This window comes from Crinia signifera, chromosome 7 (assembly GCF_055691185.1).
Source record: "Crinia signifera chromosome 7, ASM5569118v1, whole genome shotgun sequence".
Classification (NCBI taxonomy): domain Eukaryota; kingdom Metazoa; phylum Chordata; class Amphibia; order Anura; family Myobatrachidae; genus Crinia; species Crinia signifera.
In genome coordinates, this window is record NC_139223.1 from 27,537,487 (window position 1) to 27,601,584 (window position 64,098).

Genomic DNA, 64,098 nt, shown 5'->3' on the forward strand with positions numbered 1-64,098 from the left:
TATGATTACTCTCAGCGACCGAAAAACAGTCTCTCTAACCTATTCCCTACTGCTGTTTAATCATCATTTAGATCCCCTTACTGAACTCAAGGATCAATGGGTGCGTGACCTGGGCCCCATGGACGACTATGACTGGATAGCCGCTAGGGAATTACCTAAACTTGCTACTACTAGTATTAGATTTCAGCAAATACAATTATTTATTTTACACCGAACATATCTGACGCCGGTGCGACTGGCTAGATTTGGGGCTCGCTCTTCCTCTACATGTCCCAGGTGCTTGTCCGGGGTGGGTACTTTCTGGCATCTTTTATGGGAATGCCCGCTGGTTGGGGAATTTTGGCTTAGGGTGCATCAAGCTTTAGTCTCAACGGGCATTGCCTCCGTATTATTAACACCAAAGTTGTGTGTGTTGGGAGCTACTGAGGAAGGGGCTCTGCTTCGAGCGGAACTACTGTATGTTATAAATGTATGTGCTTTGGCCAAGGTCATTATTGCCCGCTCATGGATGGCCACCAGCGGCCCTGAATTCTCTGCCTTCCGTGCTCTTGTAAACTCCACCATTGCCCATGAGCGATATGTTTATATGAGTAGGCAAGCCAGTGCTAAATTTGACAAAATATGGTCGAAATGGATGGACTCCCCGTACCATACATAGGAGGCCATCAGCTAACGGAGTAGAGGGCCTAGCATTTAAGGGCCGGGCGGACGTGCAGTAAGGCAGCAATGTGTAAGATAATATGTTGAACAGCGCGAGAGGTATTGGCGTAAGAAGGCATCCAGCTAGTTACCATACGTTATGTTAAATGGGTTGATGTTAATGCTTGGGTATGTTTTAAAATATTTTTTTATTATATATATTTTTTTTTTTTTTCTCTTCTTGGTTTAAGTTTAGTTTATAGGGGGGGGGCGAAAATCATAATAGAGGTTTTCATGTATGTACACGTGCAGATACTCTTGCATAGATCACACAATAATGCGAGGATGTTTGATGGCTGTGATTGCACCTACATGTTCGTCAAATGTGAAGAATTACATCTTCAATAATTGTGCAATGTAAATGACCACGATGTACCACGTTTATTTTTTCTTAATAAAAACCAACTTTATTCAAAAAAAAAGATGACATATATTGGTGAAGTCTTCAGGTTCTATCAGTTGCCCAGTATCTGCCAGCTCACTCGGGCAGTAGTCTCCTGTATTGGACAGATGCATGAGGACACCTGAAACACTGCTTGTGCTCTCCATCCACTGATAAAATGCAGTAATGTGTAAGTTGGCTGTTTGTGTGGTATCCTCTTATGTGCGCCCTTAAAAATAAAATGAAGGTAATGGTGGTTGTAACACTATGAACCGCTTCTCCTGGCTAGACAGTTATCCTAAATATACAAGCCTTAAAGTGTTGGTAATGGCTAAGCTTTGTCATGGTGTCACAGGTCTATAGAAATTCTAGGTGCCACCCTTGTGTCTGACGCTGCTGCTTTGTACATGCCACTATCCTGAATGGTAGGTACATCTAATCAGTCTACTGGAGTCTCTCAGTCTAATGTTGTTTGTCTGCAAGATATGACAAAGGTACGTCACTTACTGTCACCTCGATCCAGCTTTTCCCTCAGCCACCTTGCCTTTAACGGATGTTGTCACACAATTTGGTAGAGAGTACTTACTTCTGAATGTATAAAACCAGAATTGTTCCCCTGACCTGGACCTGGTTTGGTGATGGATCATACACTCTCCATGTGGCCAAAAGCCCGGACTGTACGTACTCAGTGCAATAACAGGGCTGGTCTCCCTATCCTATATAGCGATCTAGGACATACTTGGTTACTAAAATTATTATGCAGTGTCATGAAGGGCTATAGGACAATTAATGTTTCCACCTATAATCCTCTAGCTACCTGGTAGTTCATGTCTACAGCAGGACTGGCTTGCCCATGGTTGTGATATATTCCAATTTAAAAGAATAAATGCTCCTGTCTTTCCTGCTGCAGTAATATGGAAGGCAAAAGTCCACCGACAGCCACCACCTGGTCTATGATCATGCCAATGGGAATCTAGGCCTGTACTACTCAGGGTTCTCACTGAGAATCACCAAGAGCTATAGCATAGGTACAAAGTACTTGAGATCCCGAATGGTCATTGAGTACAGGTTGCCATACCTCCCAACATGACCCCCTCCAGGAGGGACACATTGCTCTGCTCCTTTCCTCTTAATCTATGATTGCAATCACCTGTGTTAAAGCACCTTTCTTATCAATTAACCTGTTCTACACAGATGAAGGTAATCATGCATTAAGAAGAAAGTCCAGGCGCAGAGCATTGTGTCCCTCCTAGAGAGGGTCATGTTGGGAGGTACGGGTTGCTGAGTAAACCTAAGTATACAAGTTAAGCATAGGCTAAATCCTGAGTGCACAGAATCTGATATAACTACTGTATAAGACATCCCTAACTAGTAACCCATGAGAAGGTGATGACTCACAGGGCTTGGCATCTGCCTTATGGTGTGATTGCCTTGCTCTTTAATTGGGACTGAATTGCACGGCAAGCATAAAAGCATTTGATTTAGACCAGGGTTAGCCAACTCCCAGTCCTCGAGAGCTACCAACAGATCACGTTTTCCAGCTCACCTCACAGGTGCATGTATGACTGACTGACACATTTTAAAAGATCCACAGGTGAAGCTAAATCCTTACCTTGTGATTCTGTGAGACCTGGAAAACATTAACTGTCTGTAGCTCTGGAGGACTGGAGTCGGCTACCCCAGATGTAGACTATATAGCGTGCATCTGCACCAGACAGTATAGTCTTTCCTGCAGTCTATATTTCTGTCTGATTTTGATGCAGTGGGGTCGTGCATTGGGATTAAATGTGGTTGAAAACAATTCAATTTCTAAAAGATTTTTGACTATATAGTCAACACTGAATGGCGACCTAGTCAGTATTGCAGTGCGTGCAGCACAATACCCCTTCCTCAATGCCTACTGATCACATTGGTAGGATGCTATGCTCCACACAGGAGGTAGGTTAGAATGTTATCCCTTGGTTACAGTGACAGCAGATGGAGATATCTCACTGAAAACAAAACATTTGGTCATTGTAGCGATGTATTTGTTTGTGACAAGAGCAGGTACATTTATTGGACACAGTGACTGGGTAGATGGTATTGTCACATGGTAAGGATGAGAATATATCAGACCAATGGGCTCACCCTGTATCTCCTATGGTGTGAGGACAGCGCCATCCCACTGTAAGCAGTGAGATAACGCGTTCATGTCCAGCAAGTGCCAATACTACCTATAAAAGCTTTGTGCGTGACTAATGCTGTGTACACACGGGGGCGATAGGGGCTACAATCGCTGGGAATATGGTCGCTGGCGACCATATTGCCAGTGATTGGGAGTGTGCCCCGGCGGCACTGCCAGCAGAGGTTCCTTTTCATCAGCGACCATCTCTGGTCGCTGATGAAAAGGAGACACTGGGCAATATATTGCTCAGCAATATATCTCCCCTGTGTGTACGGGGCTTAAGAAAAAGCCCCTATGTATTACTATATAAATCCCTGCTATAATTTCCCTCGCTAGCCCTGCCTTAATATTTGCTGCATTGGTCAGTAGCCTATACAACCAAGTATGTGGTTACCACGGTAATACACTTCCGCTGCTTGGGATCTGAGCATACACCTGAATAGCCTTCTCTCTATTTCCCACGGCGTGTCACCTGAATGATGATATGTGAATGCTGTCCGATCGCAAGACATTTATGTCACCTCTGTAAAAAGAGCATTAATTTATTCATTGTATCATTTGTTTTGCTTTTATAACATAAAACAGTGAAATGCAGTCACTGCATACAACACAAACTACATAGACATTCTCCAGAACCCCTCTGCACACACTATGTAATGTAGGCCAATCAGGGCCAGGAGGCATGGCTTTCTGGGTCCATTGGGGGCTGAGCTATGCTCCCTGTCCCAGCATCTTGAAAAAATCAGAACAACATTGGGTGATTCTGGTTCCGTCAGGAAACCTTCGGTGGCAAAAGTATTCTACACTGTAGGCAAAGACCGTTCATCGATGATTTTTAATTGTCGATGTACATTACTACTGCCCTCTCCCTCTCATAGCAGCAATCTCCCTCTCTCCATCATTAATCTACCAATCTCCCTCATGTCACCTAGCCCACATTACACTGTACACCCGTACACACGGGGGAGATATATTGCTAGCAATATATTGCAATATATTGCTCAGTTTCTCCTTTTCATCAGCGACCAGAGATGGTCGCTGATGAAAGGTAACCTCTGCCGGCAGTGCCGCAGCGGTAATCAGCTGGTCGCAGGAGCAAGCTCCTGCGGCCAGCGATTAGAACGGGGCTGATAACGGGAGCGCGCACCCGACGATTTATCGTCGGGGCACACTCCCATCACTGGCAATATGGTCGCCTGTGACCATATTTCCAGCGATTTCAGCCACTATCGCCCCCGTGTGTACACAGCTTTACACCATTGTTACCTCCCCTCCTGCATTCTGCAGGAGACTTCCTCACATAGCGGCAATCTCCCTCTCTCCCTCATTAGTCTAGCAATCTCACTCATGTCACCTAGCCCACATTACACTGTTACATCATAGTTACCTCCCCTCCTGCATTCTGCAGGAGACTCCCTGACATATGTGCAATCTCCCTCATGTCACCTAGCCCACATTACACTGTTACATCATGGTTGCCACCCCTCCTGGCATTCTGCAGGAGACTCCCTCTCTCCCTCATTAGTCTAGCAATCTCCCTCATGTCACCTAGCCCATATTACACTGTTACATCATAGTTACCTCCCCTCCTGCATTCTGCAGGAGACTCCCGCAAATAGCAGCAATCTCCCTGAATAGTCTAGCAATCTCCCTCATGTCACCGAGCCCACATTAAGTGCAATAAGTGTGTGCAGGACACTTAAGGGCCCTACATACGTAGAGATTTGTTCATGACGGGAGATTCAGAATGAGAGATTTCACTCTCAGATAATGAGCCACATACAGAGAGAGTTGTCTCAAGAGATTCAGTACGGGAGATTTCAAATCTGTCACAGAAAGTGACGTAAAAACCTGCACTTCATGTTATTTGGTATAGACAGTAATTTCCTATCCACCACATAAATAATGTATGTTTCCATTTAACCTCTATTTAATCTAATGTCATAATGTATTTTCCTGAACCTGCATCACAGCAATACATCCACCCATATTGACACTTTCCACATTTAACCTAGGGGCATTTGCTGACATGACGTGCATTGAATGAAACAACAAAACATTAGCATCCTTATAAATAAACGTTGGTAATACCCCCCCCCCCCCCAAATTATTGGTGGCTAGCGGACCCCCCTCCCAAAAAAAAAGTTTAATCATTGGTGGCTAGTGACCCCCCCCCCCCCCCCTTCCCCAAGAAAGTGTAATCATTGGTGGCTAGTGGAACCCCCCACCGCCCTCCTTCCCCCCGCAAACAATCGTTGGTGGCACAGTGGGAACAACAAAAAAATATATGGTACTTGTTTCCTAGCACGGCCACAACGATCATGATCGCGGCCATCGCATGCACTAAAAAATCGGGTGCGATGGTACCGACGCGATGCCCGCGATTTCCCCATAGGGAACAATGTTAAATGCCTCAATTTACCCACGATGCCCCCGATTTCCCATAGGAATCAATGTTAAATGGCTCAATTTACCCAAATCATCATAGGGAACAATGGTAAATGGGCCAGAAAACCCAAAAAACACCCCTGAACAGTGAAATGTCCCCCCAAAAGTAGTTTACACCACCCCACGATCAACGCGAACCCGAAGCGTGGCGAGCAGCGGCGGTACGCGTCCTCCGACCTTTTCATACCCCTACTATCCACGTCGGCGTGGAGTTGAGAATAGAATAGTGTGGCGAGCGCACCGAGCCCGAAGCGTAGCGGGACGCGGATACCTGTGAAGCCCGCAAAGGGACGCGTTTACCTGTGAAGGTATCCGCGTCCCCTCGCGGGGCTCGCCACACTATTCTATTCTCAACTCCACGCCGACGTGGATAGTGGGGGTTTGAAAAGGTCGGAGGACGCGTACCGCCGCCGCTCGCCACGCTTCGGGCTCGCCACACTATTCTATTCTCAACTCCATGCCGACGTGGATAGTGGGGGTTTGAAAAGGTCGGTGGACGCGTACCGCCGCCCCTCGCGGGCTCGCTGCGCTCGCCACGCTTCGGGTTCGCGTTGATCGTGGGGTGGCGTAAACTACTTTTGGGGGGACATTTCACTGTTCAGGGGTGTTTTTTTTGGGTTTTCTGGCCCATTTACCATTGTTCCCTATGATGATTTGGGTAAATTGAGCCATTTAACATTGATTCCTATGGGAAATCGGGGGCATCACGGCTAAATTGAGGCATTTAACATTGATTCCTATGGGAAATCGGGGGCATCACGGCTAAATTGAGGCATTTAACATGGTTCCCTATGGGAAAATCGGGGGCATCGCGTCTGGACCATTTAAGCCTTTTTTAGCCGCATACGACGCGACCGACGCGATTTTGACTTCAATGCATTTCAATGGGAAAATCGGACTGCGTCGCGACGGTCGCGTCGCAGTCCACTAAAAATGACACCCGATGCCCGCGATTGTGGCCGTGCTAGGAAACAAGTACCAAATATATATATATACTTACCCAGTCTGGAGTCCAGCGTCGCATCCTCTCACTCCCGCAGCATCCTCTGAGTGCGTGTCAGGGCGGACCTGGAGGCAGCATCAGCGGGACTGCAGGTAGGCATCGGCGCGGCTCTTGGGCGGCAGCGTTCTGCGGTGTCTTCATTCGCTCAGAAAATCCCTGCTCATCTGCCTGCAGCCACACATGCGGGAAATGAGCAGGAGCTTTCTAAGCGACTTCTCTACTGTGTATGCGCAAATCACCAGGAAAATGGCCGATCGTGGACTTCTGTCTGCAGGGACGTCTGACGCAAAATAACTGAGTGGTATCATTTATATGGGTGCAGTAAGTATGGTGTGGACTCCCTGGACACACTACACACCCTGCACCCCTTATAGATACACCAATGGGATATAGTGTAATAGGGAACGGTATCGGGGACCAGACTGCAAAGTGCAAACTACTGATATAAAGGCGGGAAATAGAAATCCCAGCAACTAACATAAACTGCTGGCGCTGCTGTAGGGATGGCCATCGACCATCGATGATTTGAAATCATCAATGGTTTATGGACGGTCGAATACTTTTGCCATCGATGGGGGAGAACCAGATGGTTTTCCTCCATCGATGGAATAGCAAAACAATGTTTTGCTTTTTTTTTCTTTCTTCAAAGTGCCGGGACACGGAGAATAGCTCCGCGCCCCCCCCCCCCCCCCCATGTTTTGATTGTCCCACAGGCCAATCAATCAAACACAATGGATGACCATCGATATGTAAAAATATCCATTGCATAGTTAAGCACTATCGATGGCCAGTTGCAGAATTGCCATCGATGGCCATCCCTACGCTGCTGTATATAACAGCATGTAACCTAGGCGTAACTGCACCTGCATAGCAGGATGTAGGAAGATGGGATTGGTATGTAATCCCGGCGGTTGGAATCCCGACAATGGGGGGACGTGGCTCGCTGCGCTCGCCACACACAGGGACAAAGTGCCAGGATTTCAGAGGTAGGGATTTTGACTTCATCCCAGGAAGATAGCGAATTCACTGCTGCATTTAGCGTTTCCCAGGTCTCTGTATCCCGATGATGCCTCATGCTAGCGTCTGCTCCCTGGTGGCCACATGTTGAATTACAGGCAACTAAAAATCCTCTCGTTTTCGTCTCCTAGTCCCCTGATCTATACTTTTCATAATATTGTACAAGAATTTAATGCCGGCAACTTTTATAATTATCCTCCATTGCATAAATGATGGTCACTTGTATGAATGATGCTGCTGTACTGTGTACATGATGTATAAAATGACTGCATTAGATAAAAGCAAGGTCCTGTATGCAGTAAGACCATACATAGATACAGGAACTGCATACAATGACTGGCCTTACTAAATGTTTATATATAATATAAAAAATATAATACAAATGTTGCAGTGACCTTCTCAAGATGGCTGCAGTCCTTTTAAAAATGTCTGTCTCAGTACTCCATGTCATGTGACCAGAAGTAAGGAATATCCTGTCACCTGACTTGAGCTCATGTGATCGCTGTGCTCTGTGTGAAAGAAAAGCAGCATGCTGAAGTGAGATGTTGTGGAGGACTAAGGAGCGGGTGTGATGGGCATGTGGCTGCTACAGACCTGGCTACTGGCCCCGTATTAGGAGATGCCCTCCAACAAGTCAGTGTCTGATGCCCCCATCACCCAGTTCAGGAACTGCAGGATCCTCAGGGACCATAAGCTGCAGTGGTGAGTATGCCTTCTGCACCAAGTGATGTTCCTCTGTGGACCAGGGTACTAATGTTGGCATTGTTGGGTCTACAACAACTAGGTCGACACCACTAGATCAACATGGGTGAAGGTCGACATGGATCAAGGTCCACATGACATTAGGTCGACATGACATTAGGTCGACATGGGCTAGGTCGACAGTGAAAAGGTCGACATGGGGTTTTTTGCTGTGTTTTTTATTTATTTTTTTACCTGAATGTCGACATAGTTGACATGGACACAGTTTGAAGTGCACCGCATCCCCTCACATTGCTCGTTATGTTTCGGGCATGGTGCCTCGCTATTCTTAGCACACTATTTTATTCTCCCACCACGTCCTAGTGCAGTGGTCGCCAACCCGTAGCTCGCGAGCTACCAGTAGCTCGCCTGAGCAAAACAGGTGGCTCGACCACTATTGCCCGCCTGCAGTTTTCAGAAATGGCCATGCAGAGATACAGCAGCCCATGCCCTCCCTCCGCTGCCGCCAATGCTGCTCCACCATTCAGTCCGTCATACCGCATCATGATCTGTCCTATGTCGGGTAGCGCTGGCAGGCAGGGGGTCCCTGCGGCGTATGTTAAGTCATGAATAGAGAGCAGGGCGCAGGTTTGGCTGGTGGTAAGTGATGTCCTCTGTGAAGTCTAATCACAGATCTCATTCTGTGTTGGCATCGCACAGAACCCTGCAGCGTCCATTGTTCTATTAACCCCTTCCCGACGAGGCCTTTTTTGTTAATTTTTTTTTTTTTTCCCTCCTCGCGTTCAAATAAGCGTAACTTTTTTAATTTTCCGGCTATATAGACACATGAGGGCTTTTTTTTTTGCGGGACAAGTTGTACTTTTTAATGGTACCATTTACTATACCGTATAATATTCTGGGGAATCAGGAAATAATTCAATGTGGGGTAAAAAAGAAAAAAAACGCAATTCCACAATTTTGCGCTGGTTACGTTTTTTTTGGAGTTCATAGTTCGTTTAAAATGATGGGTTATCTTTATTTTATGGGTCGTTACGATTCCGGTGATACCAAACTTATATAGTTTTCGTTATGTTTTACCACTAAAAAAAAAAATAGAAACTTTTACGGTTTTTCTAATTTGCGTCGCGTCGCCATGTTCTGCGGCTTATAACTTTTTTTATTTTTCCACCTACGGACCTGGGTGAGGGCTCATTTTTTGCGGGCTGAAGTGTACTTTTTAATTAATACCATTATGGGATATGGGCGACTTTCTGATCTCTTTTAGTTTTTTTTTTTTGGGTAGGCGATGCAACCAAAAAACGTAGTTTTGGCGTTGGGAATTATTTTCCGTTTACGCCTTTAACCGTGCGGGATACCTAATGTTATATTTTAATAGATCGGACTTTTAGGAACGCGGCGATACCAAATATGTTTATTTTTTTATTTTTTATTTATTTTTATTTGTGAAATGGGGAAAGGGGGGTGATTTGAACTTGTAATATTTTTTTATTTTTTTTTTATTTTTAAACTTATTTTTTTTTTTTACTTTTACTACAAGGCCCCCTAGTGTACTTGACCACTAGGGGGTGCGATCGCCTGTACTAGGTTCAGCCATAGAGCTCTATGGCTGAACATAGTGATTTTCAGCACTTCCTATTACATCCTGCCTCAGGCAGGATGTAATAGGAATGCTGACACGGCCAGCACAGGGGTCTACATTAGACCCCTGGCTGCCATGGCAACCGATCGGCACCCTCCGATCTCGCCGCGGGGGGCCCCGATCGGCGCCGGAGGGGGGCGCCCCCCCTCCGATCAGCTATTAAAGCACTGCGGGCGCTTTGCCCGCGGTGCTTAAAGGGTTAAACGGCCACGATCGGCGAACTCGTGGCCGTGAGAGCAGGTACCTGGCTGTAATATACAGCCATTACCTGCTCTCTTTCAAGCCAGCTCACTCCGTGAGCTGGCTTGATTCCCCCGCAACCGACATATGACGTAAATGTACGTCATATGTCGGGAAGGGGTTAATATGTAATGTGAGAGTGGTGCCAGCTTCCCCCCCGTGGGTGAGCGCGGTGCAACCCATCCATTAGCTTTCACAATAAACCTTTATGATGCCAGCCAGGCACCAGCAGTGGTGTACATCTTACACCTGTATTGGGGTATGGTGCCACTGCCTACTGGAGAAGTGAACTTAAGTTGGAGAGAGAACTTCTAAACTTTCATCCCATATGACTAAAATTGAGACCATAGAATTTATACATTATTAATGATAATATTATTGGACATTTCAGTAAAATATCTTATGTATAAAGTGACATATTTTTTATTTTCTTTATATTTTTTTTACATTTGTCATAGATGATCTCGTTGCTTTACATACGTAAGTGCAGCAGTGGGCAGGGGGTCCCATGTGAGATCAGCGGCGGGGTCCCTGCGGCGGATGGGAACTACTAGTTCTCATCTGCCGCAGGGACCCAGATGCTGACTTCACATACGCAGCAAAGGACCCCCTGCCTGCCAGTGCTACTGTCTGGATCCCTTCCCTGCGCTGCACAGGTAGGGGGCAGGGGAAATGATGCCCCTGTCTGAGGGGGGTGGGGTCCCTGACGCCCACAGACCTTAATCGGGCCCTACAGAGGTGGGGGGGGGAAGATGCAGGCAGTGACCCCTTGGCAATGAGCAAGAACCCCTGGCAATGGACATTAACCCCCCTTGGCAACGAGCAATAACACCAGTGTGTCGGGCATTGCGGTGTGGCATAATGCATTCCTCCCAACACAAAATTTTTTGTGTGACATCCCATTTATTGGGAGACTGTCCTGCGGGGATTAGACACTGTGCAATGGTCTAATCAGGCTGGCAGTGGAGCTGGGGGCAGTTCACACAGCACTGGCCTTGCCCTCACAGCGACAAAACGGTGCCCAAAAAATTTCGGCCTGCGGCTCACGCATATATATTCCTATATCCACTGCCAAAGTTGGATGGTATGCATTAGGTGTGAGGGGCATTGCAATGTGTGGCATAATGTGTCAGGCTTTACAGTGTGCAGCATATTGCGCAGCAGCGTTACGGTGTGCGACATAGTATCAGGGGAATTGGTAAAATTTTAGTAGCTCTCCGGGAGGTTTTTTTTGTCTTTTTCTGTCGCGAGTAGCTCTCGCTCAAATAAGGTTGGAGACCACTGCCCTAGTGGATGGTAGGGCATGAAATACCACCTGTCGGCACATGTCTGCTCAAAAAAACAGTGAAAAACCCCATGTCGACCTTTTGACTGTCGACCTAGCCCATGTCAACCTAATGCTTGTGTCAACCTAGATCCATGTTGACCATGACCCATGTCGACCTCAACCCATGTTGACCTTGCTGCATGTCAACCTAGTGATGTCGACCCAATGCTTGTCGACCTAGCTGTTGTAGACCTTATGACCGTATCCCCTAATGTTCAGGTTACCTGCACAATGTAAGTGATATGTGTATGTGCAGGTCACCCTTATTGCCCAGCTCTAGGCGATGTGTAGGTTACTGTATGTGTATTGGCCATACACACAAGTGTGCAAGCTTATTTTGGTGACCCAGATGGGTATCTGCATCCCTCCTTGGGGGAAAATTCATTATATTATTAATAAACCCTCTCCAAAATACCACTTGTTGCCTTCCTTGCAGCAGGACATGTGCTGTGCCGCCCGCGGCCCCCCTGTAGCTGCTGTGCCGCCCGCAGCCCCCCTGTAGCTGCTGTGCCTCCCGTGGCCCCCTCCGTGCAGCTGCTGTGCCTCCCGTGGCCCCCTCCGTGCAGCTGCTGTGCCTCCAGGGGCCCCCTCCGTGCAGCTGCTGTGCCTCCCGCGGGCCCCTCCGTGCAGCTGCTGTGCCTCCCGCGGCCCCCTACATTCAGCTGCTGTGCCTCCCGCGGCCCCCTACATTCAGCTGCTGTGCCTCCCGTGGCCCCCTCCGTGCAGCTGCTGTGCCTCCAGGGGCCCCCTCCGTGCAGCTGCTGTGCCTCCAGGGGCCCCCTCCGTGCAGCTGCTGCGCCTCCCGCGGGCCCCTCCGTGCAGCTGCTGTGCCTCCCGCGGCCCCCTACATTCAGCTGCTGTGCCTCCCGCGGCCCCCTACATTCAGCTGCTGTGCCTCCCATGGCCCCCTCCGTGCAGCTGCTGTGCCTCCCGCGGCCCCCTCCGTGCAGCTGCTGTGCCTCCCGCGGCCCCCTCCGTGCAGCTGCTGTGCCTCCCGCGGCCCCCTCCGTGCAGCTGCTGTGCCTCCCGCGGCCCCCTCCGTGCAGCTGCTGTGCCTCCCGCGGCCCTCTCCCTCTCCGTGCAGCTGCTGTGCTGCCTCTCCCCCTCCCTGCAGCTGCTGTGCCTCCCCCAGCCCTCTCCCCCTCCCTGCAGCTGCTGTGCCGCCCGGGGCCCTCTCCCCCCTCCCTGCAGCTGCTGTGCCGCTCGCGGCCCTCTTCCCCCTGCAGCTGCTGTGCCCCCTTGGCACTATCATTTCTGCAGGAAACCGTGAATGACAATCTCCAGGTGGTGTACAGTAGCATTCACCGGTCTCCCCCCCCAAATGCCACTATGTATTGCCCATACACACATGTGTGCAAACTTATTTTGGTGACTGTAGGACTGGATACAGCAAACTGCAATGACATAATCAGCTGAGAGTGTTGTCACCAGGTGTTTAACGCTAATTACAGAATTATCTGCTAGAAAGGACACTGACACTAAGGTTACCCCACACCCACACTAAGGTTACCCCACACCCACACAATGGAAGCAGCCGTTTTCCTGGCTGAACTAACACTCACAAGGCTGCAGCGTATCATTTCTCTGTGCGCCATTTTATAGAGGTATGAGGTGATCTGTGCCTCATACCTCAGCGATGTGGCTTATTCCTACTGGACTGTAAGGCTGAGTATTGGTCCAATGGCTGCCTCCGCTGTGTGTGGCCCACATGAAGCAGGACAGCTCAGACCTGTGTGGTAACGTCTGTCGCTCACTCCTATAGGGAGGATCTGTGGGTGCGACAGGGGAAGATTCTTGACCCCGAGAAGCTTTTCTTTGATGAGAAAGGGGCAGCTGATGCCCAGGTGGACTGTCGGGGGAGAATCCTAGCACCTGGATTCATTGACACCCAGATCAATGGTAAGTGGCTGCCATGTGCTTATCCCCAGCCTGGGCCGTTCCAGCAGGGGGATCATGTTCTGCTCCTGTTATGCGGGGTTGGGTGATGTCAGCTGGGGAGAACAGGAGCAGAACATAATCACCCAGTCGGTGGCTGGTCTGCTCTTGCCTATTACTGTGTATAGCCGGCCCCACAGATTAATGTGGCCCTCTTCCTTCCTTTCTTCTTACATCAGGAGGGTTTGGTGTGGACTTTTCCCAGGAAACAGATGATGTGAGATCCGGGCTTTCTCTGGTCGCTGGAAACATCCTGCCTCATGGAGTCACCTCGTTCTGCCCAACCCTGGTGACCTCCCCTGCATCGATCTACCACAAGGTGCCAAACAAAAATTGTGTGTCTTTTTTTTTTTCTCATTACCTATTTTCCATATGTGTGTGTTACGTTGTGTCACGTTGTGTCACTGTACAACAGCCATAAACTGAGTGTACTGGGCATTCCTCTACAGTATTCAGGTCACCTATATCCTCTATAAAATGCCTAGAGTGCTGTAACGGTAATGCTGCAATGCTTTTTAAAACAAGGGGTGTTTAGTTAGGTGAAATCCCTCTGGTGGTCTGTAAGGAATAACATGGAGTCATTCCTTTCTTAGGGTGTGATTAAAGCTGCTAATAATGGGTAACAGCTTAAAGTGTCATGTGATCACCATGGAAACCACAGTCACATGACATGTCTATAGAGAGCGGCTGTGGAGCTTTTCTAACACCTACTCGCCTCCTCCTTCTGGTATCACATGACCACCAAGGAGATTCCTGACTGTCTTCAGCAAAGAAATCCTGGGAATAGGTAGAAACCAAGGGTCTGATCAGTGGGGGAGGCTGCTGCATTTGTTGCAGGAGCGATAATATGCTAATGCCAGTACCAGACGGCTCATGGTGTACAAGCGGGTGCCAGCCATGAGCACCAACTGCCAGTGGGTGGCATATGGGTGCTTATAGCTATGATGCTTCTGGTTGTTACCCAGGTGTTCCTGTAAGATGACATTGCTCTGATGTACAGGAAAACGGGGTACAGACCACTAACGTAGACTGTATACAGGGCCGGCGCCACCACTAGGCAAATCTAGGCATTTGCCTAGGGCGCCAGCCACTGGAGGGCGGCACTTCGCCTCTCGCATGGAGGCTGCAGGGGTGTCCGTGCCGGGTACCTGCGGCACTGTGTGATCTGGCGGCGGGGTCCCTGCAGTGATGCGCGCTATCCGGCAGCCAGGCGGCGGCGCAGGAAGCGCTGCTGGGTTTGAAAACATTCCGCATGCTGATTGGCTGAGATTCAGCCAATCAGCGTGCGGCGAGTTTTTAAACCCATCAGCGCTTCCCGCGCCGCTGCCAGATAGACTGCAGGGACCCCGCCGCCAGATCACACAGTGCCGCAGGTACCCGGCACGGACACCCCTGCAGCCTCCATGCGAGAGGCGAAGTGCCGCCCTCCAGTGGCTGGCGCCCTAGGCAAATGCCTAGATTTGCCTAGGGGGGGTGGGGCGCCCCCCCCCCCCCCCCGTAGGCGCCGGGGCGCCCCACCCCCCCTCGCCTGGGGTGCTCCGGTGCCTTGCACCGGCCCTGACTGTATATTATCACCGGGATCGCTGGTAGCTCTTGTAACCCTTGGATTATGGATCTGGTCCCAGCAGCCGTCCTGTGGCTTAGTGACTTTATGGCCAGTTTGATCTTTGATCCCAGGGCACCTGCCAGTAAGTGAGGTGCGGGCGCCTGATTTAACAGCAGCATTTTATCATAACGAAAATTCACTTATGACAAATGAGATTTATCAGCGCTTGGATAGATATAATGTACCAGCCAATCAGGTCAGTTTCCAAACACCTCTCCTGTAGCAGAACTGTTCTCCTGTGACGGAGTACACTGACAGATAGCTCAGTGACACATCAGAATGCTCATCTCCCCCGTCATCATCACGGCCATGGGCCTGGGCCTTATAGGACTCCTTATTTGCCCTCACTAAGGGGGTTACTCAGACCTGATTGCAAGCCTGCAAATTCATAGGACGCAGGCCTTTCCCTGAATACTCGTTTCATGTACAGAAGGTCTCCCGGGTCCTAAACCAGGAAATTATTCCATCTCAAAGAAGCGCTGTAATGGGGAAAGCAGCTCATTTCTAGGTCCATACTGGTGTTCTGCATAGTATGTTCTGCCCTAAGTGACAAAGCTGTCAAAAAGACAGAAAAACGTAAACCAAACCCCTTTCTGTTTCTGTGACAGGTGCTACCTCAGATTTCTGTGACGGATGGAGGGCCGCAGGGAGCCGGAGTGTTGGGTAATGATGTTTCCTCATACAAAACTATTATTCTTTCTCCAAAAGGTCAGGTCTGAAAACTCAACATCTACAAGTAGTGGAGGATAACCCAGCTCCTGCTTACAGGCGAGACAGGCCTTTCCTTATACATAGGAGGTCTCCTCAGCTTCTCTCAGACAGATGGTGGAGGGTCACCCAGCTTCTGCTTACAGGAGAGACAGGCCTTTCCTTATACATAGGAGGTCTCCTCAGCTTCTCTCAGACAGATGGTGGAGGGTCACCCAGCTTCTGCTTACAGGAGAGACAGGCCTTTCCTTATACATAGGCGGTCTCCTCAGCTTCTCTCAGACAAATGGTGGAGGGTCACTCAGCTCCTGCTTACAGGAGAGACCGGCCTTTCCTTATACATAGGCGGTCTCCTCAGCTTCTCTCAGACAGATGGTGGAGGGTCACTCAGCTCCTGCTTACGGGAGAGACAGGCCTTTCCTTATACATAGGAGGTCTCCTCAGCTTCTCTCAGACAGATGGTGGAGGGTCACCCAGCTTCTGCTTACAGGAGAGACCGGCCTTTCCTTATACATAGGCGGTCTCCTCAGCTTCTCTCAGACAAATGGTGGAGGGTCACTCAGCTCCTGCTTACAGGAGAGACCGGCCTTTCCTTATACATAGGCGGTCTCCTCAGCTTCTCTCAGACAGATGGTGGAGGATCACTCAGCTCCTGCTTACGGGAGAGACAGGCCTTTCCTTATACATAGGCGGTCTCCTCAGCTTTTCTCAGACAGATGGTGGAGGGTCACTCAGCTCCTGCTTACAGGAGAGACCGGCCTTTCCTTATACATAGGAGGTCTCCTCAGCTTCTCTCAGACAGATAGTGGAGGATCACTCAGCTCCTGCTTCCAGGAGAGACAGGCCTTTCCTTATACATAGGAGGTCTCCTCAGCTTCTCTCAGACAGATGGTGGAGGATCACTCAGCTTCTGCTTACAGGAGAGACAGGCCTTTCCTGATACATAGGAGGTCTCCTCAGCTTCTCTCAGACAGATGGTGGAGGATCACTCAGCTTCTGCTTACAGGAGAGACAGGCCTTTCCTTATACATAGGTCTCCTCAGCTTCTCTCAGACCGATGGTGGAGGATCACCCAGCTTCTGCTTACAGGAGAGACAGGCCTTTCCTTATACATAGGTCTCCTCAGCTTCTCTCAGACAGATGGTGGAGGGTCACTCAGCTCCTGCTTACAGGAGAGACAGGCCTTTCCTCATACAGAGTCTCCTCAGCTTCTCTCTGAAAGATGGTGGAGGGTCACTCCGCTTATGCTTACAGGAGAGACAGGCCTTTCCTTATACATTGGAGGTCTCCTCAGCTTCTCTCAGACCGATAGTGGAGGCCTTTCCCTATATGCAGGAGGTCTCCTCAGCATCTCTACTGGAGAGACTGGCCTTTCCCTATATGCATTACTATTCAGTTTCACTCAGACAGATATGAGGTCCATGGCTTGCTCAGGGCAGCGTTAGATGTGACCTGTACACAGGACAACTTATATTTCTTTAGTCTTTCTAATCCCTGTTCTTGTGATATTTCCGACTGCAGGCGTTCACCTGGAGGGTCCGTACATCAGCTCAGAGAAGAAGGGAGCCCACCCTGAGCGTTGCCTGCGCTCTTTCAGTGAGAAGGGTTTCTCTGAGCTCCTGGACACCTATGGGACGTTGGAAGGAGTCAGCATTGTCACACTCGCCCCTGAGATGGGACGGAGCCAGGAGGTGATCTCAGAGCTGGTGCGGCGCGGGATATGTGTCTCCCTAGGTGTGTGCAGGGAGGCCGTAATGTTACAGGTGATCCAAGGAGCCCCTCTTGGCTTAGCCATAGCTGGTAGTAAGCCCCTGTGTGTGTCTTGGCCATAGCTGGTAATGAGAAGAGGGGTTGATGGCATTTCCTTGAGGGGTTCCTTGATGGCATAGCCATGGTATAACATTCTCTTTGTCCTCAGGGCACTCAGTGGCCAATCTGTCTCAGGCTGAAGACGCCGTAAGCTGCGGGGCCTCGTTTATTACTCACCTCTTCAACGCCATGCTGCCGGTACGTGAGTCTCAGCCACCTTCAGTGTGGGTCATTGGGGCCCCTTTAGTCTGGAGGGTCTGCTGCTGTCACCTAGACTTCTGTACCCTGTGACTGTACCCTGTGACTGTACCCTGTGACTGTGTACCCTGTGGGGTGCCGGACGGGTTCCCGACAGTCATTTACCCGACGTCGGGATCCCAACTGTCAAAATGCTGACAGACGGGTGCCCGACGGACACCCGCTATTTTCCCTCGTGGGGGTCCACGACCCCCATAGAGGGAGAATAGAATAGGTGGCTCGCTACGCGAGCCACCGTGCCCGCAGCGTGGCGAGCCCGCAAGGGGCTTCTTTGCGCTCGCCATGCTGTCTGACTCCGGGCAGTCGGGATCCCGACGTCGGGATAATGACTGTCGGGATCCCGACTGTCGGTGTCCCATACAACACCCACCCTGTGAATGTGTCTGATAATACACTAACCCTGAAACATCTGGTGCAGTTCCACCACCGCGATCCTGGCATTGTGGGGCTACTGACGAGTGATCGCATCCCGGCCGGAAAAACGGTTTATTATGGGATGATTGCAGACGGAATCCACACCAATCCCGCCGCCCTCCGGATAGCCCATCGTGCCCACCCCAATGGTGAGTGTGGATAGGGGAGGGCATTGCTGGGGCTCACACCCATAATCTGACCCCTGTCATGGTGCATCTTGTGTGTTCTAGGCCTGGTGCTAGTGACGGACGCTATCACGGCCATGGGCCTGGGGCCTGGGAGACACACTCTGGGTCAGCAGGAAATCCTTATTGATGGGTTTAATGCGTATGTGGCTGGTAAGTAGAACGACGTGTCAGTCTGTGTATGTGCTGTTGTCTATTCGCGTCAACAACCAGTGGAACTACATTTCCCAGCATGCTTTCCAACAGTTTTAGCAATACTGCAGATGAGCATGCTGCGACGTGTAGTGCCACAGGTTGCCTATGCCTGTATAAGTGTGCACTGTGTCTGGGTCATGTTCACCTTCCGTGAAATTATCATCCTATCATGTTACTTCTCCTCATGGTGACCTGTAATAGCCCCAGTTACCTCATGTCATGTGATACATCATAGCCACAGGGTGTCCTGTACTGGTCATGTGATCCTTTATCCGCTCAAGGCGGTAACCGGTATCACACACTGCTCTGGCTCCTTCTTCGTTACCGGGCCGGGGAAGGATGTCCAGGTCTTAAGCTGGGTACACATATGTACAATTTCATTTTTCTTGCGACCGTTCGTTCGACCGAACACACGTTCGACCGTCCAAAACATACGACCGTTCTGTGCGTACACATATGTACAATTTTACTTGCGACGTCCGATGTACTCCCGTCCAAACAATCGCAACAAGAAGTATATGAGACCCTGTAACCCTTTGCCTGCTGTTTTAACTAATGTGTGTTTAATGCCTCACTGCCCAACACTTTTGAGGCATCACTTTAAGACATTAATCAATGTTGAAGTTTTAATAGTGTGTTATGGTGCCCTGCAAAGAGCTTCCAGCACACTCTATTAAAACTTCAACATTGATTAATGTCTTAAAGTGATGCCTCTAAAGTGTTGGGCAGTGAGGCATTAAACACACATTAGTTAAAACAGCAGGCAAAGGGTTACAGGGTCTCTCATAATGCAGCATACCACCGTGCTTTGTCAAACTGTCAAGCATATCGATCGAACATGCGTACACACTTCACTTTTGTTCCGATATGGAGCCGTCCTGTCGGATGAAATATTAAGCAGCAAAGAACCTTCGACCGACCGACCGTGGACGGCCAAGAGCGTTTTTGGCCGTTTATCAATCGCACAGCAGCAATTGGGACAGCGTACACACCTATACAATCGAACGGCCGTTTGCCCCCAGATTGGAAGAACGGCCCGACGATTGTATATATGTGTACCTAGCTTAAGGGCCAGATGTATCAAGCTTCAAAAAAGTGATAATACGGAGAGTGATAAACAGCCAGCCAATCAGCTCCTAACTGCCACATTACAGACTGGTCTGAAAATGACAGTTATGAGCTGATTGGCTACAGTTATGAGCTGAGGATTTGTAGGAGAGCCAGGAGAGCTGCTAGCACCTGTACCAAATACCTCATTGCAAAGTATGGTGAGGTATTAGGTCCACCAGGAACCGGTTATTAACGCACTGGAAGGTCTGTCCGGCAGGTGCAGCTCTCCAGTATTTCTAGTATTCGGCTCTTCCAATAGAGTCGACAGTTGTGTGAATATAGTAGGAGGCACACGATAGTGGAGCATGTAATTAAAAGGGATTTTGCTTCCCCAAGAATAAAAGCACTCTCATACGGAGTTGTGTCAGAAGAATAGAACACCATAAATGCAGGATACATGATGAGGGCTAAGGCACAGCAACAATCACTGTCCTCAGCACCCGCGTTCCACCTGGGCCGGCTTCTGGGTTTGTGTCGTCCTTCCGGTCAGTTTGGCTCTGACTGGAAGGGGTGATGGAGCCTCTGAACAATGAGTTGTGCGAAGCCTAGAAAAGGGATGGTGTAGAGCGCGAGCGCCAATCAGCTCTTAACTGACACGGTACAGACTGGATTTGAAAAATGGGTACTTGTGTACTTTCACGGCTGCCATCGCATGCCATATGTAGTGGCATGCGATGGCATGCAATTTTTGCCGTTTTTATGCGTTTTAAAAAAAAAATCGCATTCGATTTTTAACAGAAATGCATCCAAATGCATTGAAATTTGTATCAAACATGTTCAATGGCCCCCAAATGTCATTTTTCAGGCTGTACCACCCCCACTATGAATGCGAACCCGAAGCGTGGCGAGCGCAGCGGTACGCGTCCTACGACCTTTTCATACCCCCACTATCCACGTCGGCGTGGAGTTGAGAATAGAAAGTGTGGCGAGCCACCGAGCCCGAAGCGTGGCGAGCGGACGCGGACACCTGTGAAGCCCGCGAGGGGACGCGTATACCTGTGAAGGTATCCGTGTCCCCTCGCGGGGCTCGCCACGCTTCGGGCTCGGTGGCTCGCTGAGCTCGCCACACTTTCTATTCTCAACTCCGCGCCGACGTGGATAGTGGGTGTATGAAAAGGTCGTAGGACGCATACCGCCACCCCTCGCGGGCTCGCCACGCTTTGCGTTTGCGTTGATAGTGGGGGTGGTACAGCCTGAAAAATGACATTTGGGGGCCATTGAACATGTTTGATACTAATTTCAATGCATTTGGATGCATTTCTGGTAAAAAATCGCATGCAATGCGATTTTTTACTATGCGATGGACATCGTGGGAGCCGTGAAGTACTGAAAAATGACAGTTAGGAGTTGGCAGTTTGTCCCTTTCCACTTAATCACTTTTCAAGGCTTACCACATCTGGCCAAGTATCTTAAATAATTGAATATATATCAATTACATGTGACAGTGTTGTCTGATAAATCTGCACCATACATATAATGACATCTAGTATACTCCAGGCACACAGCTGCTAGGAAGCAGGAGTCCGCACCTAATGGGCACCATTACTAGAACCGTATGAGTCATCGGAAACCATATAAGTTCTCATTAAGGCCCCTCGGTGACACTGTATCTGTACGGTGCATCCATCTGGCCTCCCGTTGGAGTATCCTATATGTGATTATGTGTATGGAATACCTGCTGAGAATGCTGCCAGTGACCCGTGCCCCCTCTCCATGCCAGGTACCCACACGTTGGCAGGCAGCATCGCTACCATGACGATGTGTGTGAAGCACTTCCATGATGCCACAGGTGAGTATCCTATACAAATGCTACGATGCTGGGGATATACTGCACAGTACTGTGCACTGATGGCTGGGATGGGCACATGCCTCAGACAGGCTGGTGATGATTACTGTATTCATGTTCTGTTACTCTGCCCTCCTGGCCCTCACTCACCTGGACATCCGTGCAGGGCACCTACCAGGGCTGGATAGATTACAATGGCAGATCATACACCTAGTCCCCATCCCTGTTCCACAGGGCTCTTATTTATCTCCCTCCTCTGTTCCCCTCCATCCCATCCCTCTCCTCTCTCACCATTTTACCCAGTACAGACTCTCACCACCACAATCCACCCTGAATGCAGCTGCGAGGCTGATCTTCCTCGCCAGACGTTTATAGTCTGTGCACCTGCTTTGTCAGTCCCTCCATTGGTTACCTGTACTCAATATAAAATACCATGTTTCAAAGCCCCCATACACTAGCCGATTTTGGTCAGATTTAGGCTAGATCAGTCGGATCTGGCCTAAATCGGACCAAAATCGGCTAGTTTTGATGTCCCCTCAGATCCGATGCGCGGTCCCGTGCGCATCGGATCTGCGTCGGATGGTCGGACCTGCTGCACGTCCGACCACCCGACTTGGGACCTAGTGGGGCGGTGGAGGGAGCAGGAGGGGCTGGGGACGCTGCGAGGGACACAGGCGGCATAGAGCCGGGCGGGGGGAGCCGGGAGCTGTCAGCACTGAAAAAAAAAAAAAAATCCCATACAATGAATGGGCGGCCTGTGATTGGCTGAGCGCTCTCTCAGCCAGTCAGCAATTGGCTGAGAGAGCGCTCAGCCGATCACAGGCTGCCTATTCATTGTATACAGTAGGCTTTTTTTTTCTAGCACTGACAGCTACCGGCTCCCTCTGCCCGGCTCTATGCCGCCCGTGTCCCCCGCAGCGTCTGTGTCCCCCGCAGCGTCTGTGTCCCCGCAGCATCCCCAGCCCCCCTGCTCCCACCAGCAGCCCCTGCTCCCCGGGTTTTTTACATGTGATAAATCGAGACGATTTATCACATGTAAAAAATGGCACATCAAGTGCCAATCTAATCAAGCTACCCCGGGGAGCAGCCGGGGAAGCTCAGGGGGAAGTCGGGGGCGACTTGTCCTAAGGACAAGTCACCCTAGTGTATGGGGGCCTTTAGACACAAGACCATAAACCAAACTACACCAATGTGCATCTCTTATCTTTGCTCCTCTCAAGATCTACATCTCTCACCCACACTCATTACTTGCTACCATTAAGGATTGCAGGACTTTCTTCAGACTGCACCCACTCTGTGGAACCCCTCCCACACACACAATAAGACTCTCCTCCAGTCTCCAATTGTTCCCTGAAAACTCAGGCAGCGTATCACCTTCCAGATCCACCCCACGACCTTCATAAACCTTTCCTATTCAATTACATCCCCACTGTACAGGCCACACATATCCTCACTTATTTTCTTTGACATTCCCATCCCCCCTGACCAACATTGCTGGTTGACCACATCATACACCAATAACCCCTGCAGTCTGGTGGGCCGTTGTGCAATAGGTAACACCTATACTTGTGCATCAGTGCTCATTTCCCTATAGAGTGTAAGCTTGCGAGCAGGGCCCTCCTACCTCTATGACTGTCTGCTGTTACCCAGTTTGTTTAATCACTGTTCCCAATTTGTAAAGTGCAACAGAACTTACTGCTCTATATAAGAAACTGTTGTTAATAATAACAAGTGGCAGCTGTAGTCTGTGTGTGTAGAAGAGATGTGCCCCCCCCCCCCCCCTTCTTATTATTAGGAGTCTGTGCAGGGTATTACAGCGCCACCTTGTGTCGGGATGTGGTCAAAATCCCGACAGGGTCATAATACCGACAAGGACAAAATCCCGACATTTAAAGTCCCGACAGGGTCAAAATACCGACATATAGAATGTACAGGTGAAACAGTCAACATGACTTTCCGTCGACAGGTCGCAAGGTCGACATGGGTTTTTTCACTGTTTTTTGACCCGACAGGCGGTATTTCATGCCCTACCATCCACTAGGGCGTGGTGGGAGAATAAAATAGTGTGCCGAGCACAGCAAGGCACCGTGCCCGAAGCATTGCGAGCGGCTGCGGTTCACCTCCAACTGTGTCCATGTCGACTGTGTCAACATTTGGGTAAAAAAACAGTGAAAAAACCCATGTCGACCTCACGACCTGTCAACGGAAAGTCATGTTGACTGTTTCACCTGTACATTCTATATATCAGTATTTTGTCCCTGTTGGGATTTTTATCCTTGTCGGTATAATGACCCATTCGGGATTTCGACCCTGTTGGGATTTTAACCGTTGGGATTTCATACCGAATCCCTTGTGTCTCCTGGCAGGCTGTACAATGGAAGAGGCTCTAGAAGCGGCTTCTCTTCATCCAGCACAAGTCCTGGGTATACAGCATCGCAAGGGAACTCTGGATTTTGGGGCAGATGCAGGTAAAACTTTCACGTGAGAGGACGGTTTGATATATCTCCCCTTCTTGGGAATAGACAAGAACTTCTGATACAGAAAATGCAGTGTAATGTGTATATATATGCAATTTATTGGTGGATGAGAGTGTAGCGCCACTCGTGGGGACCACCGGTGCCCTAGGTGTATATAGTTCTTGTAGACTTGAAGAAGCCTAATGGGCGAAGCGGGTAGGGTTTCTATATTGACCTCCCACACTAAAAATATAAAGCATTCATGAAATTTCATATCTGTTATATTTTTCTGCTGTGATATCATTGTTCATATTTTACTGTTCTTTTATATTTGAACTAAAATTGAAGAAAAAATGAAAATAAATTTGGATCGCCTGATCATTTACTATTTAGATACTATTTTGTCGCTTATTTACCTCTCTCCACCCCTATTTTATCTATGCAAATTTGTTTGCCAATTTCTTTTTTTTTTAAACTAGCTTAAACCCTACACTGAGCCTAGAAGTTATCGAGTGACTTTTCCTTTGTTTGTTATCTAAATTTTACTCTCATTTCTAGATTTTGTGCTGCTGGATGACAATCTGGATGTGAAAGCAACCTACATAGCAGGCCAGGGTGTATGGAATTCTTCGGCTGGCTCCTAGGATGCCGGCAGTGTGATAAAATACCTGGGATCAGCGCCCTAGCACCTCCTGTCACTGTGCCTTACTTACTAGCTGCTAATGATGCATTACCTTTATTTGTCCACAAGATGTCACCAGAGTGCCTGGTCGCCATTTCTCTTTATCAAACCCATTTACTTCCTGTAACAAGAAGGGGACCATTTGAGTAACGGGGAGGTAGAAGATGATGTGGAACAGTTGTAAAGCCATCAATATATTTCAAAGCTTAGTCAGTAATGCATTAAACGTGTAACAGTCACTCCCACATGATGGCTGCTGCGCTTTGTGTCCTAGCGCACAAACAGAAGTGCCTCAGCAGCTCGGTCCGAATACAGGGGTTTGTAGTGTCCCTGCAGAAGGCACTGAAGCGTTCTCTCTAACCTATACACTATTCCAAGGCCTCTCGTCATTGTCAGAAATATAGATTTTGCACTACAGTCATCTTATAGGACAGCGTACAACACTACACTGATTGTGCAACCTAGTCTTTATACTGTGTAACGATAATTGGGAGGGCACAACAGTGACCAGCGGTGCAATCATTACTGACTCATTTTAAAAGATGCACAGGTGGAGCTAATTATTTCACTTGATGCTGTGCGGAGACCTGCAAAACATTCGCTGGGTGGGGACCTGAGGACCAACGTTGAGAACCTGTGCCATAGACATACACAGTTATTGCTGTTGTATGTGGATAAGCAGCAATTTAATAACACCATTTAAATAACACGCTTGAACATTTCTCATAGGAATATAGTGTAAAGATAGGTGGGTGTATGATCTGGTGCCTGGTATGGCTGTGGGCACTGGTTATATGATGTGTGTCTGTGTCCCTTTAAGTGACATACTGACTGCAATGTGTGTTATTCAGCCAAGATCAGCAATAAATAATGAGCGTCCCAGTTTGTGTCTGATCTAAGTCTGCGTTGGCCTTGTCCTCTCTGCTGTTGCTGCTGCCGCCACTGTGACGTGCTGCTGATGGTGTGCGCTGATGGCTGTAAATGCAAATATTGGGTTACATGGTTACATGCCCTCAGTAATGTAATGGTAGAAGCTCTAACTTGTATCGGGTAGTACAGTGGTCAAAGTCGGTCCTCGGGACCCCACACGTTCACGATTTCCAGGACACCCGACAGGTGCACTCAGTACTCACTGACACATTTTAAAAGATCCACATAATTATATCACTTGATTCTGTGAGGAGACCTGCAAAACATGCACTGTGTGGGGTCCTGAGGACCGACTTTGAGAACCTGTGGGGTAGTATTGTAAGGTCTGGGCTGCCCCAGTCTTTACATTTATGTTGCTGGGTATGCGGGCATCAGGTGGGCGAAAGGAGTTGGATTTTTTTTTTTTTTAAACCAACTTGTTTATAGTTTATTGTCCCAGTGGGCATAGAGGGAGAATGCAGCGACCCATTACACTTAGTACAGTGTCCATGTCAACCTTCTGCAGTAATGCTCATATATCACGGAGAGGTTCTGCGGGTATGGTGATAATCCTGCACGTCTCCATAGGGTTCATTCTAATTTGAAAATAAAGAAGAAGAAAAAAGCACACAACTGGGCATCTGGGAAAACCAACCACGTTGCAGGTACGGTAATGTAACGTCTGTTAGATTTGGGTCGAAATCTAAATTGCAGTATAAAAATAAAACATTTGTGGGCTACATGCAAAAGCAGCCAGTATTTACACGGCACAGAAAACCTAAATGTATTTTACTACCTTTGCATGGCATTTCTTTAACTCCAAATCAGCTAATCCCATCCCTGCTATAGATACTACCTTTAATCTTATAGATCAGTGTACTTATTCTAAGGAGGCTTTTTTTTTTTTGGTGGATCGTGTCTAACCCATGGCCCAGGGGGACCTCTGTGCCTGTGTGGGTTGCAGGTGCTCTGTGTGGGTGGCACTAATTTGCTGAATAATCTTGAATATTATATAGATAAAATTCCAGTAGCCTTCCTCATTCATTTTTTATTTTATCAGTTTTACTCTTCCTGATGAATATGGAAGAGGCGTGACTGACTATGGCCCTTATTCTGATCGGTGCGGCCGGATCCAAATATGCGGCCAGGACCGTGCGTGCGAAACCCCGCCTTCCATACGGATCGCCAACTCCGTCCGTACGCGGTAAGAAGCTGGCCGAACGGACCGCACGTGTATTTTTCACGGAATACGCCTCCTCCATCTCAGGGAACCTCCCCCATCATTCGATGGTCGCAGACCATAGAACGCAGGACCGAGTGGTCCACCAGCTCCCGCAACCTCAGACCACACGGACATTTTTCCGTGCAAAAGCAGGGATCTGGGCGGGCAGCTGACATCCGGCAATGTCATATGTCCGCCCCCTACACGTGCGTCACGGCCGCATTACCATACATACGCCCAGCGTTTGCATGGGAACGCCCATGAAACGCGGGGTGTATGCATATGGTAATGAGCCCAAATAGCCCTTCACGCCCCTCTCCACCCCCTGTTCGGAGTGTTCACATTTCATGCGGGATTTGGCCGTACGCCCCGCTCGCACATGCGCAGAGACGCCTCTGCACATGCGCAGACACAAAACATCGGCGGCACGAACGCACGCGGATATTACCGCACCAACCAGAATAAGGGCCAATATTATGATTAGTTAAGGGAGGGGCGACAGGCGGCCGACCCGGGGTCCCTACACATAGAGGTACACTGAACCGATAATTGGGACAGTCATAGACGCAGAGCGGCCCCAAGTACCTCCATCACTGTCCGTGGTGTTACCCAAGTGCTAAAGTTTGGGGGGTGAGTGGACAGGGCAAGGGATCATTTTATTGAAGGGGCCTCCCACAAGCCTTAATCTGGCCCTGTGTCAGAGTCTTGCACCAAATTGTCTTAGAACGATATTAATGTACATAGTGGGTGCAGCAACTCTATGGGCCTATTACATGTTTGTACACCATTGTAACAGAGGTTTCCCCGGTAACTAGCTCCTGATGTTAGCAAGTGAAGATACCACCCAGGAACAAAAAGAGACGTCCACCGGGGCCATCGCACGCTCACTCACAGTTCCGTGTTAACCACTTCCCGTTAACACCTCCAAATGCTCACTTCCTGTCCATCATTGCGATGTGATGGCATCCTTGGTGGAAGGAAGATCGCAGCACATGCGCAGTCTGACACAATGTAGGCCCTGTGAGCACTAATGCTGTAACGGGTGAGTGTGTTGAATGAGGAAGTTGGACATGACTGGAACCTTGGAGTAGTATCTATACAAGTGAGCTAAGCACCTGTTTATTCACGTTCCTGCTGTACTAAGGGCCTGATTCTGGTTCACTCTGGTTCACAGCTCATGCCACAAAATTTTTCTTTTTGCCGGTGATCTCCTTTTATGTATTTTGGACAGAGGCGTAACTATAGCACCGCAGCCCCCGCGGCAGCGGGGGGGGGGGGGGGGGGGGCGCTGTGCATGTGTGGGCGCCGGGGGGCTGTGGTGCTATAGTTAGCCCCCTCCCGTCCGCCCATCTGCCGCCCGCCAATCCGCAGCCTTACCTGACTTCACTGGTGGTCATTCTTCTGCTAGTGAGACGGACCACAATAAAATGTCCGCCCCATATAGCAGACAGTTCTCTGAAACTGTCTGCTGTATGGGGGCGGACATTTTGTGTTGGTCCGTCTCACTAGCAGAAGAATGAAGCCAGCAAGGGAGCCGGGACGGGACCAGCAAAACAGGTAAGGCTGCGGGCGGGGGGCGCCCCCCATTAACGGCGGGGGGGCGCCCAATTCATAGTTACGCCACTGATTTTGGATCCTGAAAATTCTCTTTCTGCTCTTCACAGGGTGTTGCAGGAATATTCTGAAATCTCGTTCTGTAAACTAAACACTAGGAAAACAGGCCCTCCTTCTGGGTTCCCCCCCAAATTGTCACTATACGTAAAGAAATGTACAATTACTCTTGAGAAACCCGCTCGCTGAGATATTAAGGAATTAATTTGACGCCAGAAAAACACCGCTTAGAGTGCGAATATGGCCCCTTGTTGAAAGCCTTTGCGGAGCTGACCGGAGACTGGATGATGCACGTTGTCTCTTGGCTTGGGAGAGCGGCTGCGGCTAAAATGGTACTTTTACCAAAATTGAGGTATTTATTTTGTTCTATCCCAAGGTCCCCTCCCAGATGTATGCTTAACAAGTTTAACCAACTTTTAGCTAATTATATTTGGAAGGGGGCTAAACCTACAATCGCAAAGAACATTTTAATACGATCTAAATTGGATAGGGGAGTTGCTTATCCAGATATTGAAACTTACTATATATCCTGTTTGCCGAATCAAGCTAGGGATTGGTTCATTCCCAAGGACCCAACACCGTGGGTGATTTTGGAAAGTACATATTCCCACCCTCTACCTATCGCAGACCTGTTATGAAATGCGGAAAACCTCAGCCCTCTGTAAATCAATTAAAGTTACCCTAGATGCCTTGTATAAAATGGCGGCATCCGTAGGAAATGCGGTTTTACCAGCTCCCTTTCTATCGCTGAAAGCTTTGATGTCTTCAATCCCTAATTTGCAATCGGATAGATGGAATAAACAGGGAATAACATCAGTGGGGGATTTGTACGATGGAGATATTTTTGTGTCCTTCAATTACTTACAAAACAATTTTAATATCCCAAACCAGGGGTGAGATTTAATAGGATGAGAGATTCAGAAAGTGAGAGATTTGGGAAGAAATCTCCAGTTTTTTTAAAGCGGCAATCATTTACACTGCAAAATCAAACTGGTTTTGCCGTGTAAATGATTGCCGCTTTAAAAAAAACTGGAGATTTCTTCCCAAATCTCTCACTTTCTGAATCTCTCATCCTATTAAATCTCACCCCAGGACTTTTTCATCTATTGCAGATAAGTTGTTGGCTCCAATCTACCTGCGACTATTAAAAAAACATTTTCCCAGCCTTTCTCAAAACTAGGGCGAGCGCCTATTCTCATGAAGGTGGGATAACGTGGTGGTACTTACACTTACTCTCTGCCAGTAAAACACATACATTGAACTCCCAATCCTTGTGGGAGAGAGACCTGAATAGAGTTTTTGGTGATGAAGACTGGGATAATATTTTTAGATCTTGTTTTAAGATCTCTCGTTGTATAAATCATTCCGAAATATTTTTTAGGGCCTACTTCACCCAAGACAGGCTGCGTAGAATTTGGCCAACGACCTCTAACTCTTGTTGGAGAAAATGAGGAAATATCGGGAATAGTTTCCACATATTTTCGGTGAGCCCATGCCTGCGGCCTCTCTGGAGAGAGGCGTTTCGGGTGATGAGTATAATATGAGACCAAACCATTCCCCCTGACCATAGGCGAATCTAGGGGGTGGTCCGGGGGTGCACAGGACCACCCATTAGCCCATTTTGTAGCTGAGGGATAGGGCTTTCCAACGAGCCCAGCCCCGTGTCTCTAGTCCCCTGGGAACCGGAGATACTGCCAGCCAAAGCTGGAACATTTTCCCTATAGGATAACATGGGACCCGCTAATTCCGACCCCCACCCAGTTCAACGGCTGCCAGTTCCCCCTTCGGCATCACTGAAGCTCGAGGTTGATCTCAGTCTAACCCAAATCGCTGCGCCTTCGATCTGATACCAGGCTGGATCCATATGGGTTAATTGGTTCCAGGGATATTGAGATTAAACCGTTTTCTTCATTTCTTAAATGTAATTTCATGTTTATGTTCTTTGAGGGCAGATTTCTCTGGAACCAAACAGCCCAGTTTCACGGGACCAAAATCATTCGAAGCCAACTCAAAAGTTCTTCAATATGATACTGGTCTCATGTAAATGGGTCAGTTGGTTCCGAAGATATAGCTGGTTGGTTAAAGGGGGGTAGGGAGAGGGGAGTGGTTGTCTCTCCCCCTCACACCAGAAAATGCAGGGACTAGGCTGGTGTATAAGGGGTCAGCCTGGGAAAGTCCCTGCATGATCCTGGGACCATATTCCCGGGTAAATCCCTGCATTTTCTGTTGTGAATGGGTTATTATTTCAAACAGCCGTGACCTGCAGTTCTCTGAATACAGCCGGGCAGCCCCCTGCTCTCTGCTCAGCTGTCAATGACTGTCACCCCTGCAGTTTCCGCTCCAATTCTTCTCCCTGCTTTCACCTCAGCCCGCCCCCCCTTAATCATCTGGTGCCGGTGCCCGGCGTGCTCCCCCAATGTCACGCACAACAACAGCGCGCACAATATTTCAAATGTCCACTCGGCTAGAGGGGACACCAGGAGGGGAGTGGGAGCGTGCTCTGTGCTCTGCTCCTCTCCCCATAGAAGCAGCTGCACCGCTCTCCATCTCTCCCTGCAGCAGCAGCGAAGGCTCATATAAAAATTTACAGTAAGTGGCACTTTTGGGGGCATTGCTTAAGGGACGCTACAAGTGGCGGTATGTGGGGGCATTACGCATAATGTGTGGCTTAATGTGTAAGGGGCATTAAGGTGTGCAGCATCATGTGTAAGCGGCATTATGTGTGCAGCATCATGTGTAATGGGTACTATGGTGCGCGGCATCATGTGTAATGGGTACTAGGGTGTGCGGCATCATGTGTAATGGGTACTATGGTGTGCGGCATCATGTGTAGTGGATACTATGGTGTGAGGCATCATGTGTAATGGGTACTATGGTGCCATCAATAAAGAACCCCCTAGCAATGAGCACGTAGATAAGCAGCACTTATGTGGCAAATATGTAATGGGCATTACGTTTTGTTATATAGTATGTAATGGGCATCATGATGTGTGGCACAATGTGTAATGGGCCTTATGGTGTGTGGCCTTATGTGTAATTGGCACTATGGCGTGTGGCTTTATGTGTAATGGGTATTACGGAGTTTGCTAAAATGTGTAATGGGCATTACTGTGTATGGTCTAAAGTGTAATACCACACCCCTTTTTGTGATGCCACGCCTCCTTTCCATGATGCCACGCCCCCTTTTTGACGCGCGGCTACGCCGCGCAAAGGTCCCCCTGCTGTTGTGTCTAGATCTGGGACCACCCATTACCATAATTCTAGATTCGCCTATGCCCCTGACCCAGCTCTTGCGCTGCTCCTTGTTTTTCCCCATACAATTTTCAGCAGCTGACAGGTATATTTTGGGACATGTCCTTATAGCCGCCAAGGCTATTCTAGCTAAATTGTGCAAATCTGATACAATCCAGTCCACAGAGACAATCCGAAAACGGGTACACACCCATTTCATCTACGAGACTTCCGGTGCCAAGTATTCCTCCTCTCCAAACTCGATAGTTATGAAATGGTTTAGCTGGTCTCTTTATAGTGAAAAGATGTGTCATTCGACTATACTGTATATAGCAGCCCTCCTGACCTATCCTATGTTCTCAGTAGAATAACTGCAGACTGAAATAGTAGTGCTTTTTCTGGTGTGAACTGACTTGTGAAACAAATATTATTTGATCTTATGTTGTTTTCTCTTATCTCCCCCTCCCCTCTTTCTCTTCTGTATCCCCGTTACCTCTTTGTAAAATTTACAATAAAAATCTAATGTTTAAAAAAGAAAGAAAGAACATTGTGAGAGAATTGCAAATGGATCACTAATCGCAAATCCCATAACATTGAAGATACCGCCAACTGAGGAATGTGAGTAGGTTTGAGGCTTCCACTACATGGTGAATGAGACCGGGTGGAAGTGGTCATCATCTGTCACAAACCCTCCCTAAATCGCCTGGGCAGGGCACACCTGTGTTTTTTCTGACACGCACATAAAACGTCAGGTTCCATCCAGTAACGCCGGCTTCCTGTCAGTGAATCTAAGTGGATTGCGTGTAAGATCTGTGTGCATTTTCTTTTGCTATTTCCGCTCCTGCATGCACAATACATACGGTACCCATGCTCAGTAACATGTCTGCGCCCCCCCCCCCCCCCCTCCTCAACCAAAAAAAAACAATCCAATCAGTGGCTAGTAGCTGTCACATTCCTGAGTTAATGTCAGAAACCTGGCAACCATTTCATGCTGGGCTCCCGTGCCGGCCCCAACGATGACGACGGTTTATCCAAATATAAGGACAGACGGGCATCAGCCCTTTGTGACTCCAGAGTTATAGTGGTTGATTACTTGGTATCCGGTCATTCGTCCACAGGCAGAAGGTCGACACCTGAAAAAAGTTGACACAGTCAAAAGGTTGACATGGGAAGCAGGTCGACCTGAGTTTTTCATGGTTTTTTTTATTTCTTTTTTTTTAAAACCGACTTGATCATACTTAACCATCCTAGTGGGCAAAGAGGGAATATATAATGGTGTGCCCCCTAAGGATGGCCATCATTGCCATCGATGGTTGCCATTGATGGCAATTCTGCAACTCACTGGCCATCGACAGTGCTAAACTATGCAATGGATGACCATCGATATTTTTACATATCGATGGTCATCCATTGTGTTTTATTGATTGGCCTGTGGGTCAATCAAAAACACGGGGGGCGGGGCTATGCTCCGTGTCCTGGCACTTTGAAAAAAATAAAATGAAGCAAAACATTGTTTTGCTGTTCCATCGATAGAGGGAAACCATCTGGTTCTCCCCCATCGATGGAAAAAGTATTCAACATCGGCCACGAACCATCGATGATTTTGAATCATCGATGGTCATCCCTAGACTGCCCGCCATGTGAGGGGAAGCGTTACACTAATACGGCGTCCTTGTCGACATAGACACCCCCAAAAAGTGAAAACCTCATGTCGACCTTTCCCATGTTGCCATTTTTTGTGTGTCAAACTTTGTCCATGTCGATCTAACGTATGTTGACCATTTTTCATGTGTCGACTTAATAATCCATAACCCATTACTTTTGACATGAGTCTAAAATTGAAACGTTGTGGAATAAAACCATTACCAGTGAGGGGGAAGCTTTGTTTTGTATTGTCCTGGGAAGGCTGGGAGACATGGGAGCCCAATCATGCCTCACAGTCACTGACATATACACTTATAAACCATATTCAGGATAAAGCCGGGTGTCGACGCCCCTCCCCTTCCCAGTGTGAGCCTGCCCCAGTCTGCAGCCAGCACTGACTACTATCTCACTAATCCAACACTTGCCAGACCGTGACCTGGAGCCCGAATTACATGGCAGGGGCTCTGTGTTACATATGTATTGCCAGATAGGACCGACCTGTCCCCGGGCTGTATTGCTGCAGCCTCTGTTTCCACATGGGGAGGGCGGTATTAGTGAGCGGACCTGAGGGGGAGTGAAGTCAGGGAAGGACTGGCAGAGAGCCATGTGTGCAACAGCAGTGTAATAAGGTACACACTTCAATCTCTATTGCCTGTGCTGCTGTGTATCGTGGTCATCCATGGTCACTGTTATCCTGGCTGGGCTGTTGTTATAGTCTCTGCAGGAACCACCTGGGCATGCTGGCACTTGTAGTTCAACCAAGGAGGCACCAGGCTTGTCTACATCTGCTTATAGACAAAAGACAAGTCTTCAAGTGTGGTGTGCATGTGTAAACTAATATATATATATATATTTATGTATATTACTATATATTTTTTTTCTTCTGTATGCTTTAGGAAAGTTTGCCCGGCCGCCCAGCAATGCTATGGGAGTCACCTTAGGGTGATCTTTCTGTACTAGCTTTGCATAGACATGGAGGAGGTGAGTTACAACACTTATATAATAAGCCCGTGCCACTGCTGAATCCATTCCTCCTGTATGCCTAATCTGGTAGTTAAAATTATTCTGCCAAAGAAACTCTTGCCCCCTCTCGGGCTACGCTGACTTACACACAGTGAATGCATCTTGTACGTATTGTACTGTTCATATTTCCAGGCACCGCAGGGGTCGTTTGAAGAGGAGTTGGACTGGTGCATCCGTCAGCTGGAAACAGGGCTCCTGCGCCGCAATCCCACCCCGAATCAAGGTTTGTGTATAACCGTGCTGGTTGGGGGGTCTGACTCCCTGGTGCATTGTAATTGGAGCCTGGGGCAGTCTCATCGACTGTCATTAATGTTTAGGTTTGGTGATACCAGTTATATGAGCGTCTGTTTATGTGGCTGCTTTTCTAAAGATGTTCTTTTACTCCGGAGAGAGGGGGGGGGGGGGGGGGGTGTGAGGGGAGGGTCAGGATTGTGATGTCTGTATACTGATCGTCATAATCCCGCAGACACCATATTGTATTTGTACATTTGTTTCTCCAATGTTTATTTTTTCGGGCTATGTAATAAGCTCACCTGAGGGGCTGCTTTCTACGATTTGGGTTTGCCTGTCTGAGGCAGGTGTAATAAAATCCTTAATAAGCTTTCTTTATAGCGCCAGGTGAGGCAATTAATTGGATTGGTGAATTGTACAAAGATCGTTCACGGGGTTGTTAAGAACTGAAGAAGTAATGTCTGACCGTTGTCTATACTGTGAACCCCAGGATCTGTAGATTGGGTGCAAGCAGAGCGCGTAACAATTGCACCCTACCTGTTACAGGCCAGTAGCTCCAATTTTTAGGGCAGGGATGGGGAACCTTTGGCCCCCCAGCTGTTGTTAAACTACACATCCCAGCATGCCCTGCAACAGGTTTAGCATGGCTAAATAGCAAAATTGTAGCAGAGCATGCTGGGATGTGTAGTTCAACCACAGCCGGAGGGCCAAAGGTTTCGTATACCTGTTTTAGGGCAACTCTCTTGGTGCTTTCCAGGATATACAGCCATAACAATGACCCCTATTCCTGCATACAGAAGGCCTCAGCACTTTCCTACCCTATTATTTCATTGTACACACCCAAGCTGCATGGAAAGAAGAGGGGATGGTGCTGTTTGGCGTCACAGTTCGGCAACGATAATTTTTTGTTCTACATATTCCGCATCACTGTACAGAGAATATTTCAACAGTCCCTGCCCCCAGTGGAGCTTACAATCTATGTTCCCTACCACATGTACACACACACAGACATTCTAGGGTTTTGTTGGGAGCTACCAGTACATTTTTGGATTGTGGGAGGAAACCGGAGTACCGGAGGAAACCCACACAAGCACGGGGAGAATATACAAACTCCACACAGTTGGGGCCATGGTGGGAACAGAATCCATGACATCAGTGCTGTGAGGCAGTAATGCTAACTATTACACCGCAAGAGCTCCAATGATTTTATCCTTGTGCAGTTGGCAAGTTTTGTGTTGTAGAAATTGATTACAAGGGAAATTTGGGGGAAATAATGTAGACTATGTGTATGTTCTATATACACATAAATATTGCATGCATAGACTCTGATTAGAAAAAAAAAAGCCTAACTATTAATCCTGCAGTTTCAGACACTCAACGGATACTGCGGGTCCTGCGTTCACGGAAAGCGCCGTTCGTGCAGAAAAGGCAGATGATGAACCAAGTGTTCGGGAACTATCGGGCTAAAATGGCAGATGAGAGACGGGTGATAATGGAGTCAGGTGCGCATCTTGGCCATCTACTTGTATTTGTCATGGCGTGCAAAAATGATGCAGTCCCTTAGGGTCTTGCAGGAATTATACAGGCAACTTCTCATTTTCTAAGTTTCGCAGAGAAAGGAGTTGGTTCCTATAGTTACGGTATCTCATTGCCATGCTGCAGTTCCCATAAATGCAGATCCGCTGCTCTGCCTCTACTGGTGCTCTTGTGCTGTATTGCTCACTGATCACTAATTTGATGCCCTTTCCTTTCAGCCAGTGAGTCTCCTGAAGTCCAGACTCAGGAAGCAGCCAGTGCGGAGTCTCACAGCGTGGCCTACAGGAAGTGTTCCCGGGATACGCAGGACACCCCTGCACACTGGTTCTCAGCTTCTAACAGCAGTTTCAGCTTCAATTTCTCTCCACATCAAATAGATCATAGCCAAGAGGCTGAATCTGGAGACGCTGAGGACAAGCAGATCAAAGCAGTGGAAGACCTGAAGATTAGTGGACAAGGAACTGATTTGTGCACTGGTGAAGGGTCTGGGTTCACCTTTAATTTCCAGATCCCAGAAGATGCCGGATGCCCGTCACAGAGCTCGGAGCATCATGTGTCTACACCAGACATATCCGGTGACCAGCCAAGCAACAACCGTACAGCTGCAGAAAGTGTATCGCACCCTTGCCCCAATCTTGAAGGTGTTTGTAGTGTCCCAGGGGGGGCTGCTCATGAGACTCTAACTGCGGAAGATAATGGAAAAAATGTCTCCAATTCTGCAAAGAAAAAGAAGAAGAAAAAGTCTAAAAACCTGAATGTGCAGACTCAGAAAGCGGAGGAACGTGGCGGAGACGCAGGCACGTCCTCTCCCAAGGAAGACCCTCAGGTAGAGTGGGGTGGGGGGAGGTATACCGATGCGAACTGGTGCCCATTGGTTCTGCAACTTTTTTTTTTTTTTTTTAAGACCATGCTGATTTTTGTGTGGTAATAATGTACACTTTTTTTTGTTAAGTAAAAAATAAAAATAATCTGGTTTGGTTGCTAGAACTGACCATTTGGTTACTTGTGTGTCACAGCCGGGTGCTGATGAGCTGTGGAGAGAGGTTGACTGGTGCGTGGAGCAGCTGAGACTCTCCGTACAGCGGCCGAAAACGACGCCCAAACAGGGTGAGTTATTCTTTGTGGCCTGTTCAGATCAGCAATAAGGCATCCTTGTTCTTGTGCATGTAAGGGGATAGGCTGACATTTAACCCCTTCAGTGTTTTTTTTTTTTGTTTGTTTTTTAAGGTAGTGTTCCCCACCGGGCGAGTTTTTTTAGGGGGAGCGCTACCTAAAAAAACCACTACCACGCTGTGTGTAGGGTCCGGGCAGTGCTGCTGAACACTGTCAGCCGATGCCCGGCCCTGCGCCCCATCCTTGCATGCGGCAACACGCCTGTGGGGGAGCGGCGGGTGAGGTGGAGGTGTGGTAGAGGAGAGGGAGCCAGCCGAGTTCAGTGATCAACTCTGCAGCACTGCCTGGCACTAAACACTGGGAATCCTGAGAATTTTCCGGGCTTGCCAGTCTGGGCATTAAGGCATAGCCCAGAAAATTCTCGGGATTACCAGTGAAGGGGTTAATAATAGGTACTGATTCCAGGCTGCACGATTCTGAATGTGGGCAGACATCAAGGTTTTTTTTTTTTTTTTTTATGCCAAACTGCTCAAGTATAGTCAGTCATACGCCTTGCGGTCACACATCACTTGTGGCTGAATGGGTGTGCTTGGTAGTGGGCACATGCAGGCAAGGGCATAACTATCATAGTTGCAAGGGGTGCAGCTGCTATGGGGCCCAGAGCTGAAGGGGGCCCATCTTTACTGTTTAAGTAATATGTTTTACATACATTTATCACCATCAGTTGCTAAATAGGGGGCCCTTACGACCTTTTGCTATGGGGCCTGTGAATATCTAGTTACGCCACTGCATGCAGGTGTGCTTGGGAATGGGTGTGATTGGTTGTGGGCCCATATAGGTGTGCTTGGGAATGGGTGTGATTGGTAGTGGGACCATGCGGTAGACGGAGAGTCTGGTGGGCATGTAGACTGCAGTAGGATCTCCTGCACTTGGCGTTGGACCAATCGCAGCATTGGGTGGCTGCCCCTCTCTCACTGGTGCGCTCTTTTTCCCCGTGATGACTGTTGCTGGTATTCTAGCCATATCGCTACTTCCGGATCCCTGCCCCCAGGGTTGACTAATTATTTGGTACTCTTTACCTAGCACGGCGCCCACGATGTCCATCGCAGTCGTCGGGGGTAAAAAATCGCGGGCATCGCGGCCATCACATGCACTAAAAAAACGGGTGCGACGCGATGCCCGCGATTTCCCATAGGGATCAATGTTAAAAGTGTGATTGGACGTGATTTTAGTGTTAAATGCCTCAATGCCCGCGATTTTTCCATAGGAAACAATGTTAAATGGGCCACAGAGCCCTAATAGTCCCCCTGAAGTCTTAAATGGCCCCCACAATTGTTAACGCCACCCCACGATCAACGTGAACCCGAAGCGTGGCGAGCGGCGGCGGTACGCGTCCTCCGACCTTTTCATACCCCCACTATCCACGTCGGCGTGGAGTTGAGAATAGAATAGTGTGGCGAGCGCAGCGAGCCACCGAGCCCGAAGCGTGGCGAGCGGACGCGGATACCTGTGAAGCCCGCGAAGGGACGCGTTTACCTGTGAAGGTATCCGCGTCCCCTCGCGGGGCTCGCCACGCTTCGGGCTCGCTGCGCTCGCCACACTATTCTATTCTCACCTCCACACCGACGTGGATAGTGGGGGTATGAAAAGGTCGGAGGACGCGTATCGCCGCCCCTCGCGGGCTCGCTGCGCTCGCCACGCTTCGGGTTCACGTTGATCGTGGGGTGGCGTTAACAATTGTGGGGGCCATTTCAGATTTCAGGGGGACTATTTGGGCTCTGTGGCCCATTTAACATTGTTTCCTATGGAAAAATCGCGGGCATTGAACAGTAAAATCGCGTCCAATCACACTTTTAACATTGTTCCCTATGGGAAATCGCGGGCATCGCGTCGCACCCATTTTTTAGTGCATTTGATGGCCGCGATGGGCGCCGTGCTAGGTAAAGAGTACCAATTATTTTCATATTGCCACATATTTGAGAATGTCCTGCAGGTCTCCTGTATAAGTCATAAGTGATTAAGATTACTTTGTTTTCTCATTCTTACTTGTCTTGTGTTAGTAAATATCTCTCTTTGCAGTGGAGGAAGCAATGCGTGCCATCAAGACCATGCAGAGCAAGAAAGTGCTACTTGTTAAGAAACGGCAAGTGATGCGATCACTATTTGGCGATTACCGGCGCAAGATGGAAGAGGAGAGACGGGCGCAGCTGAAGCTGATGCAGGCTGGTGAGAAACACATTTCATAAGTTCATTCTCCTGTACTGTACCTGAGACCCGGCGTTTTTAAAGCATGCTCGCGTGTAGTTCTGGTGATGCTGAGTAACGGCTACCTTAACTTAGCGAGAAAGCTGGCCACTAGCGAGTGTCCTTCTCAGCAGTGCGCTCGCTCAGACTTGTCGCAGCCTAACGCAGGAAACAGCCCTTTTCTACACTTGCTCTGATTTTTATATGATGTAAAATGAACTTGGCATAAGCCCAATAACGGTAACTTCGTATTGAGCCAGCTGACCGCATAGTGACCATGGCTATGTGCCGGTTATGGGAACACCTAACTCATTCGGTGCCTTGCTCTTTGCAGCTACTAAATCTGCGCGGATGAGCACGGTGACGGCAACAACCAGACAGAACAGGAGCAAGGTTTTCCGGAAGAGCGATCAGAAATCTTCCAGTGTTGTTGGGCAGAGCGACGGTAGTGCTGCAGATTCCCAGGAATCGCCTGATCTGCCAACTGTACCCGGAACGTCCAATCCAGGAGGATTCCTTTTCCGGTCCTCCCAGGAGCCCTTCTGCTTTAACTTCTTCTAGCAGGGAAGACCGCTGTACAAAAGGGCTATCAGGGATAAGGCGTTGGGTATTTTACAGACCATTGACCGGTTATTCACTTCCGGCAAATGCAAGTTTTTGTTTTATTGGAGCTTTTTTTTTTTTTGTTCTTCCTTTTTTTTTTTTTTTTTTTGTGCCTAAGAAAGCTGGAGGCTTTTCAGTTTGGACTGTGGACCACTAGCAAAACTCTGACCAGTGAGCATGACAATGATCACTCAATTGTCATGTACAGCACTTACGCAGGGGGTCCCAGCATCGTCATTTCAGTTTTAATAAATAAATTGTAAAATGTTAATTTTGGGGAGTGTATCTATTAAACGGGCTTGTGACAGCTGGATTGGACAGGCTATGGGGCTTTAAAAGTGATATAATGGAGAATGATAAACAACCAACCAATCAGCTCCTGCCTGACATTTTAAAAAAACAGTCTGTGACATGGCAGGTAGAGCTGATTGGCTGGCTGTTTATCACTCTCCATTTTATCACTTTTGAAGCTTAGTGCATCTGGCCCTATATGCCTTAATAATGGGGTGGTTCTTGCCTATCATTTCTCTATTGCATCCTAAAAAGAGGATAGAATCTGGTTACTACGGACAACGTCACCTCTTCTTCTTTTTTTTTTTTTTTTTTTTCTTAAGATTAAATTTTTTATTGAGTTTTTAACAGTGTGTCAAGAAGACACAAAGAAAAGGGGTACAGAATGAAGAAGAGGGAGGGGAGGGGAAAAAGGGGATACAACACATTACCATGAAAAATACAATGCATCTTGTACAGTTTGCAAACATAATTTTATCAATGAGAAAGTCAAGAGAGAGGCAAAAATCTATAGTTATCGTCAGTATCTACCGGCTTTAGAGCCTGAGTCTCAAATGGGTAGGTAAGTCTTCACATTGAGAGGGGTTTGTGGCTAATCCAAATTCTGGGGGCTAGTTAGTCTATAGTCTATCCAGGGGGAGTATTTTGCTATCTGGGATGGATGAGATCCCGTCCGATAGTGGTCGTGGACCATTTATTCTATAGTTAAGATCGTAGGGACCAAGGGAATCTGCCAGTGGCTAGCTAGGAATAGTTTAGTAGAGATTTAGGGCGGGATGTATTAAAATACATCGCCACCCCCCCGCCGCGATGCTGCCGCATATGTACTAACATATGCGGCTGGCATCGCGGTGCGGTGACAGAGGCCCCCCGCGATACCTGTACACTGGTGTGCGGGGGGTCTCCGTCACCTCCCTGCCGCCACACTCTCCCCTCACGCCGGGGACAGCTATGCATGCTGTCCCCGGCGCTTCCTCCTCCCCCCTGCAGCCGGAAGGATGTCCGGCTGCTTCACTAGGGGGAGGCAGGGCTTACCTTCCGGGGTCCAGGAGGACCCTTCAGGAAGGTAAGCCAGACGGGGGGTCGGCGAGGCGGCGGGTTTGCGTCGGCGGGCGGCGAAAAGAAGCCCATAGGCTTCTATAGGATATCGCCACCCAAAGGTGGTGATACCCTTCAGTGCCGTATCATTTTTGATACATTGGAAAATGCGGTAAAACCGGGGTTTTACCGCATTTTCCATTTGATACATCTCGCCCTAAGATGTGGCCTAAGACATAATGGGTATCTTTGGGGGTATGGACCGGGAACAAATGAAATAGGGCCACCTGCGGTTGAGGAGTCAAGTTAACACCTGAGATTTCTGAGAGTAGTCTGAATACCCTGCACCACATACCCGTTAGTTTGGGGCATGACCAAAATATATGAAAGAGCGTTCCTACTCCTCCGCATTGTCGCCAGCATGAGTTGGGGGTGGATGGCCATATAGAGTGGAGAAGGGCAGGCGTTGGGTATTGTCTGAGGATCAATTTGTAAAATTGTTGAGTGTGAGACTGGCATATTGAAGAGTGGAAGAAGCTGTGAAAAATGGATTTCCAATCCTCATCGACAAAGGGATTGCCAGATCACGCTCCCACTTGGTTTGAAAGTTTAGTTTTACAGACCGCTGTGTATCTGCAAGCAGACTGTACCACCACGATATAGAGCCTCTGGAGTTCGTTCTTGTAAGTCTATGTAAAATGTACTTGGGAATGGGAACTATTTTATGCGGAGGGGAACTTACGCTTTGAACCCAATGTCGCAATTGGAGGAATTTATAGAATTGCTTAGAAGGGATTGCAAAGGAGGATTGTATGTCGCTGAAAGGCAATAAGGTGCCTTCCCTGAGAATGGTACCTAGCGTTGTAATGCCTTGTGAAGTCCAGGAATCTAGCGATACATTTGGAATTACCTGGGCTATTCCTTTTAGGGACAACTCAGGAGGGGGAAGAGTGATTTCAGGAATTGACGTCACTAATGTAAGCCAAGAGCGTCTAGCGGATGAGAGAATGGGAGATCGCTCAATAACTTTTGGGGTTTCTGCCGGAGGAAGCCATAAGATATCTGTGAGTGGGGTCTGTAAAGAGATGCCCCTCTCCAACTGGACCCAGGGTTTAAGGTCTCTGTTACCGAACCACTCATATAGGGGCGAGAGGTTGCACGCTATTTGGTAGGCGTGTAGGTCTGGAAATGCTAGTCCCCCCCTTGGATTTAGGAAGGCAAAGTTTGTTTCTGGCTAGTCTAGGTTTTTTACCCCTCCAAATATATTTTGAAAATAAGGCGTTAAATTTATTTAGTAGATCTTTTGGAAGGAGTATAGGGATGGTTCTGAAAAGATAAAGTAGTTTAGGCAGGAGTACCATCTTCAATGGTTTCCAAAAGCATCCATTCATTTGTCATTTGGGAAAAGTTATGTAGTAGGGGAAGGTAGTTAGTGGCAATTAGGTCTGGTACTTTAGGGGTTACTTTAATGCCAAGGTATTTTAGGCTATCATACTGCCAAGAATAATCATACTTCCCTTTCAATTCGTCCAGCATACTCTTCGGGATATTTATTGGTAAAGCCTCCGTCTTTGAGCTATTTAATTTATAATAGGAAACTGAAGAATAGAATACAAAATTTTGTGTAGGGCAGTTAGGGAGGATGAGGGGTTTGTAATTGCTAGGAGAACATCATCTGCAAATAGGCAGATCTTGTAAGAGCGATCAAACATGCAAGGGCCCTCAATGTCTGAAGTTGCTCTAATCACTTCCGCCAATGGTTCCATTGCCAACGCGAACATTAAAGGGGATAAGGGACACCCTTGGCGGGTACCATTAGAAATCGTAAAAGTGGTCGACAACATACCGTTCACAAAGACTCTGGCCGTTGGAGTAGAGAGCCATTATAGCGGAGAGGGCCCTATCTTTAAAGCTGAACTTCTGTAGAGTAGCCCGCATATACCCCCAGTGCAATCTGTCGAACGCCTTCTCCGCGTCTAAGGATAGAAGCAGTAAAGACTCCACCCCTGCGGAGAAGGCATCCACCAGGTGGATAATCCTCCTAGTGTTGTCCGGTGCTTGCCTCCCCAAATCAAATCCCACCTGATCTTGGTTCAATAAGGAGGGGAGGATCAAGTTCACCCTATTCGCTATTAATTTAGCGTATATCTTTACGTCTGTGTTTAATAGGGCTATAGGGCGATAATTTGTTAAAATCTTCGGGTTCTTGCCCGGTTTTGGGATGGTAACAATTCTTTTTTTTTTTATAGCGTTTTTATTTTGGATCACATTTTCATAAACAAACAAAACGTATAAGCAGTATACAAGCACCGCTTACATATACATATACGCGACAGAAAGAAAAAGTACAATAAAAAATAAACACAATCTTAAAAAATAGTCATAGCTCCTCTACACGATACATATTTCCTATGAAGACCTCTACCAGACTCAAGACATGGTTCCATCCCTCTTTTTTAAAGACCAGCCCCTACTTTTCGGTACAAGAAGTATGCCTCTCAGTAACCCCGCCCCCCTCCTACCCACGCTCTCAATCCTCGTTTTCCATCAGATCCCGATTACACCCCGCCAACCTCCTGCAAATATAAAAATAACAAGAGGGGGGGGAGAGATTGGGATGGGGATAAATAGGTCGCCCCATCGTACCCAACAAAAGAGAAGAAAAGAGAAAAAAAAAAAAAAAAGAAGAAAAAAAAAAAACCAGGAAGTTCCTAAGTTAAATTCCCTAATCAGAAGGGTGCCTGGTGAACAACCCCAATACTGATGCCTCCCCGTCAAGCATGGGGATTAGTGACCTTAATCTTGGACTTCGTTAAGTAAAGTAATTCCCTACCCCCTAACAAGGTATCTCCCCCTCTCCCATCCTCCCCCCCTATCGACAAGAATACCCTAATTCTACCCTTGTGTATTGGCAGGGACGGTATCCGCCAGTACTGGTGCCTCCGTCCTGTGTTTCCCTACTAACCCCTCTACCCACACATACTAGAGACCCGTGTATCATGTATGTGAACGTGCCTATCAGTGCAAATCGAATATAAATATAAGGGGCACTACCTCCGGCCGCGTAGCGGTCCGAGGTCCCCCCGTGCCCATTCCCTACCTATTGTTACTTCCCAAAAAAAAAAAAAAAAGGGGCGCCCCGACCTGGGCTGACCTCCTCCCCCACCCACTCTCGCCCCCCCGCTAAGTACTCAACCCCTCACTATAGCTAGCACTATATAATACTGATCTGTTCCAGGGGCCCCATATTCTCAGGTACTTATCGAGCGTCCCCCTAGATGCAAGCAGGTATTTTTCATGTTCACTGGTCAGGTTTGTCAAGTTTACCCATTCCCGATGGCAGGGAGCCAGTGGGGATAGCCATCGTCTGGCTATTATCACTTTGGCTAGGGCCACTATACTTCTTGCCAGGTACTTCAGATCCCCATTTATTGCGACATCTTTCCAAATCCCCAAAATCAAGCTTCTTTTACTTAACCCTACTCTCGGTACCCCCAGTACCTCTAGGGTTTCCTTAATTTCCCCCCAGAACCTGCACAGTTCCCTACAGCTCCAAATTAAATGATCAAAAGTGGCCGGCCTAGCTCTGCATTTAGGACACGCATCAGATGCGGACTCAGAAAATTTCTTCAGTTTTACCGGTGTAATATAAATCCTGTGAAAAATATTGAACTGGACCTGTTGTGTCCTCATTAGATTGGTCGAATGCCGGGGACTTGCCATCGCCTCCCTCCACCCAGTCTCATCCAGCTGGGGAATATCCTCCGCCCATTTAGCCCGGAGGGCCCCCAGCTCCTCCGCTTGAGAGAAGGACTGTAAATACCGATAAACCTTAGACATTCGCTTCCCTTTAGTGATTTGCTTAATAAAGACCTTGCATGGAGCCTCCTCCAGAACCCAACCATCTGATCTACCACCCTGTGACATTGCACTTCTTACTTGCAAGTACCTGAAAAATACCTCTTTGGGTATGCTAAACTCTGACCGCAGCTGGGAAAAGGATTTTAAAATTCCATCCTGGCACCATTGCCCCACACTCGTAATTCCATATATCCGCCAAACTTTCCCCCCGTGCTGCTCTTTAAGTTCCCTCATACCTGGCAAAGAAAAGATAGGGGTGTCGGGGTCCATACCCGCTGTATTTGATAATTTACTGGACCATCTCCAAACCTTAACCGCCTGGATAATCAGGGGAGGAAGATCCCGACGAATCCCTCTCACAAATAAACGCTGTAGAGGCGAATAATCTGGATCCACCCCCGCTACAAGACTTAGTAACTCGTCGGGGGCCTCCTCATCCCTGACCCATGCGCACAACTGGACCAACTGGGCAGCCATATAATAAAGCTTAAAGTCAGGGAGAGCCAAGCCACCCCTTTCCCTATCCCGAGACAGGATTTCTAGTCTAACTCTTGGGCGTTTATCTCTCCATATAAAGGAAGAAACAATACTCCTGATTTTCCTAAAGTGTTCGTCCTTTATAAAAACAGGAGCATGTTGAACAATGTACAGAAACTTGGGCAATATGGCCATCTTGACCAGGTTCACCCGACCAATTTGTGAAATCTGGAGTCGTGCCCAGCTTCTACATTTTGTTTTTAAATCATGGATAAAAGGGAAAAGGTTGTCAGAGATAAAATCGGCTGAATCTCTTGCTACCACTATACCCAAATATCTAAATTTCTCCACCTGCTTTAACTGTACATGTAGCATTGGCCTAGTCCCTACATTTTCCCCTAACCAGATAAAATTAGATTTCCCCCAATTCATAGTGAGCCCAGAGTATCCCCCAAAGTCCTGAATTAACTTTATCACTCCCGGCAGATCACCGGGGTCCGCCAGCCCCACCAGAAGATCATCCGCGTATAACGAAACTAAATTCCTACAGGGCCCAGGTCCCCGAGTCCCTCCCCCCAGTGTCGCCCGCAGGGCGCACGCCAGGGGCTCCACCACCACTGCAAACAGCAGAGGGGACAGGGGACACCCCTGACGCGTACCTCTGGAGAGGGAGAAAAGGGGAGAGGTATGTCCATTAATGGACACTCTGGCCTTAGGATCCTGATATAGCAGTGATATCCGTTTAATAAACCTTTCGCCAAACCCCAAAGCCCGCAACACCCCCCACAAGAATGGCCATTCAACTGAGTCGAACGCCTTGTTCGCGTCAAAAGACGCGAGCAAGGCGTCCGTCCCCACCATCTGCACCCACTGAAGATAGGTATAAGCCCTTCTTAAATTAATCATGGTGGACTTACCCACCATAAACCCAGTCTGGTCCGGGTGGACCACTTGATGTATTACCGTCTGGAGTCTGGTTGCCAAGATCTTGGCATATATCTTTGCATCCGCCGTTATTAAAGAAATAGGCCTGTATGAATCCACCCGGTTAGGGTTCTTACCACTTTTAGGGATCATGATGATTACAGCCTCAGTCATTGACTGAGGAATGCTCTCCTCTTGTTCCATCTGTTGAAAAACTTTCAGGAGGCGCGGGCCTAGCTTATCTTTTTTTTTTTTTTTAATACAATTTATTAGAGAAATAGCAGAATACAGTACCAGTAAGAATAAAATATGAAAAACATTTGTTTTTACATTTTTTGAGTTTTAAACCTAACATTCTATGAACGATATCTCTAGACGGATGTGCAAATTCAGAGAATGATAAGGACAACATTTTCAATATAGTAGCATATATCTATCTAGACATTCGGATAATCTAGCCCTTCCAAGTTGAATGTTATAAGTTCAGAAGCTAAATTTTGTGAAGAAAGGGCGTAAGCTCCTTAAATAGCACATTCTTCCATCGGAATGATGAAGAGCATCCGGCAGATCAAACAAAAAACATAATACTTTTACTGCTAAGTCTCTGTTAATATTTATAAACAGCGTGAATACAAGTAAAATATAAGAGGAAAAGACAGAGGGGAGGGAAAAATGGGTCAGGTAAGAGACATACAAGGGGGGGAAGGAAAAGCTGTGAATCTTCATCCTACTATAATTAGTTCTGCATATTAATTTTTAAGTAATTTGGCGTAATAAGTACCATGTTGTATTTTCGAACACTTTCTGTATATTTGATTGTACATTTAACTCAAGAGATTTAATAAAGGGTTCCCACTTCATATAGAATCGTGTTACACCTTTTTCAATATCACGTAATGTTGCCTGTCTTTCATAATAAAGAATGGATAAGAGTGAAGCTTTCAGTTCAGATAACGAGGGGGCATTTTTGGTAATCCAATTTTTTAATATTAATTTCTTAGCTTGGACTAAGATCAATGTCATCAATGGAACAATCATCTTTTTTTTACGACCTAAGTTCCAATGCTTGAAATATAGAAAAAGTATTGGAAGAGGGTCGAAAGTAAGTTGCACTCCAAATATCAGACCCAAAAAGCCCAACACTTTTCTCCAAAAAAGCTTAATTTTCCTGCATTCCCAGAAATTATGATATAAATTTGCTACAGAAGCAGAACATTTGGGGCAAATGCCCAGTTCATCGGAGACAAAGTGTCGTCTTTGGTGTTGAGACACATAAGCTCTGTTTAAAAACTTCAAGTGAGTTTCCTGAAGGGTGGCAGCCTGCAGGTATTTTAACGTGTTCGGTAGCTTTTTCAATACCTCTTGGACTGGAGGAAAACAAGGGATATCTAACTTCCATTTTGATTCTAAAATCTGAAGCAGCTTATCCTTCTGTAGCATAATCAGAATCCAGTACAGGTTCCTTATCCTATAACTCTGGACACATTGTGGAGATAACAATGAAAGGAGTTGATCTGGACCAGCTAGATTGGAAAGGGGGCTAGGAAGACATTGAATGAAGTGGCGGACCTGCAAATACATAAAGAAATGTGTTCGTGGTAAATGAAATTTCTCAGCTAAGTCAGTAAAGGGCATGATGTTTTTGCCTCCAGGATCAAAAACGTCCCGTATTGCAATAATTCCTTTTTGGCGCCACTGCAAAAACATGGCGTTCTCCAATCCAGGTTCAAAGCCTGGGTTACCCCAAAGTGTAATAAAAGGTGTATTAGTCGGGTTTCTACCAAGACGTTTATGTATGCAGAGCCACATTTTGTACGTTGCCTTAAAAAGAAGGTTATCTTTCAAAGCTAGGGGAACTTTATTCCGCGGAGTGTGGAGCAAAGCCGCCGGAGAAAAGGGATAAAACAATGCCTTCTCCAGACCCTGATTTGTATAGTCAGATCTCTGCAGCAGCCAGTCCGTCGCATATCGGCACAAGGCTGACTGTGAAAATGTCTGCACATGGGGTAGGGCGAAGCCACCTTCAGTTTTGGGAAGACAAAGTTTTGCCATAGATATCTTAGGCTTCTTGGACGCCCAGATAAATTTAGAGACCATCTTATTATATTTAGCTGTATCAGATTTTGACAGCATAAGCGGCAACATTTGTAACAAGTATGCCAACTTGGGGAAAATCACACTCTTCACTACTGTGATTCGACCATATAGAGATAAGGGGAGGGAGATCCATCTCTCCAACAACTGCTCCACACTCCGTAAGATGGGCCTAAAGTTATTAGAGTATAAATCATCTAAATGTAACGGGATCATTACCCCAAGATACTTTAAAGATGTTGTACAAATCGAAAACTTTTGTAATGTTGGGAACTGTGACACATAATTAGAAGGCCAAGATAGTGGGAGGATATTGGATTTGTCATAGTTGACCCTGAATCCTGTGAAGGATCCAAAGTCATCTATAGTTGAAATTATAGCTTGGATAGAAGCAGGGGGGTCAGAAAGAAAAAGAAGCATGTCGTCTGCAAATAAGCTAAGCTTCACCTCCCTATCTCTTACTGAGATGCCCTTAAACATGTCTAAAGATCTAAGTTTCACTGCTAGGGGTTCTATAGCTAAGGCGAATAACAAGGGGGAAAGAGGACAGCCTTGACGAGTGCCTCTAAGGATATTAAAACGTGGGGACAGATAATTATTAGCTAATATTTGCGATGTAGATAAAGAATATAAATTTTTCAGCACTGTGACAAATGCATCAGGGATCCCAAAGCAATACAACGTGGTAAAGAGATGGTCCCATGAGACAACATCAAAAGCTTTCTCAGCGTCTAGCGACAAGATTGCTTGAGGGGCTGGGTTATCTTGCGATCTATGCCATTGCATTGCTGTGAGGAGTTTTCGTACATTAGTCACTGAGTGCCTACCCCAAATAAAACCTGTTTGGTCCTTGTTAACTATACCAGGGAGAAGCATTTTGAGTCTGTCCGCTAGAATTTTTGTAAAAAGCTTATAATCTGTGTTGAGTAAAGAGATAGGGCGGTACGATGCAGGGAGTCTCGGGTCTCTGCCTGGTTTAAGAATAAGTTTAATGAGTGCTGCATTAAAATACGCTGGTGGGGGGGTGCCCTGTAGAAATGCATTGAACATAGCAGTCAGAGGAGGGACCAATTTCGGGGACAACAATTTGAAATATTCGCTCGTTAAGCCATCTGGGCCTGGGGCTTTGCCTGTTTTAAGTTTACTTATAGCATTAGCCACCTCTTCCTCTGTAATATCAGTAAGCAGGGGTGTCGATTGATCTGAAGTAAGCGTTGGTAAGGTAATTGAAGACCAAAAGGAGGCCTTGTTCAGTGAATCCACTGGAGGGTCAGTATATAAATTAGCATAGTATCCATGAAGAATTTGTGCAATATCTACACCTTTGTGTACAAGGTTGCCTAAGTCATCTTTTAGAGCAGTAATCACTGTGGGAGAAAATTGTCCCTGGAGTAGGCTAGTCATTACTTTGTTAGATTTTCCACCAAATCTATGGTACTTACTATGCATCAAAAAGGAGAGTTTAGCTTCAGCTTTTACAAGGAATGAGTCAAAAAATGTTTTGGCTTGTGAGTATAATAGCTGATTCTGGGGAGTAGGCGAGGATTTAAAAGTCTGGTACGCTGACGTTAGGCTTGCCTGTGCTTCTAAGTAACCCTTAGCTTTCTCCTTGTAGGTGTGGGAGGAATAAGAAATTATAGCACCTCTAAGGACAGGTTTGGAGGCCTGCCAAAAGAGGCACGGGGAGCTCTGTTCTGCTTCTCCATTATTATGTTTATATTCTATCCATGTTGTATCTAACATAGATCTAAATCTGGAGGAGTTAGCCAAATAGCTAGGAAAGCGCCAATTAATGAAAGGGCCCTTATCTTGGGAGGTATGAAGCGTAACCCAACAAGCTGCGTGATCCGAGACAACTATAGGTTCAATCCCAGTTTCACGAAGCCGGGGGAACGCTTTTGTCGAGATAAATATGTAATCTATACGGGATAAAGTATTATAAGCTGCAGACAGACACGTAAATTCTCTCTCTGTAGGATTGCTCGCCCTCCAAACATCTGTTAGTTGTAAACTTTCTTTTAAGAGCTGTATACCATATCGAGAGGGAGGCCTCCTTGGGGGCTTCGATGATTCTCTATCTAATACATTAGAAGCTACCATGTTGAAATCGCCCGCTAACACTATAACATTGTCACTGAATGGGGTTAACAAAGTCACCAAACTCCTAAAAAAGGCCTTAGAAAACACATTTGGGGCATAGACATTGCATAAAGTGTATCTTACAGAGCGTATGGTGGCGTCCACAAGCACCCATCGACCTTCTGCATCTGCAGAAGTAGAATGGATCTGCACTTGAATTTGTTTGCGTGCCAAAATTGCTACACCCCTAGATTTTGAATTAAAGGAGGATGCCGCCAGCAGCGTCCATCCTAGAGAACTCAGTTTCAATGATTCAGGGGGGGTCAAGTGAGTTTCCTGAAGAAACACTATTTCAGAATGTAATTTATGCAGATACAAAAGAGTTTTTTTCCTTTTTGATGGTATGTGGAAGCCACCCACGTTCAGCGTAGTAAACTTCAAATCAGTCATATTAAGAGCATAGTGTTAGAGATAATCACATACAGAACTGTTGCAATCTCTACTTTAAACCATTCTACGCAGCTACAGGGAAAACACATGAGGGTTGAGGGTAAGGGAAAGACAAAGGGCAGAAGAACCCCAGACATCACATATTTGATGACAAAATGTACAAGAATCCTAAATAGGAATCCTAGGTATGAGTTCAGAATATCAGTCTGATGTCTTGGCATCCTACCAAACATAACGTATCTAATCGCTAATTTGACCCCCGGACCTCCAGCAGACAGTGGTACAAATCTGCTAGATTCCAGGTACACTTCAAGGAAGCCTGATAGGCCGCTAAGCTAACATGGCCGCCCCGGCCACCCAATTATTCAAATATAACAATAACAATATTAAAGCTTGACCACAGAGGAAAACAACCCCTAAGGTCACGCCAACTAAGAATTCACCGTAAGAAATTTAAACTAGGTTGCATAGTAAACTCCCAAAAACAAATTGAACAATAGCACATAGTGCAAATTCTTGAATGCCTTAGTCCAGCTTTAGAGTCAGACACATTCTCAAGAAGGACAGTTTAACTCTTGGTTAGAATGCCTCTAAACAGTCAGTCTCGGATAACCAACCATGGGCGTGACCCATCACATAGGCCACAGCAAACTGTGCAAAGCAAAAAGAGTCACTCATCTACATCTGGCTCTGCAGGGGTAAAAGTGTCCTGGACTCCTTCAAGCAGAAAGGCTTCGGCCTCACGAACTGTAGAGAAGTCTTTAGGGGAAGGGCCAGCAAACAGCCGGAGTCTCGCAGGGTAAAGCAAGGAAAATTTAATCTTCTCCTTCACCAGACGGGAGCATAAAGGAGAAAATTCTCTCCGCGCCCTAGCCACCTCCGCAGAGAAATCTTGAAAGAGGAGAAGCCTGTGACCACTCCACTGAAGAGACCTGTCCTGCCGAAAGGCGGTCCACAATGCCATTTTATGTTGGTAATTTAAGCATTTAAAAATCACAGCCCTAGGTCTGTCAGGGTGTCCATCTTTAACGGGACCCAGTCTATGGGCTCTTTCAACAATCAGGCCCGAACAGGCATCCTCAACATGCAACAGCTCAGGTAATGTAGTTTGCAAGAAGGCATACAGAGGAACCCCCTTCATAGATTCAGGCAGTCCTATAAGCCTAAGATTATTCCTCCGTGATCGATTTTCTAAATCGTCTAGTTTTGACAGCATTGCAATGGAGGATTTCTGCAGCGTATCAGAAGTGGATTTTAGCGCTTGTATATCCTGAAATGCTTCTCCCAGCCTCACCTCTGAAGCATTAACCCGTTTAGTAACTTGTTTGATTTGGGACTTTATGTCCTGGACTGCTTGCTGCAGCCTGGCAGCGTGTGCATCCAATATGGGGCTAATGGTGTCTTGAATAGCTCTGACCATATCAGCATAGGTGAGGGGGGGCGCCTGAGCTGTGGGGGATTCAGAGGAAAAGAGCTCGATCTGGGACAGCTGCGGCTGTGCAGGGTCTGCAACACTCACTGTTTGGGGTTGTGAAGAGACTCCCACGAGAGCTGGAGAGGCCGAAGGCACCGGGTCCGGCGCTGCTGCTGGCGCACTCTGTGTTGCGGTCGCCATCTTGGGGAGGGCAGCCTGCGAGCGCGGTGGCTGGCGCTGCGGCTTCCCTTGCTGTGACTGCGCTAGGAACTTGTCCATTCGCGCAGCAGGCTTTACAAGAGGCAGCTTGCGTGGTTAGGCGGCGGTGGAGAGGCTTGGGAGCCGGTAATCAGGGTAAACAGGCCGGGGCGGTGGCGGAGCTCAGCACCTTGCTTCCTCTCCCATGTAAGCCGGAACCGGAAGTCGGGCCTAGCTTATCTATGAATTTTTGATACAACTCCCCGGGGAGGCCATCCAGACCGGGGGCTTTGCCCCCTGGGAAAGAGTTAACCGCCAGCTTGACCTCTTCTATTAGCAGAGGTGACTCCAGACAATCCCGTGAAGCAGGCTCTAAGCAGGGGAGAGCTATACGGGACAGGTAGTCCTCAATTTCCCCAGTATTCCGATTAAGTTTGGACCTGTATACCTCCTCCAAATGTGTGGAAAAGAGCTCCGTAATACCCGGGGTTTTGGTTACTTTATCACCGTTTGTTAATTCGATCATCGAAATAGTGTTATGAGGATTCTCCTGCTTCATTAAATGGGCCAGAAATTTCCCAGTGCGGTCAGAGTTTGCATACCACTTATGTGCCCCAAACCCCAATCTACGACATGTCACCTCTTGAAGGTGTTCTACCCACTCTTTCTGGGCCATAAGCCACTCAGACCTAGCAACATCTGTTTTCACCTGTAGAAATGCATTCTCACAGTGAGTCATTTTGACCTCTAATTCTTTAGCTAATTTACGATTAGATGTTTTTAAAAATGCTATCTTTTTGATCACAACCCCCCCCAGGTAGGCCTTGAAGGCATCCCACACACAATTATTAGAGGCAGACCCTTCATTACCCGCAAAGAACTCCTCAATAATAGTTTCGAACCCGCCCGGGTCACCCATTTGCTCCAGCCAATAGGCCTGCAATTTCCAATACTTGAACCCTAACGGGGTCTCTAAGTCCAATTCCATTATCACCGGGGAGTGGTCCGATATCCCACGAGCTTTATAGTCAACATGCCTAATCTTAGTAAGGGCTTGGTCTGATACAAGAATCAGATCGATCCGAGAAAACGATCTATGGGAAGGGGAATAGCACGAAAACTGCTGGGCCTCAGGATTCCTCATCCGCCAGGGGTCTTTCCACCCTATTTCTTCAATGAACTCAAAAAACCTATTACCTTCTCTATCTATATCCTTCTCGGACCTATTCCATCTATCCAGCCTGGGTTGGAGGACCTTATTAAAGTCCCCTAAGCAAATCACTAAATTTTCTGGGAAAGAAGTCGCAAATTCCACCGCCAGTCTCACCACATCGTAGGAGAATGGGGGTGGGATGTATACAGTCATAATACAGAACCGCACATGCTCAATAGCACATTCCAAAAATATAAATCTTCCCCCCTGGTCAATCTTAACACATCCTACTTCAAGAACCACAGTTTTTTTGATAAGAATCGCTACCCCTCGGGAGGAGGAGGAAAAGGGGGCCTGAAAGATATGTCCAATCCATGGACGTTTTATGGATCCCGCCCGCTCCTTCGTCAAGTGGGTCTCTTGTAAACATATTATATCAGCCTCTAGGCCCTTACACTGCTTCATCACAAGAGCTCTTTTAATCTTGCAGTTCAGGCCTCTGACATTCCAGGTCAAAAATTTAACCATTTAGAATACATCAAACATAATAATCCTGCCTATACCCATATCCGCTCCTCTACAACAAGACCCCCTTGCCCCCTTAGGCCCGGCCCGCCATACCTGGTACCGTAAGAGCCGCTTAGCAAAGGTTTTATTCTTCAAGCTGCCATGACTAAAAACATACAAAAAAAAACAAAAACACTTACACCACAACAAATAGACAAAAAAAACCCCCATCCCCCCCCCCCTCCCTGTATACCCAACCCCCCTGGTATACCTATATCCCTATGCCCCTACCCCTACCCTAACACAAATACATGCGCCCCTGGGGCAATTTACTAATGACCACCAAAGAAGCCCGCCCCCCCCCCCCCTACCACACCACTCCACAACTCTCAGAATTTATATATAACAGCGGGCGAGAGCTATCAGCAAGACAAAGAAAATAAACAAATATATATAAACAACAGTCATGCAAATAGCTCTCGACCGCAGATCAAAAGTCCTGTTGCATTTCACAGAAAATACTCCTTCAAAATATTTAATCAAGACATAATTCATAGCGCCCCTACGGAATGTGCTCAAACCCAACACGCTCTACCATGTAGCCATGAACACACTACGCAGGGCCCCCGGCATCAGTCTAAGCATAAACAGGTCAATGAAAAAACAGTATATAACGGTATATATGCATCAAAACACATGAAAATAACTTGTCACAACAAAACACAACAAGGATAAATCACAGTCATAATAATAGCTCTCGGCCGCACTCCCGAAGCCCTGTTTCTCTTCACAGGCACTATACCAAATAACATGTTTAATCAAGGCTTACTACATAATGCCCCTATGGAGTGTGCCCGGGGCCCAGCAAACTCTGCCATAGTGCCACGCCCACACTCCGCAGGGCCCTCTAAACAGGTCTAAGCATAAACAGGTCTAAGAATACAATATAAAGCGATACCCATATACAACAATCATGCTTCAGACCACGGGAACCACTGGTATCAGCTTGCTAAGACCTGTTTCTTTCCAGGATAGGTAACATCTAGCCACCTGGCCGCCTCCCCGGGAGTGAAGAAAAATTTCGTAGCCCCACCCGCCAAAACTCTCAATTTGGACGGATAGAGCATGGAGTATTTTAATTCCAACTCCCTCAGGCGAATTTTGACATCTCTAAATTTTGCCCGGTCCTTCTGGATTTCTAAGGGAAAGTCCGGGAAGGCAGCAATCCTACTGCCATTATATGCAAAGTCCTCCTTGTCCCTGGACAATCTTAAGACCGTATCCCGATCTTTAAAATTTAGGAATTTAGCAATAAGAGTCCGATGAGGACCTCCCGGAGGGGGGGCCCGGCCGGGGACCCGATGGGCCCGCTCAATAGCAAACTGCGCCGAAAAAGCCTTGTCCCCGAAAATCTGTAACAACCAGTCTGTCAGAAATTTCTCTGGGGATGCCCCCTCTATTCTCTCTTCAAACCCCAGGAAACGAATATTATTCCGTCGAAGACGGCCTTCCATGTCCGACAATTTATGCCGTATTTCAGAGATTTGGCCACCCATGGCTTTAACCTGGGACTGTAATGGGCCAACCAGATCTTCTACACCTGAGATTCTGGTCTCGGCCTCAGTTACTCTCTCACGCAAAAGTTGAGCATCGCTCCTCAGCAAGGAGATATCAGACTGGACCTTGCTAATCTGTTCACCCAGGCGGGTCTCACATGTATTGATAGCTTCAAGCACTTGTTGCAACGTGACTTCAGGGACCCCCGGGGTTGTACTATCTTTGGTAGGGGTAGATAACGGGGTACTCGCTTGCAACTGAGAACTGTTCCCTGCCTGAGAGCGAGCATACTTCTCCAATCTCGCAGCAGCGGCTGTCTGGCCCGTTTTCCCCATTTTTGCCCTTAACACAATCCCTTGGGATTATTCCTCCCCTTGCTCCGAATGTTATTTTAGAGAGCCTGAACCGAGGTCACCCCGCTCACAGCTCCGGCCAGGGGCAAAAAAGAAAAAAACACGAAAGTCTCCGGCTCACTCCACCGTGCCCCCCTGTTCATGCGGCAGTCCAGAGAAAAAAAAAAAAAAAGCTCCAACCCCACTCCCGGTCAAGCTGGTACTTAATTATCAGCCCAGGGACACTCGAAATACAGCTATAGCCGACGCTGTTAGTTCTTAAGAGGAGATGACTTGCTCACAACTGCCACCCAGCACTTTGTAATATAAATATGCAGCGAGGCGGAGGTACCTTGTTGCAGACAATAGGCTCCGGTGTCTGCGCCTCTCACCCGCAGGCTCCCGGGGTCTCTTGAGCAGGCAGAGGGAGCTGCCCTCGTCCGCTGCGACTCACACCCGCAAGCAGCCGCTGGCGGTCCTCTCACGCCCCTCCGTCTCCACTCACCGGAAGGCTCCCTTGCGGGCAACACAACGCTAGGCCCCTGCTCTCACCGGGCGTCACAACCCCTCCATCCAGTGCCCACGAGGCGGGAAGACAGGCGGGGATACTCGGGCTGCTGTACCCCGGACCAAAGTTCTCTCCTGCGCCACGTATCTCTGCGCGTCGGATGGTAACAATTCTAGCTTCTAACATTTCAGCCGGGAAGAAACCAAGAGTCGATGCCTCATTAAACAAGGGGACCAATAAGGGGATTAGTTGGTCCCGATATGCTTTATAGAATTTATTGATAAACCCGTCTGGACCTGGGGCCTTCTCTGCTGGTAGGGTATCAATGACTAGTTGGATCTCGTCTACTGACCATGGAACGTCACCTCTTCATTTTTAGAAGCTTTAGTAAATTTATGCAGACATGTGTTACTACTGTTAGAGCTCCAGCCCCACCCCTAAGTGCAGCCCATCTCTGACATGCAGCCATTGAGTGCCTACTGGGATCTTTACACTTCTCAGCAGGGGTGAGCAGTGCTTCCAGCACTGGGAAAGGGAACCAGGAAGCAGAGGAGCCCTGGAGGTCTCTAATGGTGACAGGTGCACGAAGAGTGTCTTCTGGCAACTGTCCAGCAGGTGACTCTCAGATGCGACCATGTCAGGGAAAGCCCAGCTGATGCAACCATGCCAGGCAAGTGGTTAAACTAAAAAGTTCATCATTTGTGTTCATCAAAAATAATCTTGATACAAGCAGAGGAAAGATGTCTATGTTGTTTGCGGTCCCATTTGACGGTTCTGTATTTAAATGTGGAGCCAAAACCACAGCACCATTGTACGTCTGCCTTTACTGTACTTGTTCCTAATGGTCTTTAGGCCTTAAACTGTTTCTTTACTGGGGATTTATTTAGATTGTAACTGCTATTGGCATTGGGAGTTTTGTGAATCTACATAGCAGTGTATTACGGTCTGTCCCAGTGGCGGCTCCAGGGGTGGGGTGGTAGCACAGGTCAAATATTTAAATAAGGGAGCCACACCCACTGCCAGTGAGTAAGTTTGGAATAGCAGTTGGTGTCGCTCCTCTGTAAGAATTTTGAAATCTGCTGCAGCCGCCACCGTTCTGAAGCCTTGACTGGTCTGCCCTCAGACTGACCAGGGCAGATGGAGCGGCTTACGCTTCCAATGTCAACTCCACACTGCATAGGGGTCTGAGTGAAGTGCAGTGAGGCTGGGAGCTGGCCGAAAGATGTTTCAGTAAGTATGGGGGAAGGGGTGGAGGGATGTTAATGGGAAGCCAGTATTGAACGATCATAGATGTTGCCATCTTGATGGAAGTAGCTTTGTTATTGCTGGGAATGGTTGCCAACGATTACGCACCTCCTTTATAATGACCATCCGATGTTGCAGCTACGTTCTTCAGAAGCTATGTCCGCAGCGCAGTACCTTTTGGCACATGAGCAAATCCCATTGACTGTACAAACACACCATATAAACCTCTAGCTACATGCCCTCACAAAGGATACTGTGATGATGGACTGGTGGTCATCCTAGAGGAGAGTCCTTGTTAACCCCCAAATACCAGGTCCAATATGATAGTGATGAAATAATCGCTGTACACTGCGCCAAAAAATGACATATATATATATATATTTTTTATAGACTGTATTTATTTAAACCATGTTAAATAATCAATAAAATGGTTTCAAATTCAACTTTCCTGTGTACCTACATTCCACCTTAAAAATAAGATGGTCTAATCTGCTCTGGGAAAAGTCTGCTCCCATCGCGCTATAAATAAACAGAATTTAATATACAAAGTGTAATCCACACATGTGGGCAGCAAAATGAGACTCTTGGCAGGCTGACAACCTCATGGAAGGAGGAGGGGCTTAATCCCATCTCTGACTATCACAGCTGTCAGTCCTGACAAGCCCGGCCCCCTTCCTAGGTCCCAGTAAAACAGATGCTCTGGGCTGCTGAGAGAATCAGTCTGTGAGGAGAATTGGCGGGAAAGGAGGACTCGTCTGTCACAGCCTGAGATATATAACAATAATTGGGCAAATATCAAGGAACCTGGACCTCTCTTCCCAAATCGGAAGACTTCATGCCAGAAACATACCATTCAATGTTTTGGGGAAATTTTTGATATTTTTTTGTATGATTTTTGTTTTAGACGAATGGTCTTATGCTATTAGACATTTTTATGTAAGTTTTGTGCATTAGAAAAAATATTTTTTGACTTTTTATAATAAACTGATATTTTTTTTTATATATATATAGTTAGTTTATTTATTGTATTTCTTGGTGCTAGAAGGAGGGGTGCCCTGAAGAACTTGACTCTAAAACAAAATAAAGTTACTTCACGAGGCAAAGAAAAAAGTTGGGAAAACATGGACGAAGTTTGGTTCCTGTCGCTGTGCCTCAGCTTGTTCGCCCTGTTTCTTTTTATTTTGACCATAAAACCCAAGGAAAAAGCCGAACCCGAGAGCATCAGCCATTCGACTGCGTCCGGCTCTGCTTCTACCTGCAGCAGTTATGGCGGTAAGAAGCTGGAGATGGATGAAGAGCAGGTGGAGAAGATGATGGAAAGGCTGAATAAGTTGCTGTACGATCAAGCGGAGCCCAAGAGGAAAGATGTGTATCAGGAGAGGAAGAACGTGGGCACTCCGGAGAAGGCAGAAGACGTGTTCCGTACCAGAGCAGATGTGCGAAACGTTGAGGAAACCAAAGAGTCATTGGGCAGGGGGCCAGGGAATACCCAGCCTGCCCAACAACCGAGCCAACACATGATGCAGGTACGCAGCCCAGTCAGCAATGGCGCAGATTGCTAGGACAGAATTAGCAGCCCATTGGATTGATATGCGGATATAAATAGGGCCACACGACGAGAGCCCAAATGTGGAAGTCTGGTTTTTTGTTTTTTTAAGTTGGCCTAAACCAGTTAACGGGATTTGCCCTTTATTTGTCCTTTGCTCTTTTTTATTCTTATGTTTTGCTTGGCTTGCCCACGTTCAATGTGTTTGCCGTGAGGTAGCTGCTTAGTGCCGTGACAACACAGTGGCTTGTGGGTAAATTTGAAAAAAAAAAAAGTTGTGTTCCCCATAGCAATGAATCAAATTATATTTCTTTCTAGGATGCAATAGAGAAATGGTAGTCATAATTGGTTGCTATGGGGAACACATGCTGTAAAATGAGTGAAACTGATTGGTTGGAACTTTATCTCTCTCTTTCTCTCAAAGCTGAGAGAGGGAAAGTTTCAGCCAAACTGTTTTGAACTAATTTTACAGAATGTGTTTCATAATTGACAGCTAAGAGCTGATTGGTTGGTACATTAGACCGACGAACCCCGAAATGTAAAAACAACACTGATAAGGAAAACACATACTAAAGCTTCAGAAAATGAGAAAAAGGTGAAGTTGTACATAGCAACTATTTAGATCCTAGCTATTCTTTCTCTTGCATCCTAGAAAATGCTAGACAGAATCTAGTTGCTATGGGAAACCCCATGACTTGGTTGCTATGGAAGCCCAACATCAATTAACACATGATTTTTTATATTTATTTTGAAAATGGTAGTTGATGCGCTTCTAGCCTCAGAAGCCTGATTTCAAGTAAAGATCGATTTTTTTAATTTAATTTTTTATTTTATTTTTTTAGATTGTCATCATCCAAAATCGACCTTTAGTAAATATAATCCTTCGTTCTTATTCTGTCTGATGATGCAGGAGGGGAGGATTAGGCTGTGGGAGGGGAGAGTTATGATGGGTACACACCAGGACGACTAGGGCCCGATCCCCTCACTCTAGATCCAATTCCGACCAATTGGATGTAGATTGTGTGGTGATTGGGCCCTTTTCTGTCCTGGTGTGGACAGATACCGATCCGATGCGCGGTCCCGCGGGTCGGTCGTTATTGAGATCCTACCTGCTGCAGGTAGGATCTCAATGACGACCATACAGCCGGGTGCGGGTCGCCATCGGATCGGACCCGCTCACGGTGCACATCGTGAGCGGGTCGTGCCACCCCGCGTCACCGTGAGCGGGTCGGACGAGACACTGATGACCTGCTCACGATGTGCATCGTGAGCGGGTCGTCCTGGTGTGTACCCTACATTAGGCTGCGGGAGGCGAGGATTAGGGTTAGGCTGTTATTCAGTTACTGCAAACTGAACCGCAGCAAGTAGCATTCTATTCATTTATAATCATTTGGAAACTGTTACCGCCATTCAGAGACCAGCCGTACAGGGACCAGCCATTCTTAAAATACATTTCTTTTCACTAAAATATTTTCTTTGGCAAAAATAGATACATTTTTTGGTTACAAAATCCTTATTTTCGAGCACCCACTTTATTGGCTTATTTGTGTCCTAAGGCTAACCACCGTGCGCTCCGATAACACAATCGCAGAAGTATACAAAATTAATTGTGTAATCCGCCACAATGGGGGAAATTTACTACAGGAAATTTGTAAAAAATAGGTGTATTTGTATCCAGAAATACACTTATTTTTTACATTTACTATCCCGAAAATACGACAATTCGTATTCGTATTGATAGCACATCAATACGACTACGAATTTACGTATTTTCGGGATAGTAAATGTCAAAAATAAGTGTATTTCTGGATACAAATACACCTATATTTTTACAAATTTCCTTTAGTAAATTTCCCCCAATATGTTTTGTTCACCAAAAATTTTTTGTAAATAAAATATAATTTTGAACATCGAGCGGAATGACATAAGTGCAGGGGGCCTCATACTGCGAGGTGCGCAGCCCATTGGTTTGTGTACACCGGTTACTTATGTGTATGTGTAGATCATTGGTTGCAACAACTGCGCTCCCTAAGCGTCTGGGGGACTTCTTGCAAGTCAACCAGAATAACCTCAAAAGTCCCAACCACCCAGCCGAAACTTATAAGGCAAATGCACTTTCTTTATAAAATATGTCCGCGAGTGTTTAAGTCCATCTGTAAGGTGTTATTCCTGTGTGTATCATTGCCGCCTGCGTGATTGTATGTCTGCTGTGTCAGCTCTGTGTGTGTGTCCCAGAAGTGAGAGATGATATGTTTATCTATCTGGATGTTATGTGTTAGTAGTTTTCCAGGGCAGCTGCCTCTGATTGGCCTGCACATGAGACGGTGCAGCCTGGGCTCTTGTAAGGAAGTCAGCCCATTGGACAGAAATGTTTGATTGGTAGATGATGCTGTTGGACTGGAGGAAAGGTAGACACATGGAGGGTCCACACAATATGGCTGCCCCCATAGTGTATAGGCAGCGGATGCTGTTTGTAAAAAATCTACATAACTATAATTAAATGATATGTGTGTGTGTGTGTGTGTGTTCCTCAATAACTCTTGAACAGTTTAACTAATCGTCTTCAAACTTTGCACACTACCTTATCATCTTAAGGGACAATTTAAGTTCAAAGAGGAGTTTAATCAGACGACCCCTTGGTCATAAGGGTCCATGCTATTTCTGTTTTTTTTTTCATGTATTTTGATATGTCGTTGGAAAGCTTGTAACTTTTTCTGAACACAGACAGGGCCGCCGGGCCCTGGTAAAAAGGTTGTAGTTAACGGGATGGGCGTGACCAACATAGGGGGCGTGGCCACACCCCTGTAAAAAACACTGTTTGCAGGGGGTGCGGCTGTGTGCTGCAGCTGCCTCTCTCCCCTACTCAGCACACGTCACTGAGTAGCCTCTGCTCTCCACACTCACTGTCCAGTCTCTGCAGTGGGGGAGGGGGCGCGGAACTCAGTGACCGTGGCATGCATGGAAATTTCTCAGGAGAGCCCGCTCCTGCAGCGCAGCTCAGTCCAAGACATTTCTAGCCATACCACTAAAGTACCGAAGGCAGCAGGCAGCAGGAAACCACAGACTGAGAGTTATATAGTGGGAGGAGTAGGGTCCCCAGCAGCACAGAGTATATCAGGAGATGATGGATGTGTCAGTGAGGACCGGGCTGCATGTAACAGGGGCAGTGACATGATGTGAGGAGGGCAATAGAGGCAACAGGAGGCCACAGACTGATAGTTATATAGTGGGAGGAGCAGGGTCCCCAGCAGCACAGAGTATATCAGGAGATGAGGGATATGTCAGTGAGGACCGGGCTGCATGTGACATGGGCAGTGACATGATGTGAGGAGGGCAATAGAGGCAGCAGGAGGCCACAGACTGATAGTTATATAGTGGGAGGAGCAGGGCCCCCCAGCAGCACAGAGTATATCAGGAGATGAGTGATGTGGTAGTGAGGTCAGGGCTGCATGTGACTGGGGCAGTGACATGATGTGAGGAGGGGAATGGAGGCAGCAGGAAGCCACAGACTGAGAGTTATATAGTGGGAGGAGCAGGGTCCCCAGCAGCACAGAGTATATCAGGAGATGAGTGATGTGTCAGTGAGAGCAGGGCTGCATGTGACAGGGGCAGTGACAAGATGTGAGGAGGGGAATGGAGGCAGCAGAAAGTCACAGACTGAGAGTTATATAGTGGGAGGAGCAGGGTCCCCAGCAGCACAGAGTATATCAGGAGATGAGTGATGTGTCAGTGAGGACAGGGCTTCATGTGACCGGGGCAGTGACGTGATGTGAGGAGGGGAATGGAGGCAGCAGGAAGCCACAGACTGAGAGTTATATAGTGGGAGGAGCAGTGTCCCCAGCAGCACAGAGTATATCAGGAGATGAGTGATGTGTCTGTGAGGACAGGGCTGCATGTGACAGGGGCAGTGACATGATGTGAGGAGGGGAATGGGGGCAGCAGGAAGCCACAGACTGAGAGTCATATAGTGGTAGGAGCAGGGTCCCCAGCAGCACAGAGTATATCAGGAGATGTGTGATGTGTCAGTGAGGACAGGGCTGCATGTGACAGGGGCAGTGACATGATGTGAGGAGGGGAATGGAGGCAGCAGGAATCCACAGACTGAGAGTTATATAGTGGGTAAAGCAGGGTCCCCAGCAGCACATAGTATATCAGGAGAGGAGGGGGTGTGAGTGAGGACAGGGCTGCATGTGACAGTGACATGATGTGAGGAGGGGAATGGAGGCAGCAGGAAGTCACAGACTGATAGTTATATAGTGGGAGGAATAGGGTCCACAGCAGCACAGAGTATA

At 47.5% G+C, this 64,098-nt stretch overlaps 3 protein-coding genes across 4 annotated transcripts in view; all 3 read left to right on the top strand.

The window, feature by feature from the left end:
• The first annotated feature begins 8,197 nt into the window (after positions 1–8,197).
• Positions 8,198–25,659, top strand: AMDHD2 (amidohydrolase domain containing 2). The gene is made up of 11 exons (XM_083152666.1): positions 8,198–8,415; positions 13,384–13,520; positions 13,736–13,875; positions 15,771–15,825; positions 17,392–17,604; positions 17,789–17,877; positions 18,356–18,500; positions 18,582–18,689; positions 21,562–21,630; positions 23,994–24,095; positions 24,642–25,659. The coding sequence occupies exons 1-11, from the start codon at positions 8,333–8,335 to the stop codon at positions 24,725–24,727; spliced, it is 1,227 nt and encodes a 408-aa protein (XP_083008792.1). The 5' UTR covers positions 8,198–8,332; the 3' UTR covers positions 24,728–25,659.
• Positions 25,660–33,672: 8,013 nt separating this feature from the next.
• Positions 33,673–40,403, top strand: C7H8orf33 (chromosome 7 C8orf33 homolog). Of its 2 annotated transcripts, none has more exons than XM_083152668.1 (8): positions 33,673–34,011; positions 34,279–34,363; positions 34,538–34,628; positions 36,001–36,138; positions 36,550–36,998; positions 37,189–37,279; positions 39,365–39,511; positions 39,864–40,403. In XM_083152668.1, exons 2-8 carry the CDS (start codon positions 34,355–34,357, stop codon positions 40,088–40,090), a joined length of 1,152 nt encoding a protein of 383 aa, XP_083008794.1. In that variant the 5' UTR covers positions 33,673–34,011; positions 34,279–34,354; the 3' UTR covers positions 40,091–40,403. The 2 variants fall into 2 exon arrangements, with proteins under 2 accessions (XP_083008794.1, XP_083008793.1); XM_083152667.1 differs by having other exon boundaries at positions 33,731–34,011; positions 36,391–36,998.
• An 18,293-nt stretch (positions 40,404–58,696) lies between these two features.
• Positions 58,697–64,098, top strand: part of LOC146019407 (uncharacterized) — a 36,753-nt gene continuing 31,351 nt past the window's right edge. The window contains exon 1 of the mRNA XM_083151946.1: positions 58,697–59,786. Coding sequence (XP_083008072.1) covers positions 59,382–59,786 — 405 coding nt within the window. The 5' untranslated portion in view covers positions 58,697–59,381. The remainder of the gene's footprint in view (positions 59,787–64,098) is intronic.

What these genes read in the sequence shown, in the direction of transcription:
- C7H8orf33 (XM_083152667.1), top strand. An exon ending in CAATCCCACCCCGAATCAAG is followed by an intron (nt 34,629 to 36,000) that starts GTTTGTGTATAA and finishes TTAATCCTGCAG; the next exon opens with TTTCAGACACTCAACGGATA. An exon ending in ACGGGTGATAATGGAGTCAG is followed by an intron (nt 36,139 to 36,390) that starts GTGCGCATCTTG and finishes CTTTCCTTTCAG; the next exon opens with CCAGTGAGTCTCCTGAAGTC.
- AMDHD2 (XM_083152666.1), top strand. Translation starts at nt 8,333, where the DNA reads ATGCCCTCCAACAAGTCAGTGTCTGATGCCCCCATCACCCAGTTCAGG. An exon ending in CTGCATCGATCTACCACAAG is followed by an intron (nt 13,876 to 15,770) that starts GTGCCAAACAAA and finishes TTTCTGTGACAG; the next exon opens with GTGCTACCTCAGATTTCTGT. An exon ending in GCAGGGAGCCGGAGTGTTGG is followed by an intron (nt 15,826 to 17,391) that starts GTAATGATGTTT and finishes TTCCGACTGCAG; the next exon opens with GCGTTCACCTGGAGGGTCCG.